Source organism: Prunus dulcis, chromosome 7 (genome assembly GCF_902201215.1).
Source record: "Prunus dulcis chromosome 7, ALMONDv2, whole genome shotgun sequence".
Classification (NCBI taxonomy): domain Eukaryota; kingdom Viridiplantae; phylum Streptophyta; class Magnoliopsida; order Rosales; family Rosaceae; genus Prunus; species Prunus dulcis.
The window spans coordinates 2,178,178-2,249,873 of record NC_047656.1 but is presented as its reverse complement, the minus strand read 5'-3'; the positions used below and the strand labels follow the sequence as shown (position 1 = coordinate 2,249,873).

The following is a 71,696-nucleotide window of genomic DNA, read 5'->3' as shown; positions in this document are numbered from 1 at the left end:
TGGACATAATCTGATGGCTAAGATGAAGGAAAGGTCGACAGAGTGGATGAAGGAAATTGTGGACATGGAGAAGCTTGCAGATTATACATGTGATCCGGAGTATGTTTCTGAATGGAATAGGCTGATGTCTCAACAGAATGCTTTCATAGATGGGGTGTTAAATGATGAGAAACGCCCTTCTGTTGTAGCTATAGAAGGTATTGGGGAGGTGGAGGTTGGTGTTTTGAGGCAGTTCCCTCATGTGTTAGGTCAAGCTTTTGATCTGAAAATGAGGATGACTGCTTATTGGAAGGTTGTTTTAAGGAGGTTTGTTGACTGTATGGCACTGCATTTGCAGCTGTCTGTATCCAACCTGGTGAACAAGGAAATGGAAGCTGAGATTGTAAATGAGTTGATGGGTCCTTACGGTGGTGGCATTGAGAAAATGTTAGAGGAGTCGCCGGCTGTAGCGGTGAAGCGTGATAAACTGAAAAAGAGTATCAAGAAGTTGACAGACTCCAAGGTGGTTTTAGCGAAGATCATGGACAGCATCAATTCTTATGGCGATTAAACAGCTTTCCAAACTTTTGGGGTACTACTACCTGTGGTCTATTAAAATTAAAGATGGAAGTTTGTTTGTCCTTTGTTGTGCTTTGTTGTTTCTGATTTTATTTTTGAGGGCTTTTGTTTCCGTTTTGTTATAGGTGTCGATTGTTGTGGTTCTGGTAATTATTCAGTATTTTCAATGAATTTGAAGTGTTGATTTCTTCCTGCTGTTAAGTCAGACTTGTTGCCTCTCATATTTTCTGCTTTCATTACCATCTACTTAAAGCAGTCCTCTAATCCTATCATTGTAGCTAAATAAACTTCTTATTGTGTCTTCGGCTTTCTGTGTTTTCTTCCATGTTAGTTAACAGCAGTTATGAAGAAATCTAATTCGGAATATTATTTTTGTTTTCGATTTGTTACTGTTTGATGATCCAGACTTATTCAGTAATCTATTCATGCTAAGTTACATGAAGTTTTCTGTCAAAACCAAAAAAAGGTCATGTCACAAAATAGATTGAAGTAGAGGCAATTTCTCCAAATAAACTGGATTTTCTAGTGTTTCCTAAATTTATACACTTGGGATTTGGATGGAATGAAACAAAACAAAACAAACAGCATTCCCTTGTAACATTTATTTCTGGAGCTTCTCTTCTGCTGCTGCTTATTTTTATTTTTATTTTTAAGAGTTTGCTCAAGAAAATATGAGGAACAAACATGAAAAATAAGAACATTCAGCCTCTACAAGGTGTTGGCAAGCCGACCCTGCAGTCTTTCGCCCTTTTTCATCTGTTATTGCCAAAGTTATATGAAGGAAATGAAAATTGTTTAATTCTGGTAATCTAACCTTATTGTTAGAGAAAATGGAAACCAACTTGATCGGGATGCCGTCTATTTGCAATTAAAAGCTTCTATTTTGTTTTGCATTTGTTCTGGCGAACCAAGACTCTTCCTCATTTTTCATGTTCTTTATATCTTCCTGTTTTGATGCATTTTTATGTTTGAAGTCATAACTTGGTCAAGTTTTGTTCGATTGCTGCACAAATATTCATCTAGAGATGTTCACTGGCTGTGTTTTACGTAGGTTCTTTAATATGCAATGTGGTTCGTGGAAATAAAAAAATAATGTATGACTGGACGATGCCACCCGATTGATCCACGACACTTTTTTTTTTTTCTTCTCTATTTTCATTTTGATGGTCTATTTAAGTGAATTTTTGGCCATATTTATCAGTATTCAAAAAAAATTAACAACTCATTAATTAGATATCATGTCAAACTTAACTTATAATGTGATTATGGGTTAAATGTGTATGACATTTAGAGCATCTCCAATGCAAAGATTTAAATTGAGGAAGTAAATTGCACTTTTACATCTCCGGTGGAATCTTGATTGAAATATTCCAAGATGTCAAACCATTTTGCTCCAGTAGGAAAATGTAAAATCTTGGGATGCTAAATATGCATTTTTGTCCTGGAATTTACATTCTCTCATTGGAGAGGTGAAATGTCAAAAAGTGTATTTGATTTTTTTTATTAGAATTTTTTAACAACTTAATTAAATAAAGGGAATGAAGAATGCTGTGGATATCCAAAGTATATATGAACAAAAATGTAGATATATTAGGAGAAAATCAACAAAAATATGAATCTATTATGATTCTGGTGGTATTATTGGTGACTGGGATTAAATTTGGAGTGTAATTTAGACCTTTGAAATTTATTTTTTTACTGTTGGATTTGATTAATTTATGTTTAATTTGAATTTAAAACTAATTATTAATTCGACCATTAGATTGAAGTAAAAATTAAAAATTTGGGAGTTGTTGATTGTATAGTTGTTAGAGCACTTCCATCCCAAAGGGCAATGGTAAGGAAAGGTATGTTACTATTCACGTGAATAGTGGCAGCCCTTGCATAGTTTGTTTACACCCCTATGGGTAAGGGCAAAGGTAATTACTATTCACTTTATTATTATTTTTTTTTTTGAGAAAGAGAAATTCATTCATAAAACCACAGACGTACAAAGAGCGACATGACACAGTGGCCTTGTTAAAACTTTCCTAGGACAACCTCATGGGACAAATCTCAGAGGAGGAAAGAGTACCATACATGTCATGGACTAATAGGAGAGTCCAATTCTGGTTACTTTGGACCATTACAATAAAAGAACAAGTTAAAAATAAAATCTGACACAAAGATCTCCGACGAGAACCTCAACTAGAGACCAACACAATAGACCTACATGAGAGGACCGTAGAAACCCCAAATAGTAAACCCACAGGAGAAGACTGTAGAACATCTCAATTGTCAAAAGAAGAATTCTATGAGCAAAATCATAGTCCTTTGATACCTATACAAACTGTAAGCCATACCATAGCAGAAACCAGGAGAGAACATGGAAGACAAACACATAAACAACAGTAAAAAGACCCATGAGAAGCACTTCACTTCAACTTAGAACCTAACAAAGAAAACCTCATATGACCAAGCATAGTTCTTCGATCGGCGCAGAGTAAAGAAAAGCACCACATCCCAACAACTACCACCAGCGTCGCTGCTACCGCCACCATTAAAACAGAGACAGAACATCAGCCACCAGGTATCACAACTCTACCAAGGAGAGACACAATTCAGCGTCACTACTGTCGCCGTCGTCGAGACAAAGAAAACACCAGTCACCTGGAATACTTCAAAAACTACCAAACAAAACAAACAGACAAACAGACCTAGATCCAAACAGATCTAGACTATCTGGGGAGGGGAAGGGGAGGGGAAGAGGGGAAAAGAGGAAAGGAAAATATGGGAGAAAAGAAAGGGAGACGAGGAGAGGAAGGGGAAGATGGGCGGAGGGGAGGAGGGGCAGTGGCCCCCCTCCCTTAGCTTCCTCGCGGTTGGTTGTTAGTAAGGAGAAAGGGCTACTATTCACTTTAATTTATTTTCTTTTTTTTTTTTATACCTAAACAATTAATTTTGATAAGATTTTCGATTACCAAGTGTCACTATTTATTATAAAATTCTCATCTAAATTTCAGATAAGATTTTCGGATAAGATTTTAGGTAGGTTGCCACGTGTCCATATTTATTATAACATTCAAATCTAAAATTTCAAATAAGATTTTCGGATAAGGTTCTCGGTGCCACATATCAATATTTATTATAAAATTCTAATCTCAGATTTCATATAAGATTTTCACTCTCTAAAATTGCGCCACTTGTATCTCTATCTTCTAAATCCCTCTATAAAACTACATCCTCTACTCAGACCTCTCACACCATATCTTCTCTATCCTTACATTTTCATATTTTACAAAATACATTCTACTCTCAATGTCTAACCTAAGGAAGGTGTTGGATAGGCAACAACAAGAAGATGAAGAAATCAGGCTGAAACACGTTAAAGAAGATCATGAGTTGGATGAAGAGGAGAATGAAGTTGTTTTAGCGGTGGGTATGCTCAATCAATCAAGGCAACACCACCATGGTCGTGTCCCAAACATGGATAGACACAGACACTCTCAGGGTAAGAATCTATTAGAAGATTACTTTATCCCAAATTCGTTGTATTCTTTGTCTGATTTTTGAGGGAGATATAGAATGCAACCCCATTTGTTAAAAAAAAAAAAAAAATCATGCATGATTTTTGCAATTACGACACATACTTAGTTTAGAAGTATAATGTTATTGGGGTTTTGGGTCTTCTTTTGGAGCAAAAATTTACAACTGCTTTACGAATGCTTGCGTATAGGACATCTACAGACTAGGTGGATGAGATTACTAGGATGGGGAAATCAACTATCCCATAATGCTTGGTCAGATTCTATGATGCAATAAAAACTCTCTACATGAGGGATTACCTCCACAAACCTACACCTAGGGACCTCCAAAGGTTTCTAAAAAAAGCCGAGGCTCGAGGTTTCCCAGGCATGATTGGAAGTATCGACTGCAAGCATTGACAGTGGAAGAATTGCCTAATTGCTTGGCAAGAGATTATGGGAATAGGAAGGGCCAAAAAAAGTATAATTATGGAGAATGTTGCATCATTCGATACCTGGGTTTGGCATGCCTTTTTTGGAGTTGCTGGATCTCAAAACGTGCTTGGTCAATCCCTTGTATTCAATGATGTCTTGAGAGGTCATTCCCCCCAGATTATGTATCAAATCAACAATGCTGTATACTTCGGTGGCTATTACCTAGCAGATAGAATTTATCCGAAGTGGACGACATTTGTTAAAACAATTCTGAATCCCCAATTGGAGAATGAAAAAAGCTTTGCTGCCTTTCAAGAGGGTTATAAGAAAGATGTGGAAAAGTGTTTAGGTATCCTGCAAGCTCGTTGGTCAATTTTTAGGGGTGTTGCTCGTATGTTTGATGAAGAGGTGCTTTGGAGCATTATGATGACTTGCATCATCCTCCATAACATGATTGTGGAGGATGAGTATGATTATGATACTCCATAAATGTTCGAACCCGATCCCATGAACATGGCATTGACAAGAATTTATGAATGGCCCGTGGGAGGAAATGGACAACCACTGAAGCACAAATCGTTGATTAGGGATGGTCGATAGAACAACCGTATGATTAACTGTTATTTGGAAATGCAATCTTCTTATGTTCATGAGAGATGTCAAGTTGACTTGATCGAGCACTTATGGGCCATGAAAGGCAATCACAGTGGATAAAGTCAAGTTTAATGCTTTGTTTGGAATTATGGTTTGTTTGAAATCATGCTTTATTTTTGTGTGGTTTGTAATGAATTAAGGTTTGTTTTTATGTATGAAATGTTTTTAATAAATAGCTATATTATTTAATGTTTTCTTTATTCAATAAAAGAAAAACAATACGATAAATTAATACATATGACTACTCTTTCAATACAACCTAATGGTTTTTTATCATTTAACCAATCAGTGCTGCTAGGTCCATCGTCATGGAAAAGCTTTCTTCTCATAACATCCATTCGTTTTAGCTTCCAATAAGACTTTGTTTTAGGAGACATATGGCTTGTATCCATGCCATGATTTTCATCTTTCTATCCTCCATGTCTCGTTGTTGTGCCTGTTGCCTTTCCTTTATATATACTTCATATCGTGTCTTGTCAGCTTCTTCTCTTTTCAAGTCTCTCTTAATTTTCAGTGCATAGTTCTTAGCAATTTGCTCCAAATTTTTTGCACATTCAGTGTTCGAAATGCTCCCTCTCTTGGCCTTTGCCGCCTTACTCCCAATAGGCCTCAGTTCACATTGGATTGGTGAGTTGTCAAACCTCGATTCGAAAAAAGGGATTATCTCCTAATTAAGGCATGAATCATACCATAGTTATAGAAACAAACTCCTATAACTATGATATGACAGAAATAAAGCCAATAATATTACGAACTTATGTGATAAATACAAAGTCAGAGTCGCAGTAGTTCAGAGTTAGTTACACACACTAGAGTAATATTCCAACAATTTATTCTTTAATAATTTTACAAACAGTAACTCACAACACTGATTTAGTACTCTGGTGGAACTTCTCCTTCCTCGGGATTTGCATTGGAACATGCATCATCTATTAGGGTGTGAGCATTTTAATGCCTAGTAGAGTACTGCAACATCCCCCCTCAAAGCGAGCTATCAGCGCTAATCAAAGTGACATGCATTAAACAATTACAAGATAAATGTGTTATGCATATGCAATGATGTCATGAACTCAGTCCCTTCTAAACCCACTAATTCATACTTTAGGTGTCACGCCCCAGACCCAGAGGTCGGCGAAAACCCCAAGAAACCCCTACCTCGATTCCAAAGCATTTCTCCAAGTTAAGAAAATACAAGCTAAGTCCTATATCTCTTCCAAGAATTTCATCATCATCATCATCATCTCTCTCTCTCTCTCTCTCTCTCTCTCTCTCTCTCTCTCTCTCTCTCTCTCTCTGTGTAATTTCTCATGTTTTGAAACTATAAGGTTATGCTCCTATTTATAGTGGTTATAAGGACAGGATAAACTTCAATATTAAAAGGATAAGAACATCCAAGTTTATCAAAAACATAATATTATCCAAGTTTATCCAAAAGATAAATATATTCTTTTATCTATTTAAAATACGGGACTTCACATTAGGGCATCAAGCCTGCATGTCCCATACCATGCATTTTACCACTGTGGCTCCGAATACCCTAAAATATAATTTAGTGCCCATCCGTTCCTTACCCCATGTTTATATTGTTTACGAATTTCTCAACTTTCACTTTTCATTAGAGGCTCTGCTCCCACCACCTCAATATATTTAAGCCCTACTACCGTCACCTAAATATATTTCACATTTTTTACTCAGATATATCTAAAGTCTTCTCCCACCCCTTAGATATACTTTAAACTACACACAAACCCAACCCAACTGTATTTATGATTCATATGTAATGCAACTCAAATGTTCATTAATCTTTGTGGAATGATAATAATATTTCAAATTAAATCACATGGATAGTAATATTCATCCAACATCACATAATATTAAATAAACATTCATAAAACAAAACAATAGTATTCACCTAACAATATCCACCAAGCAAAACAACAATATAATCATATTTAGTACTATATATAAACACCAAGATTAAAAGTGATATAGTCTCATCATTGGGGAAAAAGTTAGAGACCATACCTTGTGTCCAAGAAGCTAAAATGACGAAATTACCCTTCGGAGGTTGCCAGGTTCTCTCCCGTTTCCAGATTTGAAAAATAAATAACATAAATGATGTTAGAAATTTTTATTTTATAAAAACATTTTTTCTCTTAACATAGAGAGTGCACTCCACTCTCCAAGCTAAAACCCTAGAAACGACCCGAAACCTATACCATCAGACTCGGATCGATAAATTGAGTCGGATGGACTAAAAATATGGCATCGGAGGCTGCCGGAACAACCGCCACTAGCCGGAGCCTCGAGTGGGCTTGTTTTGGTTACTGATCATCGTCTTCCCAAAAACTGCAACTTCCCTTGTTTTTCAGATTAAATCCCAAATTTAGTGAGACATTTTTACCAACCAAACGTCAACGAAAATGGGCAAACTTATAGTGGTTTTGAAGCTTAATACCTCTAGTTTCTAACCCAACAAAAATATTGAAAACGGAGCTTAAATGAAAGAGAAGTTGGACTCCTGGTTGGTTTTCTGTAGAAAACATATTTTTTTTTCCAAACTTTGTACATGTGTTTGACGTATCAAAACTCCACCAAATTCGACGAAACCAATTTTTTTTTGTTCCTTGCCATGTCTAGTTTAAAACCCAACAAATGACTTCCTCAAACACTCAAAGTATTGGGAGAGAAAGAGAGCCAAATTGAGGCCCGCGGGTTGAAAATTTCCAAAAAATGACATTTTCCATGTTTGGTTCTAAGTTGTTCTCAACCATTCTATCACCCTCAGGTTGTTCCTAAGCTAAAACTATTCTAAACTTCATACCTATCATTCAAACTTGTCAAAAACTCAAAATGGAACCAAAATCAACAACACCCACACTTGAAATATTGCTCTATCCACCCAACCCGAAAATAGAAGTTCAAACTCTTTCAATTCAATTTCCCTAACACTCGTGACTCAAATTACTCTTTAAGTGACTAAATCACACAACCACAAAGTTAAAACCAAAATTTTCGAAATTGACTCACCTTAGAGATTTTTTCTTCTCTTCCTCACCCAAATTCCATCTCCTTCATCCCACAATCTTATCTTAGTTTATGCAATTAATATCATTTGCCTAGACAAGGTGATTCATCTCCAATAGGTGAACAACTCATCCCATTTGAGATCAAGATCAGATTTTTGAAGAGAATATATAAGGGAAGGGGGGAAGAATGAAGGGAAGAACAAGTTTGGCTCACAGGTTGGCCTTTTTTAAAATAAAATTTTTTTTAATTAAATTAAAATTTCAAACTCATAATTAGGGTTAAATAAATATATTTTATTATTATCATTTTTTTTTTTCGAGATGTTACATGAGTCTTGATTCATTGGGGAGTCCAATGGTCAATCGGTTGTAGGTGAATCTTGGAGGGTGTCTCATTTAACACAATCGTTGGATCAATGAAAATAATTTTGAATCTCGAACAATTCTTCACAACGTCCCAACATTGGTGATTGATGAAACTTTTTTTGCCTTGGCGAATGACACCGAACCACATTTGTGCTTGAATAATCTATTAAAAAAAACTTGGAAATGCAAGAAGATGTAAAAAAAATTGGAAATGCAAGAAAATATAAAAAGATGTGACATTAAATTAAATAAAACAGCATTTAGAAATATTTTACCTCGTTGCCAAGATTTTGACCGCTTCGAATGTTCTCCGTCACTTTTTCAACGCATCTCTCTATTTTCCTAACTTTTTGTTGAAAATTTTCCACCTACTAGCGAATGCCATTTCTGTATGAGCCAAACTTGATCTTTCACAAAATTCTCCATAAATTTTTCTCCACATATGAGAGGACTTCATCTCGGGCAATAACCAACTTTGACCCAACACTCATACAACAAAATATGTTCCACGGTTGTCCACCTGCATTCGATGGAATAGACCATTTGGATTTTTACACAAATGGAATTTAGGTAGAAAATTTTGTTTGGAAAGTGAAAAATATTGGAAGGAGATGAGTTTCTATGAAGATTAATTGTGGAAAATGAATAACATTGGTAGGTATTTATAGAAAAAAATTCCATAATTTTTTCAATTTTTTTAGCCAAAAAATGGATAGCCATTGGATTTGATAGGATTTTTGGATCGAAGGCTCCAGGAGAAACCACGTGACTTGTAGTTGTTGGTTTCTGGCAACTATGGGTCAGAGCTGACGTCAGGTTGGCGTCTGACGTCAGCGCAAGAAATCCAAAATTTGTTTATCGTTGGTGAGTGCATTCCACACCCCAATCGTAAAAATAATTTGAAATTCTTGTGCTAACACCAGCCCAAAGGCAAGGAGACATGCCAAATCTCCCTATGGGCTTGCCCAGGCTGGTGGGTCCACGCCTTTTCCGGGCTAGACCCTGCGAGCTGGAGTCTCCTTCAGGGCCGAGGGCCCCCTTCTGCTTGGGCTGGCCCCTGGCGATGGAAGTGCTCTAATGGTCCACTTTTGGGCAGTAAATCCCTCAGCCTAGCCAGAGGGATGCAACCACATACATAAGTATAGGGATTTGGTTGAAGTGCTGGAACCAGTGTGAGGCCCGCAAATTGGAAAAGTTGAGCCCACTTTTTACTCCGTTTTGCTCTAACTGGGGCCCGCAACCTATATGGACCTCTTTCTTTTTTTTTTTTCTTTTTTTTTCTTTTTTTTTTTCCTTGTTTCATGGTGTTTGCTTGCAGTTTTTTTTATTTATTAGAATCTCATCTAAATTTTAATTTTTTTTATAACAAAATGTTCATTAAAAAAACTAGCATAGCATAAATATCTATTAACACAAAATAAGTTTACAATAAAAAAATTTAACACTTAAATTACAACATACAAGTTGTAGAACTCTAAATATAGAGCCTCCATTCAGAGACGGATCCACCATGGGGTCAATGGGGTCAGACGACCCCACGGCAGATCTGGAGTTTAGTGGTAGGGACTGGTTTTTGCCCTTGGCAGCCATGGAAGTGACCCCATGGAGAAGAAGAAGAAGCTTCGGTGGTGGCAGCTGGAGCAAGAAGAAAGAGAGAGAGGGAAGAGAGATGGAGCAGACGGAGGAGAGAGAAGAAAGAAACGAAGAAGAGAGGAAGAAGGAAAAAGAATAAAAAAAAGAGAGGGGAAAAAGGAAGAAGGAAAAAGAATAAAGAAAGAGGGAGACGGGAGGAGGGAGGAGGGAGAGCGAGAAAGAGGAAAAAATAATAAAAAAGAGAGGGAGTGATTAAAAAGAGAGAGGGGAAATATAATAAATATCTTTTTCTTTTTTTTTTCTTTGTTACCTTTCAATTCCTTCCAAATATTTCAACAATATTATAAATAATTCCATAATTTTCTCTATTTCAAATGTCGTATAATAACAAAAAGTTCTAAATATGATGAAGAAAATATACTGAAAAAAGATTGCTTATATAAAATAAAAATATAACAACAAGGGCTTATAATTTATCCCAAAAAAAAAAAAAAAAGCCACTTTTGTGGGTTATCTCTAGTTCTCAGTTCATACAATCTATTGTTCAAGCCTAAAAATCTACAAAAACCAACCAAAATCCACAAAACTCACCAAATTTTCTTAATACATTTGTACTTAAGGTAAATTTAGCCAGCCCGATTTGCAATTCCTGGGTCCGTCTCTGTCCGCCATCAATATCTTATCCCTTGACATCGCCGCCAAGGGTGCTAGCTGCCGTTCATCAACAGCCATCTCCGTCACCGCCACTATTTTTGTGACCCCATGAGTGGCAATTTAGATTATAGCTTTTAATAAAAAAAAAAAAAAAAAATCAGTGATGGTGCAAGCTTGAAGAAGATGTGAGCGAGTATTGATAAACTCGTGAGTGGGTGGAGCTTTAGGTCCTTGCGCTAGCCACTTTAATTTTCCACTTTTTTCATATGCATTTGTGTCAGTGAGACTTACAAATGGAGATGTAAAAAATAATGTATATCTATGAAATTTTTACGCTTCCTAGTGCTATGTAAATTTATATCCTCAATATTCCAGATGATTGGAGCTCTAAATTTGTTTTTGAGATGTAAAATGTCTATTTTAAGGCATTTTACATCTCCCTTGAAGATGCTCTTACTTATCGCATTGCTGACAACCTCTCTATAGTACAAATAGTACCATGCGTTTTACTAGACTTACTCAGCCCACTGCTTAGGTGTAACTTTAATTTTATAGGACTACTAGAAAACTTTTCAAATTCATGCTTGACTAAAGTCCTCCAAATTTAAGCCATACCTAGTCCTAGACATTCCCCCTTTCCAGGACACCCACATCACCAACACCAACTTTTTCCCTTAACAATTCTAATTTTCTTTTAAAAAGCACTCTAGTTCATCTGCTTCTACTTTAAGGAATCTACTTCTACATGAAGGAATCAATATCCTGCTGCAGGCCCTGAAGAAGTGAGGCAAACAGTGTGAGTTTTAAATAAGAAATGCACTAATTCATGTGCTTGCTTTTGTCTGTTGGAAGGAAACCACATACAATTTGATTGGAAAATTTTCATTAGATGGGGACCAAAAAAACAAATGTTCAATTAACATATATCATTTATCAAATTTTAGTTAAATAAATGGACAGTCATCCATTCAAAAGCCAATATAATTTTTCTGCTGGGCTAAGGGGCATGCGCTTTGTCTTTCAACATTTAGCAAACCCAAAGTTGTGTTGGAGAGGAGAGAAGTTTCCTTTTTCATTGAAAGAGAAAGCTATAGCTACTCAGAAGAGGGTGGTGGAGAGGAGAGAAGTTTTAGAGAGAATGAGGAAACCACAACTTTGGTTTATCAAAGTAAAGCTGTTTACTTTTTTTTGCTTTATCAAAGTAAAATTTTCATGTCGTGTATGTGCATAAACTGATAAGTGCATGAAATGAAATGGGTAAACCACAACTTTGGGTTTTCCAAATGCTGAAAGACTGCAAGGGGAAGTCGCTTAGCCCAGAAGAATAACACAGTGGTCTGGTTGAACATTTATAAATAGCTAGCTAGTTTCATGACAAACATATCCATCTTTATTTATATACACTTGTCTCATTTCTCTTCTCATCAACAACCTCCACTATCTCCCTATCTCTCTATATATATATCTCTCTCTCTCTCTCTGAATTATTTTCTTGCTACATTCAGATATGGGAGGTGGAAAGCAAGCTAATCCGTCCATGACAACATCAAATGCTGCAGTTTTGAATGGTGAAGGGTCATTCGCGCTGGTTGAGGTGGAAAAAGATGCAGTGCCTATCAACTGCGCCCCTATTGTGTCATCCTACAATGAAAAAATACGTCCCCTACTTGACGCGGTGGACAAACTCCGTAACTTGATGATAATGGATGAAGGCATTCAGCTCCCAACAATTGTGGTGGTTGGGGACCAGTCATCTGGAAAGTCTAGTGTCCTTGAATCTTTGGCCGGCATCAGCCTTCCTCGGGGTCAAGGCATCTGCACAAGGGTACCTCTTATAATGAGGCTGCAGCACCACTCTAGTCCTCAGCCAGAGCTTTCCTTGGAGTACAACGGCAGAACTGATCGTACCGATGAAGACAACGTGACTGATGATATTGTTAAAGCCACTAATTCTATTGCAGGGGGAGGTAAGGGAATTTCTAACGCCCCATTGACTCTGTTGGTGAAAAAGGAGGGTGTTCCTGATTTGACTATGGTGGATTTGCCTGGTATTACTAGAGTGCCTATTCATGGGCAGCCTGAAAATATTTATGATCAAATCAAAGACATGATCATGGAATATATAAAGCCAGAAGAGAGTATCATTCTGAATGTGTTGTCTGCCAGTGTCGATTTTGCCACCTGTGAATCGATTAGGATGTCGCAGAGTGTGGATAAGACTGGTGGAAGGACACTGGCTGTGGTTACAAAAGTTGATAAGGCACCTGAGGGACTGCTCGAGAAGGTCACGGGAGATGATGTCAACATCGGACTTGGTTATGTCTGTGTGAGGAACCGCATTGGAGATGAAACATATGAGGAGGCACGGGCCATTGCTCATGAACTATTTCAGAGTCATCCTCTTCTGTCGAAGATCGACAAATCTATTGTCGGTATTCCAGTTTTGGCGCAAAAGTTGGTGCAAATTCAAGCTAACAGCATAGCAAGAAACTTGCCGGAAATTGTGAAGAAGATTAATGACAAGCTGAATTACTGCCTTTCTGAACTGAATAAAATGCCAAAGAATCTTTCCTCTGTTGCTGAGGCCATGACAGCTTTCATGCAGATCATTGGTTTGGCCAAAGAATCTCTTAGGAAGATTCTTCTGAGAGGAGAATTTGAAGAGTACTCTGAAGACAGACACATGCATTGCACTGCTAGATTGGTTGAAATGCTAAATCAGTACTCAGATGCACTTCACAATTGTGTTCAAAGCGACCCGAAGAATAACTTCTTGATAGAAGAGATCAAGGCATTGGAGGAAGTGAAAGGTATAGCACTTCCGAATTTTCTTCCTCGCAATGCTTTTCTTACTATCTTGCAGGGAAAAGTGAACGGAATTTCGAGCATACCAATTGGGTTTGTGGAGCAGTTTTGGACTTACATCGAGGAAGTGGTTATTTCTGTGTTGATGAGGCATTCGGATAATTATTATCAGCTTCAACTATGTGCGAGGCGAGCTGGACACAATCTGATGGCCAAGATGAAAGAAAGGTCGATTAAGTGGATGACGGAAATTGTGGATATGGAGAAGCTTACGGATTATACATGTGATCCTGAGTATGTTGCTGAATGGAACAGGCTCATGGCTCACCAGAAGACCTTCATAGATGGTGTCTTAGATAACGAGAAACGCCCTTCTACTATAACTATAGAAGGTATTGGGGAGGTGGAAGTTGAAGTTCTGAGGCAGTACCCTCTTATGTTACCTCAAGCTTTTGATCTGAAAATGAGGATGGCTGCTTATTGGAAGGTTGTTATGAGGAGGTTTGTAGATCTTATGGCGTTGCATTTGCAGCTGTCTATTTCCAACCTGGTGAACAAGGAGATGGAAGCTGAGATTGTGAATGAGCTGATGGGACCTTACGGTGGCGGGATTGAGAGGATGCTGGAGGAGTCACCGGCTGTAGCGGTGAAGCGTGCAAACCTGAATAAGAGCATCAGAAAGCTGAGGGATTCAAAGGAGGTTGTGGCTAAGATTATTGACAGCATCGTTACCTATGGTCATTGACCAGATTGCCAAGCCCGGAGGGTGCTGCTATATATGATCTAGTAAAATTAAAGAATGAAGTTTGTTTAAGTATTATCCTATGTAGGTGGTTGTTTGTTTCTGCATTTGAGTTGTTTTTTTTTTTTTTTTGTCTGTTGTGTTATTTTGTTTTGAGGGTTTTGATTGTGATGCTTCTGGTCCTTATTTAGTTTAATAAACTTGTTTGCAAATCTCTCTATTCTGTCTTAAGTAAGGTTATTAACTAATTCCTAAATACCAACGTAATGACTTGTTAGATGGTTGTTAAGAGTCCATGACAGCTTTCATGTAAGACTTGTGATGAATACGGGGCATTTTCCTAAGAGCAAGTCCACCGCAAGGCCTTTTGCCAGGGCAGGAGAGGGCTTAGGCCCACGAACGGCTCTAGTGCGCAAGGGCAAGCCTAGGCAAGGTGTGAGACCCACCAATCCAGGCAAGCCCACAAGCAAGTCTAGCCCATGCTGTTGCTTGGACAAAGTGAAGCAATGCTGACGTTATAATGATGTCAGCAACCAATTTAAATAACAAAAAATTTGAAAAAAATACTAAAAAATTTAGAAATTTTTTTATATTATAAATACCTAGCTATATTTTTTACTTTCCACACCAAAATTCTATGCAAATTCATCTCCTCATATCTCATGTGAATCCCATAAGAGTGGAAGTTTTGTAAAGGCGGCAATAAAATGCAAAAGAAAGGCAATGTATATACAGTTCTCAACTAGAATACCAGCATTGACATATGGTTCCTCTCCTCAGTGTGGTTGATTCGGTTGCCAACCCCTAATTTTATTACAAAAGGTATTAGTAATATTAGTAGTTGAACCACTTACTATATATAAAATTTATTTTGTCAAATTTCTAATATGGAATTTTACATTATTCAACACTCAAAGGGATGAACCAGGGAGAATGTGATCAAGGTCGGCATAGAAGGTAGGCCCATAAGGTGGCTACTTAGGACCCTCGAATCATGAGGCCACCAAATTTTGTCACCCCTATTTTATTTATACGTTTAATTAGTCTAATGTATAAACATAATCATTCAAACCAATTATTTTTTTGGGTACAACAAGTATTCTCAAATAATATAGGAGGGATTCGTAGTCATATAATAAATTACCCAACAATTAGAAAAATCCCAAGAATTTTCAAGCCACAATCCAAGCTCATTGCTTCCCTTCCATCATTTAATAAAAATTAAATAAAAATAATAATAGTAATAATTACACCCGCAAAAGTATTGTATGTGTTATGTTTTGGAGTTCAGTTTTCTTTGTTTTCGTTAATTTGAGAATTTTATTGGATAGCATGAATCTTGATCCCATTTTGGAGGTTCGACTTGAGCTACAGGAATCTGAGGGCCGACCTGAATATGATATTTATATATATCAAAAAGAAAGAAAAACGTGAAGTTAACAAAACAAGGATTGATGTTGAAAGCCGACGCGTTGTGGGTTCTCTTTATCTTTGCTTTCACAGGTGCTATGCTGACCGTGAAAGATGACGTCCCATCCAATTTCCACGTGTAGTTTTAGCTTGAATTGAAGCTTGTCGACTGTCCTCCTGATACCCATGGCACAATCATATGACACGTGTCCCAGCCATGTCAGCATGTATGATCTAGACCTTTCATGGGGAAAGTGAAATATTCCCACAATGTGGAAACAAGAGGAGAATCTGCAATTGGCTTGACTCTCACCAAAAGCTCCATTCCGTTGCTTAATCAGTCTGCACAAAAGGAAACCTTTCAAGGCACCAAATTCCAAACCCTTCATCCTTCAATGTTTGTCTGCCTAATTGCCATAAACCCAATTCCTTGCCCATGATCTACTCCAAGTTACTCTTGTGCACAAGCATAGACTAGGTAGGTTCAATTGAACTTCTGTATTTTTGGCCTCAGGTTGAATCTCTGTAATGGGTACCTTAATTTTCATGCCCAAGTATAGGAATTACATCATTTTCTTGAATATCTCACTTCTCTTAGTGGCATGTGCTCTCTTGATTATACATTTTCAGCCTTCAGAATATCTGGTTCTAAGCAGTGTTGAAATTTTCAGAGACAGCAATACGCTAGATTGCGAGGGTTTTCTTAGTTTAGATGACTATGAAGCCAAGTGCCTCTACCTTAAATCCGAAAACCCATGTGTCTCTCAAGGCTATATTGACTATCTTTTCATTTTCTATTGCAATTTTGGAAGTTTTCCTCTTTTGGGTTATTTTCTTATGTTTTTGTGGCTCCTGGTTTTGTTCTATTTGTTGGGGAATACAGCTTCTGAATACTTTTGTTCTTCGCTGGAAAATCTATCAAGGCTACTAAAATTGTCCCCTACAATTGCTGGGGTCACTCTGCTCTCTCTTGGCAATGGAGCCCCTGATGTTTTTTCCAGTCTTGTTTCGTTTATGGGCGGTGGGACAGGCGAAATTGGTCTTAGTACAATTTTGGGGGGAGCTTCCTTTGTATCATGTGTTGTGGTTGGAATCATAAGCATTTCAATGCGCCAGAGGCGTATTCGAGTTAAGAAATGTGACTTTGTGAGAGATATTTGCTTCTACCTTTTGGTCATTCTGTTCTTGGTTCTGATCTTGATTCAGAGTGAAATAGATGTGTGGGCTGCAATGGCTTTTGCTTCAATGTATATTGTTTATGTGATTGTGGTTTACATCTCACATACTCATTGGAAGAATGCTGCTGGGGAAATCAGTGAATCGAACTGTACTTCCACCAATGTCACTGACTTGAGTGTACCAATTCTTAGCAACATGGAAAAGGAAGAGCTTAGTGCTGCAGAGGAAGGAGCTGTAGAAGGCAGTTCTGAAGTACTAGAAGTCAAGAAATGCTGCTCTAATCTTAGATCATCGGCTTCTTGTCGTATGGTTTTCTTCGTACTCGAGATGCCTCTTTATCTGCCAAGGAGATTGACTATTCCTGTTGTTTGTGAAGAGAGATGGTCTAAGCCGTATGCAGTTGCTTCAGTGACACTAGCACCAGTGCTATTGTCAATTCTTTGGAACCATCAATTTGACCGTGTTAGCTTCATGACAAGCTTGGTGATCTATATTACTGGATTGATTTTTGGAGTCACTTTTGGTCTTGTTGCATTTGTGACAACAGAGAAATCAATCCCACCAAAGAATTGCTTATTTCCTTGGCTTGTTGCAGGGTTTCTAATGAGTGTTACTTGGAGTTATTTTACAGCTCAGGAATTGGTGGGTTTGTTAGTTTCAGTAGGGTACTTATTAGGTGTAAGTCCTTCTATCTTAGGGCTAACAGTCCTTGCTTGGGGTAACTCATTTGGAGATTTGATTACCAATTTGACAATGGCTTTGAATGGTGGACCTGAAGGAACTCAAATTGCATTTGCAGCCTGTTATGCTGGTCCCATCTTCAACATTCTGTTTGGATTGGGCTTATCCCTTGTTGGCTCTGCTTGGTCTACATATCCATCACCCCTTGTGCTCCGCAGAGATCCATACCTGTTGGAGACAGTGTGTTTCTTAGCAGGAGGCTTGCTTTGGGCACTTGTGGTTCTACCAAGGAGAAATATGAGGCTTGATGGGGTTTTGGGAGGGGGGCTTTTAGTTGTATACATCAGCTCTATGTCTTTGAGGTTGATTCAAACACTTGGGTCTCTCAAGCTTCAAAAAGAGATAAACTAATCCTAGTAACTGTGGTTTGATATGACTGAATTGTAGATTTGTAAATTAGTTATAATGTAAATAGTTACTTACAAGCTTTGTTTAGTGCAGTTGACAAACTAAGTTGCAGGCTGCTTGTGTTTTTAGCTTCAATTGAGGTGTCTGGTGTAGTTGATAAGCCCCTAATTTCTTGTTTTGTTTGAGTCTATAATTTCTCCTAAATATCGAAATTATGTAGCTTTCGGGAACGCCATGCCTTTGCACCAAGGTATGATTTTCCAAAGAGATTTGGTAATTGCAGGTTTGAGTTGTAAGTCTATCTGAAGACAGAGAATAGCTTGCTCTTACACAATATATATATAACCTCCTTTGTGTATTGGTAAAGAGGTGGTTGAGCCAAGTCGCTATTGTTATTTTGTGTATTCAAGGAATTGATAAATAACTCCTGCTTTGTTTTTCTCAAACATATTATGTAATAACCTTTTGCAAGCTCGACAGTTTATTTTAATAGTTTTTGCTTCAATAGAATACAATAGCTTATTTGTATTTCAAGCTTGGTTTCTTAGGCCTTCTAACACTAATAATTAAGAGCATCTACCTACACTGAAGCAAGGTTTAAATTCCCACTTCACCACCTATCGTTGGGTTTTGTTCCATTAAGGACCACTTAAGTGCTAACCGGTTAGTAATTAATATGCCGTTGACCACTCATTTGAGCTCACTCTACAATGTCATCTAATGATTTGAATCGTTCAATTTGTACCCATCATGTGTTGTTTTTAGTTTTTTATTTTTTGGAACTGTGCATAACCATGTATGCAATCACAAACGAAATATTAAATGAATGGAAGGTATTTCCTACATATATATTTTTCTCTTAAGATTTACAGAAATTGGGAGCATTACATAATATGAACTAATTATTGATTGCAAATATAAGGAGGCAAGTTTGGGAGCATCAACTTGAAATTTTCCCAAAGTGGTCCTAAACACTTGCACGGTTGCACCCTTTGGCATGATACTATTACTATATACAGTACTCTTCTGGGCCACAAGCCAATCAATATGCACAGGAGCCCTCTATTATACAATTGTATTTTGGTTCATTTCTTGCCATCATAATTTACAGGAAGACAAAGGCTTAATAGATTAAAAGAAACAAGAATGGGAAAAAGATAACAGTCCAAAACAAGATTGAGGTTTGGACAAAGTAAAGAAGGGGACACCTAATAATAAATTGGATAAATTATTATTGGCTAAAAGACAACATGGACATGATGTGTAGTGTACAAATCAGGGGTACAGGGGTCCATGTTTGAATGTCATTTACTTCCTATCTTTTTAAGGCTACGCCAAACTTTGACAGAGAAATATGAGTAATTGATAGAGATGTCTCACAGACCGTGTCGGCTCGAGTACGGCAGGTTAAAGAAAGGTCTGACGAGGCACATTAAAGTAAGGTCGGACATGATATTGTTTGTATTTTTAGGTAAGTTGGGATGAGGTGATTAGGTCCAATGAGTCCAGTCTTGATGACTCATTTAAGGCTCATTTATTAAATTATATTTATTTTAGAGAAAAATAATCATAATATTATTACATTTATATCTTAAATTCAAGTTTATTTATTTTCTCTAATAATATGTATTAAAATTTAATATTTTCTTTGTATATAAAATAATGATTTTGTTTTTCAAGTTTCAATTTTTAAATATACAAATAATAATCTAGTCATTTTCTATTTAAATGTACTTTAAATAAAGTTATTGACCTCTTTTTTCAATAAATAATAAACCTTGTTTGTATAAACATCATTGTAAAAAGATTTAAATGAAGTTGTAAAAAAAAATTATAAAAACAAAATGCAATACATAAGTCAAATTGAGTGTGGCCCCATCTCGGCCTATTTAGTGGCCCGACACGAGCACAGCCCAAGCCCATATGAGCTAGGACTGTAAACTCAGGCCGGGATTGATGATTTTCATAAATAGGCAGGCCCTGTATGGCCCGTTTTATACCTCTAGTAATTGAGATAAAGAGTAACAAGATTGTGAAAATGTGAAGGTAAAAAGTCTCACATTGGAAAGTTGAGAAACCTAGCAAGGGCTTATAAGGAGTTGAGCTACTCCCCCATTGCCAATTAGTTTTGGGGTGGAACCTCAACTTCCTTCATGATATCATAGCAGGTTAGCTCACATATGAAAGCCCAACGGCCACACATGCTCTTCGTCACCCAATATCGTTTTGGGGGTGAAACCTCAACTTCCTTCAAATATGACAAGTAGAGAGACTCACTTTCTTCTGTGTGTATCAAAATTTTATTAAATGTAAAGGGCTAGTAGTTAAAGTGTTTAAGAGCATTTACCCAAAAATCTTGGATCATAAATTTGATCCCTTATTTTCTCAATATCAATTTTATAAAAGAACTTAAGAATCTAATTAAAGTAAGGGGCTTGTAACTTAAGGATTCAAAGCAATTATTCCTACATCCGAGATTATAAATTTGATTCTCCCCTCCCAAATATTCACTTGCATAAAAGAAAATAGAATTTAATTAAAATACCTAGCTGCATCGTCATTATTATTCATTTGGTGGAAGATGATACATTTCATGATCCCAGTTGAAGTCAATTCAAACTTATCACTTTACCAAGCGATGCTGAATGGTTCTCCTCCACAACAAGAGCTTCATTTTGTCCAATTTTAGCGCATTATAGGTCCTACAAATGGCAACATGCCAAAACAATTTTAATCTACATATTAGGAATATGAGATGAGTGGGCCGTATACTTTTTGTAGACTTGACAAGCTTTAACATTGAAATATATAGCAATACGACATTTAGGGGGTGTATTCAATTTAGATTTTAAAAGATTTTAAAGAAGTTTAAAAGTTTAGGTGTATTCAATCATGATTTTATAAAAGTCTATTCAATTCTAGGTGCATTCAATTTAGACTTTTAAACTCCATTCAAATTTAGATGTATTCAATCACGACTTTAAAAGAATTTATAAAAATTTGGGTGTATTAAAAAATTCATTGATTTTAAAGGAAATACAAAAAGTGGTGGATTTCATTTTATAATGGACTATTTTTAGGCCATGACAAATCTTTGTTTCCCCCAGAGATTTTGATAGATATATTATTTTTATTCTCAAGATATGATATCACCATTTCTACTCCCACCATTTTATCATGATTATCACTATATCTGTCGTCACCACCACCACCAGCACAATTATCGTCGTCTCTCTGACCATCACTGCCATCGCCGCCACCCCCTAGCACCACCACTATCACCTCCACCTCCACCACCACCCATCGCCGCCCCCACTGGAGTTCAAGCATCAATAAGAAGAGACAATTACTACTGCATAACTTTTAATTTTCTCATCTTGATTTAAAGTTGACACACACCCAAACCCTTTTGCCATTATTATTTTTTTTTTAAATAGTAAGCTTGCTAAAATCCTTAGGCCACATACAATGTCTAAACTTGATTTAAATTAGATCATTTGTCGAAGAATGTGTAATTCTATATTGAAGACTTGATAAAATAAAGGGCTAACGACAAAAGACACCCTGCTGGATTAGGGTCATTTTCGAATTGGACCCCACAGTATCAATTTTATCAATTTACGCCCTGACGTTTTGAAAATCGTCCAATTTCATCCTTCCGTTAAGTTGACCAGACGGTTAATCGTTAACTGCTGACGTGGCACCTGTGGGACCCTCCCCACCTGCGATTTGACCATTCCTCTCATGCCATCTGAAGGGCAGTTTTGGGTTTCTACAATTTTTTTTATTTAAAAAAAAAAACTAAACATCGCGCCCAAAATTGGGCACGTTTTGCAAGAAGACGACTGAAGTAAAAGGCCCAAACTGTCGTTCGTCATCAACCTCAGTTTAGCCTAAATCCTAAATCTCCATAGCTGACAGCAAATTCTACGATTTCGAAGAAGTGAGAAGAAATGAGTTGGGATTTCAGGGCTCCAGGCGCTCCGCATCCATTGTACGGTAAGTTGGTTTAAATTTTTGCGATTTGGGATATCTGTGTTGAATCGGTTAGAGGTCGTAAGGGTTATTCTGGTTTGAATGTTGTGTTTTACAAGGTTTAGTGGAATAGTGGGAGAAGTATGAAAGATTTTGTCGATTATAGGTGGCCTTCTTGCAGATTTCGAATATAGGTAGTCCTTCAAGCTAAGCATGTGCAATGTCTGCCTTTAATACTCTAAGTGTCTGCTTTTAATAATGCAAAAGTGTTAGGTGGAAGGGTGTGAAAAGGGTTGTTTAATAAAAATGTGGACTTTTGTATAATGGTCCTAAACTGAAAATAATTGAAAAGTCAGTTATGGTTTTTGTGTAATGTTTGAATACTGTGTTTTGTGTTGTGTTTTATGTTTGAACTGAAAATAACCCATGTTTGGGACATGTAATATGTAGGTGATCCTGAATTGTTTTCTATTCAAATGTACCATCGTGGTCAAATCTGTGGTAACTGTTATGCTTCTGGCAGTGTAGCTTGGTTTGATTATTGTGACAAGGATAGAATGTCAATGACTGAGATAGACAATATGGTGAGGGAGTTAGGCTATGATGGGGTGATTAGTTACTGGTATAGTATCCCTATCTATAGCAATAGTGGCCTAACAAGGCTTAATGATGATCAAGATGTCATAGACATGCTTGTATTTGTACCAGAGGCAAGGCTAATAGACATGTTGGTGGAAAATGCAAACAATGGAGGCAACAAAACAAAAACAAAAAAACTAGTGTGGTGATAGAAGAGCTCAATGAAGACCCAAATGGGGAACAAAGTGGTGGGGGTAAGCAAAAGCCAAGGGAATCTTGTGTAGGATAGGGTGTTTCTGAAAAAGGCAAAGAAAAGGCAGTAGAGAGGGAATCTTCTGCAGTGCAAAAAGACAAAGAAAGAGCTGTTGAGAGGGAATCTCCTGCCACTGTAGACATAGGGAAAAGTAAAGTCAGTTCTGTTTTTGGGAAAAGGAAGGCAAGAGCGTTTGGTAAAAGGAGGTGCAAAAATGTAAAAAAGACACGTGATAAAGAAGGCCAAAGGTCCAATACAGTGACTGAGGGACTAGTTCAAAAAGAGGTTGTTGAAGGAAGTGTAGAAAATAGCAACTTATCAAGATGTCATCCAATGAAGACAAGAAAAGCAAGAACAAAGACCACAGTCTGTCATAACGAGGAGGAGTCAACAGACAGTCTTGACTCTGATTTTTCAGACCCTAACTTCAGTTGTGATGATAATGATGATGATGTCAATTTTGATGAATAGGTGGACAAACAAACTGAGTGGGTTGGAGAAGAGCCAGTGTCAATAAATGCTGGGGTTGAATCTTGGGATTGGGGTGTAGATGTTGAACTGGATTCAGAGGAGTATGATTCTGATAATATGCAGCCTAAATATGACTCTGATGATGACACTCCAATGACGGATAGATGGCCAGAGTTCAATCCGGCAACTGACATGGCAGATCCAGAGTTTGAGGTTAGGATGAAGTTTAGCGATTGTAAAGTTTTTAGAGCGGCTGTGAGAGAACAATTTATAAAGAGGAATAGGGATGTTGTATTTGTGAGAAGTGAGGCTTTAAAGCTAAAGGCAATTTGTGCAAATCCAGATTGCCCATGGGAGATATATGCTTCCAAATGCAGCATGAGAGGACCCTGCAAGTTAAGAAATATGAGGGTGAACACACTTGTGGTATTGTTTGGGAGAACCCCACTGTGAAGTCTAGTTGGCTAAGTGCCAAATATATGGAAACATTGAAGAGAAATCCAAGTTGGCCAGTTAACTCATTCATAGAGACTGTGGAGAAGGATTATAACACTGGAGTTTCTAGGCAACAAGTTTATAGGGCAAAAGAGAGGGCATTGAGGCAAATTTAGGGAATATACACAGAGCAATACTCCAGAATTTGGGATTATTGTGAAGAGTTAAGGAATACCAAACCAGGAACAACAACCAAAGTTCAATGTGATTTCAATGAACAATTGGGTCATCCAGTGTTTCAAAGGTTATATGTGTGCCTAGGTGCATGTAAAGCAGGGTTTATTGCTGGATGCAAACCCATTATTGGATTGGATGGCTGCTTCTTGAAGAGTGTATATGGAGGGCAATTTTTAGCAGCAGTTGGTATAGATGCTAATAATGAAACATGGGTGATTGCGTATGCAGTGGTTGAGTCTGAGTGCAAGGAGTCATGGGTTTGGTTTCTGGATTTGCTGGTAAAGGATGTAGAGATTGTTAACCAGTTTGGATACACTTTCATATTAGACAAGCAAAAAGGATTATTACCAGCTTTTGAGCAAGTTGTTCCTAATAGTGAACATAGGTTTTGTGCAAGACATCTGTTCACCAACTTCAGATTACAATTCAAAGGGAAAGCTTTGTCTAACAAATTCTGGGGTGCTGCAAAAGCAACAATTGTTCCACAGTTTGCAAGACAGATGGAAGAGTTGAAAAACCTTAATATGGATGTTTATGCTTGGCTGACTGAACTAGGAAAACCTCTCAGGCATTGGTCTCGATCACACTTCAGCAATCATGTGAAGTATGTTATGCTTTTAAACAATATGTGTGAGTCCTTCAACCAATTCATACTGGCATGCAGAGATAAGCCAATACTGACCATGCTTGAGATAGTTAGGTGTACGTTGATGAGGAGGATACAAGGCAGAATGGACAAAATGAAGAATTGGACAAAGGAAATTTGCCCCAAGATTTTTAAGAAGGTAGAGATTAATAAAGCAAAAGCAGGTGGTTGTGTGACTATGTAGTCAGGTGGAGGAAAATTTCAAGTTGGCAGTGGTGGGATTTCACAGTATATTGTGGACTTGGATTTGAGGACCTGTTCTTGCAGAGAACGGGATTTGGCTAGTTGGCCTTGTGTTCATGGAGTGGCAGCTATAAATTACAATAGGGCCCTCAACGTTATGGATTATGTGGATGCATGTTATCACACTCAGACATATTTCAAAGCATATGAAAACCTCATACTACCTATGAATGGGATGGAGTTGTGGGATAGAACTAATATGACATCATGTGTGCCTCCTTCATACTCCAAACAACCTGGAAGGCTAAGAAAGGCTAGAAGGAAGGAAGCAGGTGAATGCAGCAACAAGGCCAATGTTGTTACAAAAGTTCAAGACTCACTGAGGTGTGGCCAATGTGGAAGAAAGGGCCACAATAAAAGGACTTGTCATAGGAATCTCCCCCCAAAAACAAAAATAAAAAAGAGGAAGGCTAAGGTAAACATCTAAGGATGAACATTTGTTAATGTTATAAATGTTAATGTTTTTGGAATATGATGCAACTAACATGTTTGATTTGTTGTCTCATCCCAGCAAACTACTCAACAAGTGAACCTGGTCCCAGTACAAAAACAAGGCGCCTGCAAGATCTGTGCATAAAGGAAATTGAAGAGAAAGGCCACCAATGCAGCTGGAAGTTCAAATGCACCACCAACTGATTTAGCTGCTTCATCCTCAACACCTGCAACTGGATCTGCCTCTCTTGCAATTGGATCTGCCCCTTCTGCATCAACTGAAGCTTCAACTAGCAATTCTTATTTATTGAGGAAATGACCTATGATTGTGGGAGCATCAGACTTGAACAAGGAATGATGATGGTCTGTGTTGTATTAGCTGGTTTGGTTATTTTGAGCATGAGAGAGTTTTACCTTTATTAGCTGGTTGGATTAGGTTATTATGTTATTATGTTATTTTGGAAGACAAGTTGCCTTGTGTTGGGAAGATAGCTTGTGATCAAATATGTAAGACAGGTTCTGTTTTTTTTGGAAAACAGGTACTGTGTTTTTGGAAAACATGTACTCTTGTTTTGGAAAACAGGTTCTGTTTTTTTTTTTGAACACAGGTTCTGTTAGTTTGGAAGGTTGTAAATGTTGTTCTGTGTCCTATTTTGTTATAATGCTGCAAGTGGATATGTTATTAGGTGGCCTATTTTGTTGTAATGCTGCAAGTGAAAATCAATTTTCTCATATGTTGTACAGACAAATTATTGGAATGAACAGGCCATTGCATTACCAAAATTTCACACTATGCAGATTACATAGCCATTCCCATTACATAACCAAAATGCAAAATGTTCATTCCCATTACATAACCAAAACCACACTGCTTTCCATACCAAAGGCACAGTGCAGACCTAACCAAAAGCACAGTACTTTCCATACCAAAAGCACAGTGCATCGCTAAAACACCCCATTTCATGCCAATTCCAAAGTCTTCAGCTTCGGTTCATCTGATCCACCATTCCGTCCAAAGAAAGAGATTGCAACAAGCATCCACGACACCACCAATGCTGCCCAAAGAACCTTCTCTCTGCGTCTAGCCTTTGCTAGTGAATTCTCCAACTTATCCCGCGATTTTAGCAATCCCAGAATCACAACTTTAGACCTTTCACACATTTCCACATCATACCAAACCCAGAAATCACAACCTCATCTACCCAGCAAAAAACCCACTCTGTAAATTAACATTTACACCTGCTACAATTCAAATTCTAATATTTTGCACCAAATCCAGTTTTTTACCTTTGCACACACAGTGAATCGCCTCCCAGGATTCGAAATTGTCCACGAAGTTCGGATTCTCGCATTCTTACCACACCAACACACCATCGCCTGATGCTCCATTTCTCCTTCTTTTTCTGGGTTAAGGATCCAATACAATCGGGCGGCTCACTTCTTCGAAATCGTATATCTGAGCTCTCAGCTATGGAAATTTAGGATTTACGTCAGGGTTTAGGACAAATTTGGGGCTTTCTCTTCGAGGTTAAACTGAGGTTCAGGACGAACGACGATTTGGGGCTTTTACTTCAGCCGTCTTCTTGCAAAGCGTGCCCAATTTTGGGCGCGATGTTTAGTTTTTTATTTTTTATTTTTATATTTTGAAAAATTGTAGAAACCCAAAACTGCCCTTCATATGACATGGGAGGAATGGTCAAATCATTGGTGGGGAGGGTCCCACAGGTGCCACGTCAGCAGTTAACGATTGACCGTCTGGTCAACTTAACGGAAGGATGAAATTGGACAATGTTCAAAACGTCAGGGCTTAAATTGATAAAATTGATACTGTGGGGTCCAATTCAAGAATGATCCTAAACTAGCAGGGTGTCTTTTGTCGTTAGCCCTAAAATAAAACATATAAGTGAGTGATTTCACTACTAATAATATTGAAGCATTTTGTGATAAAACATTATATCTTGTGGACTATGTTGATGGTTTAGTTTAGGACAATATCGGTGTTGGAAGTAATGGAATGTTAATTCATTTCTAGAACCTAAAACGTAACACCCCGACTCCAAATTTAATGTCTATTTTAATTGATTTACAGTGAAATTATGAATTTACCCTTGGGGTAGGGTTAAATTGGTCATTTTCTTATCCGGAAGGATTTTGGGACCACAACTGGTATTTTTGGGTAGGTGGTACTGAGACGAATTTGTAGACACGCGGTAGGCTTGAAACGGAGTTGTAACGAGGAAATAGCAATCAAAACATTATCAGTGGCAAACTTATAATTATATCGAAAAGAGGAGAGTAAAATCTGATTTTTTCACTTTTACCTCACTCTTTCTCTTTATCCCGATTCTCTCTCTCTCTCTCTCTCTCTCTCTCTCTCTCTCTCTCTCTCTCTCTCTCTCTCTCCCGCGTCATCGTCCCCCCTCCCTTGACTGCGATTACGCAGCCACCGTCACAGGCCACGGCTAGCCTCATGTCTGGACCCAAAACATCCGCCCAGACCTCGCCGACGTTCCTCAGTCCACCTCCAGCCGTCAGCCGCCGCTAAACCGCCGAAAAATACGAATTTCAAGCCAGTTTTCGTCCGAATTTTCAGTCACTCGATCTCTCTCCTTAGACCACCAATTCCTACGGGTGATATTTGGTTTCTCATCCATTTTTCGAGTTCTAGCTGACTGTTGTATAGGTTTGGACCGATTTGTTGTCTAGAAAACCGATTTGAAAACCTAGGTTTTGGTTGGATTTCAAAGTGAAATTCCGACCAGTTGTCGTCCGAATTGTACCTCCCCGTATTTGAATGATGTGATCCTGACCTTGAGTAGAAGCTAGGATAGGAAGGGTGAGCTCGGGTGTGGAGTTTTTCCGTCACCGGAATTTACTCTACACACCCATGTGCTGCCGGCTCGTGTGGCGGTGAGTGGGCGAGGCTGGTGAAGTTGCAATTTGACCCAATGAGATCCTTAGGTTGTCACGAGTGCATAAGATTTCACGGATCTCAATTCGGGCGTCGTTCGACTATCGAACGGATTTTCGCATATTGTGCGTAATCCGGGTTCGATAGGTCCTAACTAGGGGTGGGCACTCAAACCGGCAAACCGGAAATCCGAGCCGAACCACAACGAACCAAACCGGAAAAAAACCGAGTTGACCAAAAAGTCAAAAACCGGTCAAAAACCGAACCGGACCGGTTTGGACCGGATTCGGATCCGGTTCCATATCTTCAAAAACCGAACCGGGCCGAACCGAACCGGTGAAACTAAAAATATATATAATTTCAATATATATTTATATTTAATGCTATATTTTTAATTTCACTAAAAAAAAACCTAATATTTATCCAAGTTCAATGTCAAAATATCTCTCTTTTCTCACTTTAATATTTATTAATTATATGAAATTGAATAATTTGTTAATTTTCAAGTAAAAAAAATAATATTTCAGTTGAGAATTGTATTACAAAACAATTTAAAAAAATAATTTTTATAATCCGGTTCAAAATCGAACCGGAACCGGAACCGGACCGAAACCGGTTCAAACCGAACCGGACGGTTTTTGAATTTTTTTAATTAAAACCGAACCGAACCAAACCGCATGAATAGTATCGGATCGGTTCTAATTTGAGGCAAAAACTGGTCCAAACCGAACCGTGCCCACCCCTAGTCCTAACTGTTAGATCTTTTTTCAATTAAAATATGTTGTTCTAGGCATTCCTAGGACCGTGTAGGACTTCACATATTATGAATCGGAGCGCCGGATGTTCCGATTCAATAATGCAAAGTTTGTGGGTTAGCGATAACTGTACAATCGTGAACGATTCCTAAACCTGTAATCGGACTTTAGGATACCTCCTTCAACGTGCACGTACTGGGAATTTGGGGATTTAAGTATTTAATTTGTGTTTTCCGCTTCGAAGCAATTTTATATTAATTAAGGGTTCATATCTCGAAATAGGTGTTCCGACTGCACATACTCAGCAGGCAAGACCTTCTCGTGGTCAGGCAGCGTGGGAATATTTGTGAGTGGACCTTTGTTTTCAATCATATGCATGGTTTTATTGATGAAAGATTTATGCATAATTTTTTAATGGTTTATTGAATATATTATATTCATGAGTTGAATGTGATGTTTGTATAGCGCTTTGGCAATATATTGTGGGTTTGGCATATTTGGGCATCGAGAGTATATTTTATATGGATTTTGGGGAAGTAGATATATATATATATATATTCTCTATAAGCGAGATACTTGGGTTGTTGAAGTGAGTTGTGGAAGAACTTGAATATGAGGGGTTGTTGAGAGAAGTTGTATGATTACACTATGTAAGTACCTTCCCCAGTTATTAGACTTTCCACACGCGGCGTTGGATGTTCCGTTGGATGCGCATGTGAGACACTTTCCATTTGCGGCATTAGATGTTCCGGCGTATGGAAAGACTCTGTATATTGTTTAGGGTCATCACCCATGGGGTTGGATGTTCCGGTGTGTGATGATCCAGTTTGCGCGCGTAGGACATAGTTTGGGAGCTACACATGACTTTGGATGTTCTGGTGTGTGAGCTATGGAGTTTCGTCCCCCGGTTGGACCGCTCATCCCTAGACTCAGGATAGCACCTGAAAATCCTATGGGCTAGTTAAACGATCCCCCAGTTGGATTGTTTCCCCGGTACCTAGGTAGTGTGATGAGTATATTATATAGCTATGTATAGTTATATTATATATATATATATATATATATTTATATGTATATGTATAGTTGGGAGAGTGAAGAATGAGAGTTTTTCAGTGGTTTGGCAGGAGTTGCAAGATTGTAGGAATGGGGTTTACGGATGAGATGACTTGTGTTTTAAAGAATTTTAAATGAAATATGTTTTGAGTAATTAAATAATGAATTGTGAACCTGCATATCTTGAGCATTATTTTTACACGATGGGGTTACTATATTGTTTTAAATGAAAATCTTGTTTTTGTCCACTCACATGTTTTCTGTTTTGCTCCCCCTAACCAGTAGTTGCTCCAAGAAGCGTGCAAGTGGTGTACGAGGCTCGAACCGTGAACTTTCCTAGTTAGGATTTGAGTAATTTCTTCTACTCAACTGTTCTTGTAATCTAAATTCAGTAGATGCTCTTTTATCACCCATGGTAGATTTTACTTGGGATGCCGGAGGCCATTTAGTATGTTTTGATGAATTATAAAGCATGTTGCTGGTTGGGATTATTACTTTATGTATGTTGCAGGTAGAAATTTCTGTTGGGTTTGCTTAATTTACAGGGGAGACTCTGCCAAAATTTTGGTAGAGAGTCTCGGTTTTTAGTAAGTGGGTCTGGCATAGGGAAGATGTAGGAACAAAGATGGGGTCCGCTTCGGTTTCTGGAAAATTCCGGGGCAGGTCCTGTCATAAACATGGTATTAAAGCTATTGATCCTCCACCTTGGACTACTTCACTTCAACCTAACATTTAAACCAACCTTATATAAGTTTTTCTTACCTCATAGCCACACACCAACCAAGGTGGCAAGTGGCAACGATAAGGCTTTTTGGATCCACGAATGCTTTATCTACTCGTGCCCTTTGTTACCTTGCAGATGGCGGGTGATATGTAGTTTATCTACAATGGTGAACTACATCTCTAGACCCTACTTAGGTAATCTTTGCTTTGCTTTGAGTATTTCTACTTCAATTTATGCTTTGAATTTGGTGTGACTGATATGACTTTTGACGATGGTAATTTCTACCTCGTATGACTTTCCTTTGAGTATTTCTACCTAAGAGGATTATTGTTGCAATTTGCAAATGCTAATGGTACTCATCGTCCTGTGACTTAGGTAGGTGTTGTCTGACTTCATTATTGTCAAAATTTTAGAGGGATGAATTCTTGGTCCACTACTAGTAATATTGATATTGTCCCCAACTTAACCACATGTTTAGCAAGTGTAGAGTTTTGTACAAAGGGTCCCGAAGATATTAATAGTGAAACCATTCATTTAATCAAGTTTCCGATCCGGGATTTATATTATGCAACAATTATCTCTCAAATTTAACTTACGTGTACCATATCTTGCTAATAATTTACTTTATGTTAGCTAGATTACTGACAAGTTAAATTACTTTGTAACTACCAACGAGTCCATAGCTCAATGGTAATAGCATTTGTTTGCAGGTCAGTTGTTTTAGGTTCGAACCCCAATAAAATCTTACCCTCCCCCTTCCAAACTTTGAAAGAGAAAAAAAAGGATTTATGCTTTGTAACTTTCTACTCTACCTGTTCCCTTCTACAAGAGATTCTCAATAAGGATACCATCCATTATGGACTTGGCTATAAATGATATGCGAAGTACTAGTGAAATTTTTCATAATACTACACATCCTCAAATTCCACAACAAAATGGTGTTGCAAAACGAAAGAACCAACATATACTAGAAACAACTACTTTTTGCACGCTATTTGTAAGCTCTTGTTTTATCGCCCCACTTGCCCCAAATTAGGTAGTCTTGGGGTAGCCTTAGTTATTTATGTTCATAATTGGTTATGATGGAGTAATATATGTGATAAAAGTATTAGATGAGCATAAAATTAAATACTAAGATACATTGGAATCTCTACGGAAAAAAAGAATACTTAATTTATTTAATAATATGAAATGAATTCTTATTCAAGTACAAATAATTAAATAAATAAAAAAGGAGTTTGTACAATAATAAGCTAGTCCTGATAGTCGAGTGCACCCAAGAGAGGGTGGGCAACTAGTGGCGAATGCAGGAATTTTCCTTGCAGGGGTCAACGCCTAAAAGGTAAAAAAATTCTATATAAAATTGACCAAAAAAATGAAACGAAAATATTATAATTCGTAATTAATAAAAAAAATCACATTACAATTGTTCACGACGAGTTTTCATATTCTGAAAATATTGAATTATAATTTTATTATAAATACAAACAAATATATCTTTCTCAATATTATAAGAATCTCCATTAATTAACAAACACACAAAACAAACAATATAATAAAAAATTTCTAACAAATGCAATCAACAACAACAACTAATTAAGAATAACAAAAACGTACAAGAATCTTTATTAATTAATTAAAGCATAATAAAGAGATTAGAAATTAGGATAACATACTTTCAATATGAGGGAAAATATATAACCCATCATATTAGACATACAAACTAACATATTTTAATTAACTAAAAACTCTAATTCATTCAAACTAATCAACATATTAATTAATCTCATCAAATCAAATCATAAAAAGATTGGGAATATGATAACATACTTTCAATTTTGAGAGCAAATTTCAAACCAAATTGAATTTGGGGTTTGTTGGCGCCGAAGGGAGATTCACATGAGGAGGCCGTTGGATTGGATTGGGTGAAGGTTGGGTCTAGAGGCTGGGTTGGGGTTGGGGATTCAGGGTTTGAATGAGAGCATTGAGTTAAAAACCCATCCCCCAAATTTGTTTTATCAGGCAGCATTGCTGCATGAGTTTTAGTTTTTTTTTTTTTTTTTTTTTAAACAACTAAGCCAAAACGATGTCGTTTTGGCTAGGTTTTTTATAAATAAAAAAATAACTCGTAAGTGGAACAACGTCGTTTTGACGTAGGAGGGAAAAAAAGGCGCTGGGTTGCTGAGTACTGCGTGCACGCAGCAAGCTGCTTGCTACCTGTGTGTGTTGTGGCTGCTTCCTTTTTAGGGCATTTCATCAAACACCTTATGGGCAATTTTCTTCAACTCCTATGATTGATTATGGGTTTGCAGGGGTCAATTGATCCCTCTTGCCCCTATGTGGATCCACCACTGTGGGCAACCGGCAAGTAAAAACCCTAATCTTACTAAAAAAACTAGCTCGAACTTGCTTGAAAATATAGTGTAACAACAATAAAAATGGACCAAGAACTTTTATTTTACTCAATTGACACTACTTTTTTCTTATTTGTCAATGACCCTTAAAATTACTTATGTGTTTTCTTTTGAGTTTATAGGCGAAATGTCATACGCATCCAATAATAATTATTGTTATAATGAATAATTTTGGTGGATAAATTTATTTACTGTCACAATAATGCTAAATTAATAAGAGAATAAGTTTCTAGAAGCTGTTTAGGAATGACAATTCTCACTCCTAATTAGAGCACTGTGTTGGTCCGGCCCGGCCCGTTTAGAGTCAGCCCATTTAATAAATGGGTCTTGTCGGGTCCGCTCATTTAGAAAAATCATCAATCCCGGTCCGAGCTCACGAGCTTTGCCAGTGCTCGTGCCTGACCACTAAACAGGCAGATATGGGCTTATGCCAAATTTAACTTATGTATTGCATTGTTTTTGTAATTTTTTTTTTTACATCATTTAAATCTTTTTACAGTTATGTACTAATAAAATTTATTATTTGTTAAAAAAAGAGGTCAATAACTTTATTTAAAGTACATTTATATAGGAAATGACTAGATTATTATTTGGATTTTAAAATTTGAAACTTGAAAAACAAAATCATGATTTTATATATAAAAAAATATTAAATTTTAATATATATGTTATTAGAAAAAAGAAATAGATTTGAATTTAAGATATAAATATAATAATATTATGCATTATTTTTCTCCAAAACAAGTATAATTTAATAAATGGGCTTTAAACGGGCTAATCTGTTGAATTTCAGACTCGCACGACCCGCGATAGATTACAAACCGACTCGACTTATTAGACCTAATTACCTCATTTTGACACGACCCAAAGCCATACTAAACTTTACTTAAACAGACCATGCTTGTGTTGTACTCGGACTGACCCGATTCATTTGGCACCTCTTCTCCCAATCTGTAAGGTTACACTTCCCCATGAATAATAATTTAGAGTCTTATTAATCCACATGTTTCATGCGAGTGCTCGACAAGCAGTCTGTACAAGTAGAATTATTTGTGGCACAGACCTCACCAAAGAGGATCAGGATTAAAATACAACACACATCCTAGTCGACCTTTGGACCCGTGCGATGTTTGGAACGCTCCTTGCATCTCCAACAGGTTGGCGAACTCACCGTGTCCATGGGCTCTATATGGACCACATTAGTACTTTTAGACCACGTGATGCATTAAAAGCTTTTGGACCATGTGCGTGTGGTAAAAATCCTTAACATGTATTGGGGTAGAGTCTATCATGCTTAACCATGATATTAGGAGAGCCGTGATTCAAACACAGATAGTAGCGGAACTAGGATTGTATGTGTGGAGAGGCCGAACCGTAATATAAGTATAGAAAGAAAAAAAAATCAATCTTACATCAATAATATATATATATATATATAAGAAAAAATGGACATTTTTTAGAACTTTGTACTCAATTTCATGTATCAAAACGGAAAAATCTACTGATAAAATCTCATTTCCCTTTAAACTATTTATTTTCTATTCCCATTCTTTTTTTGTAAAACTATTTTCTATTCCCTTGGCTCATTGGTTTGATTATTAGAGGATTAATACTTGCTTTTTTATGGCAATTGTGTAATGGCCCACAAACAATTTACATATAATTATAAATGAAGTTATTATAGATTGCAATTGGGGGGCCATTAGAATGGTTATCTGGTTTGCATTATTAAATATATGAACTTAAACCCAAGCTTTACTGTGTTGAGAATAAATTGTGGAAGGGCCAGGGCCACCTTAGGCCCTAGAATACCTCCGTCCCTGAACATAGGATATCGAATGCAGAGATAACTGTTTTTGATTACTTGAACTACAAGTCCCTTATGGTCTCACATGATACTTTATAATGTTAGGAATTGTACATCTAATTTTTAGGCATATTTAAGCTAACTGCTAGGTAAATTTATTTGTCTTAATTCTATAGATGTATTTTCCCTCCGCCACCCTTAAATATTCAAGTCTCTAAACCATCCCCTCTTGATAAATAACTATTTTACTTATCCATGGCCCTATACCAAGCTTGCGTCTAGCCTTCAACTTAGCTATTTTTAAGGCAGGATTGAGATCCAATTCACAAATTTGTTAGAGAATTCCTTTGTTACTTTGAACCATCCCCAATCCAATCAGCTTATGCGGGACCCATTCAATCTGTGTCTCATAGTTGCCTAAAAACCATTTGGTCTGAACCAAATTTCTAACACCTTTTATATTGGGGAGTAGATGATGGTATTGAATAGGTCATATATATGCTTAATTGACAGTGTGATCGGTATATTCTTATACACAAGTAGCGATTGTGCTAGGTTATATGAACTAACTATTGCTTTAATGATATTTCTTTCTTTAATCCTTAAAAGAGGTTTCAAGTTCGAATTCATCTCCCGTTCATAAAAAGAAAAAGAAGAAAATTATAACAAAACAAAACAGTAACTCGACATCAAAACAACTAGACAAAAGGGTACTATTTAACTAAAATGTACGTATATTGATAATGGAAGTTACTATAAACTTGCGACAATGACCCATTTTGAATGAGACATGAAATTAAAATTCAAAAGACCAAGAGCATGGCCATCCTGAGAAACAGAAAACACAAGTAAATTGCCACAAGGCCAATCCCCATATAACGATCCAGCTTCATATCCTTCTTGGGCAAAATCACGAGGGCCCACAGCAAGCCACCCATCAAAAACGCTATCGTTTCATAGAGAGAATGGTCAATGGGAATGACATAGGAGGATGGATACTCAGACCAAGATGAGAAAACCAGTGAGATACCCACTCCCACCAATGTGTTAAACATGGGACCCGCATAACAGCCCGAAATAGCAATCTGGGCCCCATCTGGCCCACCATTCACTGCCATAGCAACATTAGCTATCAAATCATTAAGGGAGTTACCCCAAGCTAGGACAGTAAGTCCTAGAATTGAAGGGCTAATCCCCAATATATTCCCATATGATTCTAACAAACAGACCAATTCTTCAGCAATAATATAAGTCCAGGCTACACTCATAAAAAACCCACCAACAAGCCAAGGGAACAAGCACTTCTTTGGTGGGCCCCAATTTTTGGTGGTCACATATGCAAGATTGCCCAAAACCAACCCAATCAGCCCTGCTGTCATGTATGTTACTAATTTACCTCTTGAGCTCTGATTCTCCCTCTGTGTGTTGCAAAGGGCAGCCAGCAAAACTGGTGCCAAAGTTACAGAAATAACTGCATATGGCTTTGACCATCTTTCTTCACTCACAACAGGTATGGTCAATCTTCTAGGCAAGTAGAGAGGTAACTCCAAGATATAAATCAATGTTCCCAAATAAGAAAACCCAGAATTTTGTTCTTGATTAACATCAAGACTGGCTTTCGAATTCGTGTCGAAAATAGGTTTATCCTCATCAACATAGCCTAGTAATGGTGTACTAGTACTATCTCCTAAGTCATCAAAGCTTTGTAGCACTGGTAAATTCTTTGAAGCAGCAAGAGATGTTGAAAACCTGTCCCCTAACAATTCTCTGTTTTTCCTTTTGTATAATTGAGTGGCTGAAACTGTGCCAACATAAACAAAGTAAATAGCAAGAAAAGAAATGGCACCCCACAAGTTGATCCTTCCAATAACAATGATTGCAAGAAGAGATGAGAGAGAGAATAAGAAGAAGATCACATCTCTAACAAAGCTGGCCTCATCAACTGCAATCTGTTGAGGGCTAATTAATATGCTAATAACTCCTACCACAATGCTGGACACAAAGAAGGCACCCCCTAGCACACTGTTGAGGCCAACATCACCATCACCGGATCTCGTGAAAGAAACTATGCTCGAAAAGACATCGGAGGCCCCGTTTCCGAGGGAGAGGAGGGTGACTCCGGCTATGGTAGGAGAGAGCTTCAAGATTTTGGACAAGCTCTCTAAGGAGGAACAGAAATAATTAGCAGCTGTGTTTCCCAACAGATAGAATAAAACAAAAAGCCAAAGTAGAATTGAAGCATGGCCTAGAACTGGAAACTTGCCAAGATTGCAGTGAAATATTTGGAGATAATTGATGTACCCTTTAGGCCTGCAACCTGTTTGTGTTTTGACATACAAGCACTTGGTTTCATAATCTGTGAGTTCATGGAGATTTGTGCAGCCATCAACTAGTTTGATCTCACTGAGATTTGTATTATTGGATTGGCCCAGTAAGCCAGAGCTGTGATGAGAGAGAGAATGGAGATGTGTTGTGATGAGAGAGAGACACAAGAGGAAGAGAAAGGATATGTTGAGGATTAAAAGTGAGAGTTTCTTGGGTGGAAGTACGGAAGTTGAGCTTGCCATTCAAAACTTCACACACAAGAGCTTGTAGAGGAAGTGTTGCTGAGGATGTAGATATTAATTGAAGTCCATTATTTTTAGAACTTCTGCAGAGGAATCTGTTATCTTTTGGAGAGGTAACGTGCGTGTCATTATTTTCTTTTTCTTTTTTATTTATTTATAACAAGCCTTTACCTATACCAGAAGAAATGACACACGATATATCAGTAACATGGGTTGGTTTTGTAAGAGGCACCTTCATTTTGTTAAAATCTCAAACCCATAATGATATTTGGAATTCTGACACAGTTTACTTCCTCTGATATGAAATCCCAATTAAATCTCTTATGTACCCGAAATAAGTTCCAGAAAACGAAATTTCCTCGCAGCAAGAAAAAAAGGTAGAGAGAGAGGGTGAAAAACAAAATATCCACGTGCTACAACTAAAAGAATATGAGAACTGCGGGCAACTGGACTTTTTTTTGTTTTTGAAATTGGGGTAACTTTTCAGCAAAATAAACCAGTTGATTTTTACCAACATTTTTGTGCAAAGAAAAACTATTTGCTCACAAAATCAGTCTCAAGCGTTTCTGTCCATAAAGCAACAAAAGCTAACATCTATTCTTAGTGATCACCATGGGAAGCTAAAGTTAGGCGTGGGATGGCCTTGGACCATATGATAGATAGTTATATATACATGACTTCAAATCTCCGAGATTACCAGGTCAAAATAAGTGGCAGCTTCATCATCTTGAATGCCAATGAAAGGAAATCCTAACCATGTGTGTTTCAATAGAACAGAAACCCTCAGTATGTCAACCTACTGGCCTATCCATAGAAGTCATTGCGTATCAACATTTTGCGTCCCGTTACTGGAAGCTGTTCATGAGGATACTTATGCCAGATTTGCTTGGGAGAATCATCTACAAAATCAAGCACTTGTCAATATTCATGTTTCAGAAATCAGAGTCAAAGTGAGAGAAGAGAGGATTGAAGAAAGAAGTCCTTACCCACATCTGACACATCAGGCAGTTTGTCAAGTGCTTCAAGGATAGCTCTTTCATGCTCCTAAACCAAAACAAAATTTGGGTTGTTTATAGTATTACTTTTTTTATAGGGTTTAAAAAATCATAGTTGAGTTCTTATTGGCCAGATAATTAAATTTAAACAAAATGGTACTATCTGCACTGCTGCAGGATGGGGTATAGAAATTACTTTAAGGATTAACTTTGCCTTCTCAACGTTTAGTGGGACTAGGCTTTCTTGACAATCCAATAGCTTCTCAACCTGCCAAAAGCGAAGCATGCAACATAAGCAAACACAAGACAAGCAGCATTTTCTATAATAATAGAATTTTCAATCATATGTTTTTATATTAATAGAATTTTCAATCATATCCTTTTTGTAAGAGTTTGAAAAGACAAACAAAAAATCAATTACCTCATACAGATAAAGCAGCAAAGAACCCTTCAGAACTAATTGTGTCGATGGAAATTATTCAGATGTCCAACTAAAATTTCTTTTGTTGGTAATTACATACTGATATTTTTAATAATTTATTCAAAGATCATATTTCTTTGGAAAAATATCTGCGAGGAGGAGATTGAGTTCTTTTGGAAAAGTCCATTGAGCATCATACATTGTTGTTCTACTTGAATCTGAGGCTGTTTGCTAATTGAGTCCTGAAGATTCTATCTGTACGTTGGTGGACTGATCCTGTTGTTGTTCTACTTGTATTTATGACATTTTAATAAAATTATTCTGTTTCTTTCTTTTAACAAAACTATAAACAGCTACAAACCCTATATCAAGGTTCATCCAATCAAAGTCTGCTAAAATGTTGGAAGAATCCCATTATAACATACAATTTTACTTTAGCCTACTCACTAATCTCCATTAATTCCAACTCATGTTTTTAAAAAGGTAAAGATTTTTCGAACATGGCTTAGCCATATTTATAAAACTCCCATGACTTCACATAATTTGGGATCCAATGGTTACCAACATCAAGTACTGGAAACCATCAATACTTCATTTCATATATCTGCATCAAAAGTTGTATTTTAAATTTCCCCTCTAAAATCAGCACCCGAATCCAGTTTAAAAATAAATATCCAAGTTAACTCATGAAAACATTGCAAAAAAAAAAAAATAACTATGTAATGAAAAAATATGAACACAACTTTTGGCTCACCTCATAAAGGACTTTGTCTGTAGCACGTATCTTAATCAAATCAGAACTTTTGTTTAAATTGTCAGAGCCAGTTGGGTGAAAGCCCATCTTCAATTGAGATTTTACCAGTCCAGTACTTCTGCTACCATATGGTGCCTGAGGGTTACGACCAATTATATGCATAGACTGTCTACCATTCCCAGATGAGAGCATTGCCAAGTCACCACTCCCTTGAGCCTTGCTAAGTTCTCCTTGGTACTGTATAAGTATTTTAAGAAACTTGAGTTCAAAGCATGTGATTTTAGTATAATCATTTAAAGGATGTTATAGGAAACAAACATAAATCTGAAACTAAACAAAGATAAACTGAACCTGTCCTTGGTACAGGATAAGTGAGGTTGGAGTAGGTCTTAGAATCAGCAAATCTAACATATAATTAAGGTAATATTGTCCTGATTACATACTAATTTGGTATAATCCAGTAGAACCAGAGGTTAACGTAGATTGTAGCTGAAGAAGTAAAGAAATAAATCTAAAACTCCTCAAAGATAAATGTAAGGACAGTATAGAAATCTCCCCAAAAGGACCGTGAATAATCAAGAGTGATAAGGAAAAGCTGTAAAAAAATTTGTTGTTAGGATGCGCAGTAGTAATGCATTGACCACTCAATGTACTACATCAAGTTAGATATATGCCTTAAATCCACATAACCCACAAAAATGTATTTTGATTTTTAATCTTATAATTCCTTGAGCTTCTCTAAGCCAACATCATTATCCAATGACAGAAGCTTTAAGGCATCATTTATCGTGTTGTAAATCCACGGAACAACATTAACAAGTGGACACTGAATCAAACTCTACAGTTTTCTTTACCCATGCAAACACAAAAGACATCAAGAAAACCATTTATACAATTGTTATTGTCAACAAGAAAAGTAATTTAAACGGAGAGGATCAAGTTGACAATAAAACTCGTCCATCTGACTTGCCAAAACAGTTTACAAATTTATAGCAATACACCACTAAGGATATGAATACTCATAGGTAAGCCCATTCACTACCTTCTAAAATGAAATGTCCGCCTTCTCTTGCAACCACAACTCCAACAAGAGAGACTTATATGGACTTATATGTTTGCTTCTAGCAGAAGAGAGTGACTAGTGAGTGAGTGAGAGACATACAGAGAGAGAGAGAGAGAGATGCAAATTTCAAGTCTAACACTAGATCAAGTAGCATCGTCACAGTTAAATAAATACATGCCTTCAAGTTCAAAAAAGGGCTGTTTCCTTGAGTCACAAAGTTTCTTCCAAGTTTCACTCTCATTCCACCAATGTCTTTGATTTGGGCATCCTGTGACATTTATTAAAGAGATTACTGAGACCAAATATCCTTCCATAGGATGTTGAAAGAATGTACTATAAAATAAATGTAATGACAATAAACAATTTTCAGCTTGGAAATTTTCTACTTACTGGTGCAGCAGTAGCAGAAGGGATAACTTCTGCACAAGGCTGACTGCATGAGGAATATTTCTGAGACTTTGAAACAGGAGGACGTTGAGTCTCCACTTCTCTCTGTTGAGCATTGCTCACTAGTTTAGAAGGATATCTAGGAGCATCCTTACCACACTCTTGAGCACAATGGGCATCATTCCGCCATTCCCTGCATAAAATACACCAAAAAAGTGAAAAGAAAAAAACTGTATAAGATTTTCCACAGCCAAGTTATCACAACAATCACAAAAGATGTATTATTGTATGACTCAACGGGAACAAATTATGTGGACCTTATCACTTTTATCGCCTCGTCTGACTTAATCTTCGTGAGCAGAACTCCATGTTCATCATCTGAAATATTAAGTTCCTTCCGCAGCTCAGTCATAAGTGCCTCTCGTCCCTATATAATAAAAGACCTTTTGGACATTGAGATGACACAAAAATGGATAGAAAACAATTCACAATAACACAAGGAAATAAAAATAATCTGTAGAGACAAATAGGAAGCAACATGATCATGAAATCTGTAAGTGCCAAAAAAGAGGTTAACATTTAAAACTTTACCCAAGTTAGATTATTCGATTGAGCACTAAAAGCCCTCAACACAGCATGGTATGCCTTTGCTTCCATACGGTGAATCTGAAACTCTACATCCCAATCATCCCTTCCATGAGGCTTTGTTGCTGGAGACATCCTTTCAGATCCAATACCATGATTGTGTTTGTAATTTCCTGATTGAAAAATAAAATAAGACATTCAAAGAAGAAAATTGTTTTATTACAGGGAGGTTTGAACCTAGGATCTCTACCCTCACCCCACATCCACCCCTTACCACTTCAGCTAAGGTTCGTGGGCCAACTAACAACTTCAACTCCACTTTTGCAATTGCTTCATTTATTTTCAATTCAGAAAAGAAATGGGAATTACATGAGAAAGCCTAGTAATAGATCAGGCTTAGTTGGCAAATGTTCTAGTTTAGTTTTCGTAGATACCAATGAAGCATATAAAGTAGAATATATAAACTGGAAGCATTTAAAGGGCAGAAAGGTTTCTAAAAGGAGCATCAATTGCATACATTCACTACAAAAAATTAATTTACTTCAATCCAAAATTGCAAAGAGCAACCTGATTACGAAGACACAATGAATATCATAAACATTATGGAGAAAATAATATCAATCGTGTTCTAGATTTGCATTCAATCCCAAAAAGTGCTGGTTAAAATGGAAGAAGCACAGATTAACCATGATCAACCTAAACTTTCAGTAATTAGAGATATCAAACGTCCTTTAGACATAAAGCACCTTTTCTGCAGGGAAATCATATTCTAGTCTAACCAAGAAGGGACATCATATGCATCAAATGGTCGTAAACCAGATTCTTATGCCAATAGTCTTTCACTATATTATAGGTAAGAATGCCAAATCCTGCAGGAAACAGTCACTGCACAGAAAAAACCTATAGAACTAACCAGCTTAAGATGCTCGTTGGAAGTGGTAAAGAAATCTTTTTATGGTACGTAGTACAGAAAATAAAAAATCACATGCTCCTTATATATACCAAAAAGCCAAAACTGATCCATATTTGACAAAAATTGAACTCCTCCATGAAACCGAATTTGGTTAGAAATCCCATATAGGCCTAGTAGAAGGGCAACACATTATTTAACTGCCCATTTGTTTTAAATATGTGCCCCTGAGCCACCATACAATTAAAAATGTATTCTTGCAGATGAAAGGTGGGACGGGGGTAAATTTCATCCAGCTCCAGGAGAGCTTCTTTCCATTTCAAGAAGTGCAACTATGTTTTAGCACAATATCAATTATGCTTATTTTTACATGTCCTATGACCCAATAAAAAATATCATAAACTATGGAATTTCCCTACATGCCCTTGCCTATTTTTACATTCACTTTACCTTCATTTCTGTTGACCTAAAGATAATACTAGAAAGTCAGTCACATCCTTCTCTTTTTTTCCTCTTTTTTTCTTGGTGAATTATTAGTATTAAACCCACCAACTCATCCTACATCTCCATAGATATGAGGAGAGAAGATAGCATGTGACCCAAAGGCCACTAGCAAACTCTAAACTCTAAATTGCTCCCACTTCCCAATAGAATTTAATTTAACCTTTTTACAAGGAAGATCCTCTACTGATAAAATTTAATTTACCCATATCCAAGGAAATTCAAAGAAAATTAGTCTGAAATGTGGGTCATACCTGTTACCAAGATTCTAGGCAACCGACAAGTGTGTCTCCCATATACACATACACACATTAAATCAGTTTTTTTTTATCACTTAACCTTTGTCAATGGCCAAAAGCAAAGGCTTTGAAATGCCCAAAAACTCTCTAACTAAAAGATTAGTATATTACTGCTCCATTTCTAGAAAAGTTCACATATTTTAAAGCCACCATTCTCTGAACTCTGTTTGGTAACTGGGAAAACAAAAGAAAAGAAGGCGAGCACAATGTGTAGAGTGTAGTAAAGAAGAGAAACATACCCATGTCGCTTGGTGTTGGTGTAAGAGGCTATAAGAGAAAACCTTATGGGCCGAGAACGAGAAGGGTTTCTTTCTTGACCAGACACGATCGCAATGAGAGGTGGGGTTTGCTGCCTACGGTTTACTCTGTTATGACCGTGGTCTGTGGCAAGTCCTCGTCTCAATGTTTTTTTTCACCTGAGGCCCTCATTTTTCTCATTTATCTTTTTTTGGCTTTATATCCCTTGCTTTTTCTTCGCACGTGAATGAGATTCCATCCGCAGTTTGGTAGTGCCTTGTTTTGGTTTCAGTTTTTATTTTTGAAGCCTTGGGAATGATTCTGGATAATCACTTTTATTTTTAATTTTTTTAAAGAAACAAAATTTTACTACCAATAAACATCAGAACCAACAAAACAAACAAGTGTTGTCAAGATAGCCACATGAAATCCAGAAATATCCCTTCTACATTACATGATTACAACATTCCAATCTAAATAAATAAAAGGCTAGAAATGTAGTAATGTACTTGAACTAAGATTCGACTTTCCTTTTCGTCCTCTAAAAATCTCTACAATCATCCTTCAATCATCACTCGTCCCCTTTATCAATTCTGTTTGTTTTTTGGTCAAAATTAATCACATGTGATGCATGTGAGTTTTTTTTTAGGGTAAATAAAATTTTTACTGGGCCACCACCTCTCAACCTAGCCACGCGCCGCCCCTTCCCCCCAATCAAAACTCTCTATGTTATCACACACAGACGCATAGCTTTTCTCGTTTGATTTCATCTATTTGTACCATAAAGCAAAAGAACACATCACTATATGCAAAAATAAATAAATAAAAAATCTTTTTCTCTGTGTGTGTGTGTGTGAAATTTGCTAAAATATGAAAATTATGAGAGAATATTTGTTTGTGGGAATTTTCTGTGTATTCTTCTCCTTGTAGGAGGTCATATTTATAATACAATGAAACCTGAATGGGCAAGTAAATAATAAATTCCTAAATCTATTTACAGTAGGAAATCATGATTTAAAGTAAATCAATTACAATTATAATAGGAATTCTTGGTGTATAAGGAAAGTAAGTCAATATACACAAGTCACGCCAACACTCCCCCTCACATTGGTGTATAGATGTCGCCAATGCCCAACTGATCCAGTGAATTGTGGAATGCTTTACTGGAAATCGCCTTTGTCAAAATATCCGCCAATTGATCCTCGGATTTCACAAAAGGAAACTGAAACACTTTAGCCTCAAGCTTTTGTTTGATGAAGTGTCGATCCACCTCAACATGTTTAGTACGATCATGTTGAACCGAATTCTGTGCAATGGCTATAGCAGCCTTGTTGTCACAAAAGAGATTCATTGTGGATGTAGGTTTATACCCAAGTTCAGTAAGCAACTTTCTTAACCAAAGAAGTTCACAAATCCCTTTAGTCATGCCTCTGAACTCGGCTTCTGCACTGGATAAAGCTACTACATTCTGTTTCTTGCTTCTCCATGTCACCAAATTACCTCCCACGAATGTGAAGTAACCCGATGTGGATTTTCTATCTGTTACATTACCTGCCCAATCTGCATCTGAATAACCATCAATATTTAGATGACCATGCTTTGAGAACATAAGTCCTTTTTCAGGTGCAGACTTCAAATATCTAAGTATCCGAAGAACTGCATTCATATGGTCTTCACTTGGAGAGTGCATAAATTGACTGACAACGCTCACCGCATAAGCAATGTCTGGTCGAGTATGTGACAAATAGATCAATCTTCCCACTAACCTTTGGTATCTTTCTTTGTTAGTTGGAACTTGATCCGGATATTCTCCAAGATGATGATTCTGAACAATAGGAGTGTCCGCAGGTTTACAATCTAGCATTCCTGTGTCTGTCAACAAGTCTAAGACATATTTCCTTTGAGAGAGAAATATGCCTTGCTGCGATCGAGCCACCTCAATTCCCAAGAAATACTTGAGTCCACCTAGATCCTTCATCTCAAACTCCGTAGCCAGATAGTCTTGTAGCTGTGATATTTCCTGTTTATCATTCCCAGTAATAATCATATCATCAACATAGATTATTAATGCTGTTACCTTCCCTTTTCGATGTTTCAAGAACAGAGTATGATCTGAGTTGCACTGTTTGAAACCATTGTTCTTCATTGCCATGGTGAACCGTCCAAACCATGCACGTGGTGATTGTTTCAATCCATACAATGCTTTTCGTAACCTGCAAACTGTTCCAGTCTGAGTAGTATTATATCCAGGAGGAATGTCCATGTACACCTCCTCCGTGAGTTCGCCATGTAGAAAAGCATTCTTTACATCAAACTGGTGTAGTGGCCAATCCAAATTAGCTGCAAGGGACAATAAGACTCTGACGGTGTTTAACTTTGCAACTGGAGCAAAGGTTTCTTCATAGTCTATACCATAGGTCTGTGTGTACCCTTTTGCCACAAGTCTTGCCTTGTATCGCTCGATAGATCCATCTGCATTGTGTTTTATAGTAAACACCCATCTACATCCGATAGTCTTTTTTTCTCGGGGTATAGTCTCCAATGTCCAAGTCTGATTTTTCTCAAGGGCTTTCATCTCCTCTTTTATAGCTTGGACCCACTTAGGATCTTTCAATGCTTCAGAGACCTTGGTTGGAATATGGATAGCAGACAACTGATGCACAAAAGCCTTGAGTGGTTCAGACAGCTTCTCAGTGGATACATGATTTGCAATTGGATACTTGGATGTCTTGCCAATATCAGGTGAATAACGGTTTGGTGGCTTCCCACGATTTTGCCTGAAAGGTAATTGATATCCAATAGTTTTATCATCTAAATGCACAAGTCTAGTAGGAGTAGTTACCTCAAGGATATTCTCAGGAGATTGGTCTGTTGGTACTGTTGAGTTAGAGGGGGGGGCTTCATCTTGTTGTTCTGTATTGTCTGTAGGTGTGAGACTCGGATCAGAAATATCTTCGCATGGATCAGGTGGGTCAGGCAATTGATCGCTATGAATGGGCGATTGGTCGCTTTTCGACAGAGAGTAATCTCGTGCTCCAGACTCGGAATGATCAATCATTTCTGTACAAAGGAGAATTTCTTTATTTTCCAAGTTGCTCCAATTCTGCTCTTCACTTCGTATCTCCCCCTGAAGTGTAGAATTGGATGATGGGTCATGGAAGAACAGCTCAGATTCCAGAAAGGTCACATCCAAAGTGACATAGGTTCGTTGGGTAGGAGGGTGATAACAGCGGTAGCCTTTCTGATGAGTGGCATAACCCACAAAAACACAACGAAGCGCACATGGATCAAGTTTGCTACGTTGATTTTTGTGGAGATGAACGAAAGCCACACATCCAAAGATTCGGGGTGTGAGTACCAAAACAGAAGGCAGAGGTCTGTGTTGTGCAAGCACCTGTAAGGGAGTTTTAAAGGTCAGTACACCAGAAGGCATGCGGTTGATCAGATGAACTGCGGTGACAATAGCATCATCCCAGTGATGGCGAGGAACATGAGCGCCAATCAGAAGTGCTCGGGCGGTTTCAAGAAGATGTCGATTCTTTCGTTCAGCAACACCATTTTGTTGTGGTGTCTGAGGACAAGTCGTCTCATGGATAATTCCATGTTGTTGGAAGTAAGTCTGAAAGTCATGATTGACAAATTCTCCACCATTGTCCGAGCGAAGAATCTGGATTTGAGCATTAAACTGAGTTTTCATCTGTTTGTGGAAGGACTGAAAACAGGAAAACACTTCGTTTTTATTCTTCAGCAAATAAAGCCATGTCATCCGTGTACAATCATCGATGAATGTGACAAACCATCGAACACCAGAAGGAGCAGTGATAGGAGAAGGTCCCCAGACATCAGAGTGAATTAACGTAAATGGAGTAGTACACTTGTTCGTACTCAACGGGTAGGGCACACGGTGACTCTTGGCCAAAATACAAGTATCACATGTGAAGTCGGAGTCCTTGAAACCTGAGAATAAATCTGGTATAAGATGCTTCATATAACTAAAAGACGGATGTCCCAATCGACGGTGCCACAACCAGATTTGCTTTTGTTTGCTATCAAAGGGATGTGTCACGCTGTTAGCCATGCCGGGACTGAAGTCATCGACATAATATAGCCCCCTCTCTTAGTACCACGACCAAGAATCTCCTTAGTGTGAATATCCTGAAGCAAACAAAAACTCGGGTAAATGAGTACACAACAATTCAATTGTTCAGTAAGCTGACTAACTGACAACAATTTAGTGGATAAAGATGGAACAAGTAAAGTATTAGACAGTGTGAGAGAGGATGAGAGTGCAACAGTGCCAGCCCCTGTCACAGGATAAGTAACACCATTGGCATTTGCAATACAGGTTCGTCGAGGTTGTGTAGTATTCAGAAAATCATCAGGATCAAACGTCATATGATCAGTTGCACCGGAATCAATTATCCAGCTCTTGGAATCAATCTTATCGGAAGTATGGAATCCATAACCAGTACCATTACTGGTCATATTGCATTGTCCTCGATCTATAAGAGTAGCCCACCAATTGGGGTAGCCATGCGATTTAAAACAAGTCTCACAAGTGTGTCTCGGATCACCACAATATGCGCAATCTGGTCCATGTGTCGGGGTCGTTAGTCTAGAAGTCATAATCTGTGCAGCGGAAGATGCATAGGATACAGCCTGAGTTCGGAGTCGAAATCGGGAGGGTCGGAATCAGAGACAAATCGGGGTTGGGGATCGGAGTGGGGGTCGGGGTCGTCTTCGGAGTCGGGGTCGGGGTCGTCGTCGAGTCGGGGTCGGGGTCGGGGTCGGGGTCGTCAAAAGAGGATCCTGATTCTGGATCGGGTTCGGGGTCAAAGTCTGCATCTGTAGGAGCGGAGCCATCTGGGCACTCAACTCAACGATGGTTGGTGGAGAATGAGAGAAGGAGTCGGTGGTGCTACCTCCATGAGGGTTGAAAAAATCATCAACCCCATAGTAGCGGCGGGGGTTTGAAACTAGAGTCAACAGGAATTCCAAAAAGCCTGTTCCTTTTCCCCACACACTCAAATTGAAAATGGCTCAAATTCCAAAGACAGAGTATTTGGTAGTTCAAATAGACACATCCAACGCCTTAATCCAATCCAAACCACCATACTCGTTTACCCAATTGAAGGTATTTATCTGAGGGAGGGGGTAAAGTTAGGGGTAGTGGCATGGTGTGGTTTCTGGGTGGAGGCCAGGGTTGGATGGTTGAGTTACCATAAGAGCAGCATTTGTAGGTAAAATATAAAGATAATTGCTATGTTTACATAATTTCGAAAATAAAACTTTACTATAAATTCAAAATAAATGCAAGAAAATAACAACAAGGAAATTAAGATTAGTTTACAAATGATCGAGTCTAAAACTTGGTTCTATCTCCTTAAGACGAAATTGCCTCCTCACAGGTGCTTTTAGGATTTCTTGGCAAACCTCCCATGATACATCGATCGACTTCTTGTTGAAGTAGCACTCTAATCCCCAAGAAAAGCAAACTTAGACTTGTGTATGAACTCTCTCTTACTAACTCACTATATTTTTGAAAATACAATGCTATGAATGCTCTAAAAACTACTATTGTGGGATGACAATTGGATGAATGAAATGTTGTAGGAATTTCTCTATTAATAGGAAACAAGGCCTCTATTCAAGAAGGATATGATTGAAAAATATCAACAAATGTGTCTTTTCCTGTTACAACCATAAGTTACATTCTTTTGAAGAGGAACCTCTCAATTATGAAATGTCCAAGAAGTGCTATGTTTCAATTACTATGAAATAATGCAACTTTTCATATAAAATATTATTATTTTATTCACAAACAACAAAAATAAATAATATATTATTTTTCCTCTGTTAAGAACATGACTATTCCCAATTGATACATTCAAATTTGTAAAAGTAATGTACTTAAAGTCACGGGTCCCATAATTTAATTTCCATTCAATTATTAAAAAATTAAATATAAATATTATAATTTTCTAACAATTCCCCACATGAATGGAAATTAGTTAATGCAAACACTTGAGAGAATTCGATTGACACCACATCAAGATAGGTAGCTTTTGGCCTTGAACCTTTCATAGTGAAGTAAAATCGGATTTACTAGCTAATCAGTGAGCATGATGTCTGTTTGTGCAAAAATCCTCGCGAGAGAATATTCACTTCTAGATCCTTTGCCCTTTGATCTTCCTTCTCTCTCTTCCTCGATTCCTGTAAAAAGATTGTAGTAAATAGACCACACATGGGGGGTGTTAGCCAAAGGCCCTTTGATGCCTAAGTTAGTTTGAGTGTTTGTAAGGAAACAATAGCTAACAAAAAGGTACGGAGATGTATGTATGGTGTGAACCAGGTGGCCGAAGCCGTGTGTGGTGGTCGGAGCTATGTGGAGAAAATATGAAGAGTGGAGAGTGGAGAGGGATTCATGTATTTTTCTCGGGTTTGAGAAGTAGGTTTAGATGTACCTTGAATGATGAATGAAGCCATCTATTTATAGAAATCTCGGAGGCTAGGGTTTGGTGGATAATAAAATTCTTATTAGGAAGGAATTTATTCTGTACCCAAATTCGTAGAGATTGAGTCCATTAGGGATTTGATTAGGATCCAAATCTCCTACACTGATGATGATTATATCTCTTTATTAGGATAATATTTGAATTAAATTAAATAAAGATAATATCCTATAATTAAGATATTATCCCTATTAATTAATTGGCCAAATAAATTGGTTCAATTAATTAATTTAAGGGATAATCTTCTTTTCCACGTGGCGTGCTGGGATTTGAGACAAAAATATTTGCTCCCACAAATGCCCCCCAACTTCTGCATGGTGCTTGTGCGACATGTAGGAGATGAAATTATTTTTCGGGCTCTCCAACTGTGTCTAGGCTTTCTTCAAAGAGTTGGACTCCTTTTGCAGATTGGATTCCCAATTGAAGTAAGCTTCTGACTGTTCATGGAGTAGGATTCCTAGTAGGAATTGGCTTGTGATTCTTCTTGACCCGGGTTGTCCAACTTGTATTAATACAGGGCTTCTCTTCACTCTTTCTCACATCGCAAACTTAACTTCTCTACTTTCTACTTGAGAAAGATCTTGGAGAATTTGTACTGCTTGTCGAAGAGAGGAGTTGCCGTGCATCCCAAGGTGAATCGAGCACGTATATATATATATTGGTCTTTTCTTCTTTTCTTAGTGAGGACCAACTGGGTGGGACCAGGCTGGTTGTCGTCGTGACTAGAGGCCGAAGACGGTTGTAGCCGGTGGTGGCTACTAGTGGCCGCTGAGCGAGGATTAGGAGGAAGTTGATTGTCTGCCCCTTACCCAGGATGTTGAGAGATGGAAGCAAAATGGTCTTGACTCTGATGATCTGCAGGCTGGGCAGGAGGAGTGTTCTGCCAGACCTCCATAAAAAAGGAAGGCTGATGTCAAGTCTTTAAGAAATGAAGCTGCGACTTCACGGGTGAAAGATGTGTCTCAGTTGAGGAAGAAGCCAATGATCGCTTCTGTTGAGAAAAGTCAAGTAGGGACTGTTCTCTCGTCATAAGCTAGGGTTAAACATCTCATTGGTGCAGATAGCAAGAAGATTGGTATGCATAATATTCGAGATGTTCCACTCAAGCCTCCTACAGAAAAGCTTGGAGACCGTGATCTACTCCATGAAGTGGTTTGCTCACAAACTAGTTCACCTGCTGAGAGGCAAAGAGATGCAAATATTCCTCTCTAGAGTTCGGGTTATCTGCCCTAGTTAAAGGATGGAGGTTAAACTAGGAGGTCTGCTCATCTGTCCAACCATCACAATCCAGCAATTGAGTCACGAGTAGTCAAATATGGAGTTAATTCTGCGTCGTTGACTCCTTTGGAAGTGAGGATGGCCGCAGCCAAGAAGACGAGAGAGTCATCTGCCTGGGTGAAGGGCTCTTCTGTAACATTAGTGGCTAATCCCAAGGTGGACAAGTCCAGCCCTATAGGGGATGCAGACATGCCTGATATGCTCAAGTCTAACTTTCTGTTCAGTCCATCCATTTGTGCTAAGCTAGTTGATCAAATTCGTCAAGCTAGTAATCTTGGTATTTTCTCAAGTCTTTTCCTGGAAAAACAAAGGAAAGCAACATTTCATCTGCTTAAAAAAAGAGTAGTTTTTTATGTTGAAACTATCCGAAACTCATCTGCTGTTGCCTTCCTTTTTGCTGCTAACTTGGTTAGTAAAAAATATGCATATTTTCGTCTTAATCGCAAGAATGGAAATGATCCCTTCTATGCCATTGGAGATGAAGACATCGAGATGCTCTGTCCTGACTTGCTCCCTATGCAAAGTGAGCAAGTTAATGCTGTGAACATAGAAGGCGCTGAAGAGCAGGTGGCTGAAGAGGCGGTAGCTGAAGAGGATGAAACAGAGGAGGATGTAGCTGATAAGGTGGTGGTAGACGTCATAGATCAGGCACGTGGAGTTGCTGAGAGCTGGCTGATCAGGTGGATGTTGAAGAGGCTGCATATCAGGGATCTCATGCTGGCGTCTTGGAGTAGATGAAGATTCCTTTATTTCTTTTCAGCTTTTGTAGTCTACTTTTTGTTTAAAAAAAATTTTATTTAGAATAATTGGTCTTATTTGACCATCTTTTTTTTGTTTAAACTTGGTCGACTGGTCACTTTGCTATGGAAATTTCATTTATTATTTTTTCAACTTCAATTTGCATATTGTCTTGTGAATTGCTTGAGTAATTGGCTAGTGTATTGGCTGTAACTTTCCCTTAGGATATTGAGAAAAGCCAGGGCCTCCTTCGAGGGACTCCGGGCGTATTCTACATCTCCAGGAGGATGCTTTGGTTGTCTCCCTACTTCTCCCTTAGGGTGGTCCTTATGGGCAAGTGTATGACTATCCTGCCCCCTTAGGAAACGTATAGGAACCTGGATATCTCTATGAGGAAGCATGGAGACCACCTTTTAGGAAATTTCTAGCACACCCTGCGTCTCACTTAGGACACTTCTTTGCGGGCTGCATCTTCCATAGGACGTTTCTAGTCATCACCCTGCGTTTTCAGAAGGACCCTCCTTATGGGTAACTGTATGACTATCCTGCCCCCTTAAGAAATGGATAAGAACCTGGATACCTCTCCCATGAAGCATGGAGACCTCCTTTTAGGAAATTTCTGGCTTACCTTGCTCCTTTCTTAGGATGCTTTACTGGCTGCGTCTCCTGAAGGACGCTTCTGGTCGTCACCCTGCGTCTCCCTTAGGACGCTCCTTATGGGCAACTGTATGACTATCTTGCCCCCATAGGGAACGAATAAGAACCTTGATACCTCCATCAGGAAGCATAGAGACCTCCCTTTAGGAAACTCCTAGCACACCCTGCATCTCCTTGTGGATGCTTTTTTGCGAGCTGCATCTCCCATAGGACGATTCTGGTTGTCGCTTGCGTCTACAGAAGGACGCTGCTTATGGGCAAATGTTTTGTTATTTTTATTTTTTGTGGACACTCTGGAATGAGAAATTGAACTTTTATTGATGTTCATGAGATTACATCGCTTTATTCGAAATGGAAATAACTAAATAAAGAACCCGGAACTTCTAGAAGTGGCTTATCATTTTCAGAAATGTGCAGTGCTCAGTCATCTGCTTGGAGCTGAGCGGGTAGGAAGAAAGTTATGGATAATATCTTTGAAGGTGGTAGGCATTCCATTGTCGTGGAATTTCTTTTCCATCCATGGTGTCAAGTGTATAGCTCCATTTGCCCCTGGACCGACTGATCATGTAAGGGCCTTCCCAATTGGGTTTCATCTTTTTGGATCCTTGTCTTTGCGCAGTGATGAAGGCCTTTCTTAGCACAAGGTTGCCTAGTTGAAGCTGTCTTATCTTGGCTCTTTTGTCGTAGTAAGACTTCAACCGCTATTTATAAGAGGCGACTCAGACAATTGCCTTCTCGCGCTTGCCTTCAAATAAGTCAAGGTTGAGCCTCATCTGCTCGGAGTTCTGCTTAATATTGCTCACTTCAATGCCTATGGAAGGGACAGTGACGTGAGGAGGAATGATTGCTTCAGTTTCATAGGCGAGGGAAAATGGGGTTTCGCCAGTTGATCTCCGCTTGGTGGTGCGATAAGCCCATAGCACTCCAAGGAGTTCATCTACCCATTTCTCTTTGACGCCTTCTAATCTCTTCTTTAGACAATCCAATATTATTTTGTTGGATGCCTCGGCCTGGCTGTTGCCTTGAGGATATCTCGGGGTATACGGATGCTGCTTGATGCCGTATTTTTTAAAGAATGCAGTGATCTGCTTGCCAATGAATTGTGAGCCATTGTTAGTAACTAGTGATTGTGGGTAGCCAAATCAGCAGATGATTTTTCTCCAGATAAATCGTTCCACATCGACTTCTTTGGTTGAAGATAGAGCTTCGACCTCAATCCATTTAGTAAAGTAGTTAGTGGCGACGATCATCATTTCTTTCTTGACGGGTCTTGTTTGCATGGGGCCTACTAAGTCGATGGCCCATTACATGAAAGGCCACAGACAATTCTGTGAATGGTAGATTTCGGCAGGTAGGTTAGAAACTGTTTTATACCGTTGGCAGCGATCACATCTTTTGACATGCCCCTAGAGTGGTTGCCACACTCGCCATCATGAATTTTGCAGAGGACCTCAAGTGTTTGAGGGCATTTTATGTAGGTGAGGTATAGGCCTGAGTAAGATCTACGAATGAGCTTGTCGCCTTACATGTAATATCTCATGGCTTTCTGTTGGACCTTCCTAACTTCAGACTTATCCGTTGGCAGATTTCTATTCACCAAGTAGTTGATGATGGGGTCTTGCCAGCTGGGGTCTTCATCGATTTGCATTTAGTTAATTGGCTCTATTTCTTCGATGCTTGGCTAGTCAAGGTGTTCGACTGGGACTGAACTGGGTGTCCAGCGCTGATCCTAGGCTCGCCAATGCATTTGCATGAGTGTTCTCCACCTACGAAACTTGTTGGATGGTGAAAGTAGGGAATTCTTTCAAAAGTCCTTGGACTTTATCGAGGTACTGGACCATTCTTTGATGTTTTGCCATGTACTCGCCTGAGACTTGATTCCTGATCAACTGGGAGTCTAAGTAGATGGACAATCTTTTGATCGACAGTTCTTTTGTTATGCGTAGTCATGAAAGCAATGCCTCATATCCTGCCTCGTTGTTTGAAGCAAGAAAGCCTAGTGTGATGGCTTATCCCAACAAAGTTCCATCTGGGGTGATTATGACGATGCCTACCCATGTTCCCTTGTGATTTGATGCTCTGTCTATATGCAACTACCACATGTTGTTAGGCAGGTTTGAATCGATGGGGGAGGTATCGTCTACTTTTTCCTTATTTTTCGTGATCAGCTTCTCTTCTTCGGCTGTCGAAGTAAACTCTACAACAAAATCTGCTAAAGTTTAAGCTTTTATAGTAGTCTTCGACCTATAGAGGAGGTCATATTGACTGAGTTCTATAGCCCATTTCATGAGTCGTTGAGAAGCGTCGAGGCTGTGGAGGATTGATCTCAAAGAAAATTATATCATGACAATTATCTGGTGTGCTTGATAATAGGGCCTTAGTTTTCTCTCGGAAACCACAAGCGAAAAAATGAGCTTCTCCATTTTCGGATAGCGAGTCTTTGCATCAAGAAGAGCTTTTGAATTGTAGAATACCGAATGTTGTGCCCCCAGCTCTTCTCGGATGAGAGTTGAACCGATAGTTGAGTCAGACACGGCCAGGTAGATGTACAAGTCTTCGCCTTGTATCGGTTTTGAGAATAGGGGAGGTGAAGTGAGGTAGGTTTTCAAGTTTTGAAAAGCTACTTCGCACTAGTCATCCCGCTTGTCCTTGTGTCTTTTCTTCAAGGCTTTGAAGAATGACATGCACTTGTTGGTAGATCTCGAGAGAAATCGGTTGAGAGCTACTGCTTTACTCGTTAGATTTTGTATCTCATTTGTTGTGGCAGGTGACTTCATGTTGGGTATAGCCTTGATTTGATTTGGATGTGCCTAAATTCCTCTTTGGGTGACCAAGTATCCCAGGAATTGGCCGGACGAGACTCCAAATGTGCATTTGCTCGGGTTTAATTTCATGTTGTATTTTCAGAGCAGGTTGATGCCTCGGCAATGTTTTTGATGTGGTCTGCTCGCTGCGGAGCTTTGACTAACATATCATCTATTTAGACCTCCATAGTCTTATCGGTTTGCTCCTTGAAAATTTTGTTTACTAGCCTTCGGTAAGTTGCTCCGGCTTTCTTCAGCCCAAAGGGCAAGACTTTGTAGCAGTATGTACCTCTTTTGATGATGAATAAGGTCTTTGCCTTGTCGTCTTCATGCATCATGCTTTGATTGTAGCCGGAGTAGGCGTCCATAAAGCTTAGCAGTTGATTTCCAGAAGTTGAATCAACTAGCTGATCGATTCTTGGCAGTGGAAAGTTATCTTTAAGGCATACCTTGTTGACGTCGATGTAATCGACGCACACTCTTCACAGGCCTTTATATTTCTTTGCTACTAGAACAACATTCGCCAGCCATTCTGCGTAGGAGACTTCTTCAATGAAAGTGACAGCTAGGAGCTTGTCGATCTCGATTCAATGATGGCAACCCGCTCATGGGAAGTTGTGCGTCTTGTGCACTGCAGGCTTGATAGCTGGGTTGAAGTGTAGGCGATGGCAAATGATCTGGGGATCGATGTCTGGCATGTTGGATGACGACCATGCAAATATGTCTTTGTTGTTAAAAAAGAAGGCTACAAGCTCTGCCTTTTCCTCATGATTTAGGCCCGGGTCAATCCGCGTTTTTTTCTCTGGCTTGTCAGGATCAAGGGGTACTAGCTCGACATCCTCTTCGGGCTTCCATCATTCTTCACGAGAGACTCCGGACGGATCTCCCTACTTGGTCCTGATTCTTTGATTGTTATTGGGGAGCAGCTATTCCCTTTCGTTTCAGCCGTCAGGAACAAGATCTGCTTTCTCCTCTTCTTGTTCTACTCCCTTTAGATCTGCCTGATTCATAGGAAGGAACTGTGTTTGCTTGCTTATCTTCAGCTCTTGAGCTAAGCATTTCCTCACCATTGCTTGATCACTGTTGATCTAGCCGACACTGCCCCCAGGGATTGCATTGCAGATTTTATGATGTGTGACGGAGGTGATGGCATTGATCTTGCTGATTCATGGTTTGCCCAAAATGTCATTGTAGGTGAGACTTCATAAATGACCATGAACGCTTCCGAGCTGATTACAAGTGGGGAGTAGATGTCAAGATCTATCATGCCCACGAGAACCGTTGTTAGGCTATTGAAGTCGGTTAGTGACCTAGCTGATTTATTGATCTTTGTCTCTAAGCCCATCTATTGGATGACTGCCAATTGTAGGATATTAGCTGCATTGCCCTCGTTTGCATGGATTTGGTCGACCATGGCCTGAGCAATTTGAATGCTGATGACAAGGGCGTCGTTGTGTAATACATCAAGGTCGATTAGATCTTTCTTTTGGAAGTCGATCACGGGATCTTCTTCTGCCAGTGGGAGACTAGTGGAAACCTAGGAGATCACAGTGGCCTGTTTGATCTTCCCCTTCTTTTCTTTGCTGGTCAGCCCAGACTCCTTAGAGTTGACTAGGATTGTGTTAATCCTTATGACCTTCTTGGGTGACTCCTTTGGGGTATTGCAGTTTTCAATATGCTGGATCGCCTGCTTCACAATGAACTTCGTGCAGTGACCTTCTCTCACGAGTTCTTCGAGGTGCGCTTTCCAAGCAAAGCAATTATTCGTATTATACTCGTGCGTTGCATGGAAGACACAATATTTTATGGTATCCCTCTTGTCCGGATTTCCTTTCAAGGGTGATAGGTCTTTTTATCCAAGGTTTGTCTTTCACTTGGACTAAAATTTGATGTATAGGGATGGAGAACTTGGTGTAGTTCTCCTTGTCGTAACATCTCCTTGTAGGCGCCACTTGCGTTTGTCTTTATCTCTACTACTAAGCCTGTCCCTTTTTTTGGCCTGCCCGCTGGGTCGGCTGATCTTCCTGCTCAGTAGACTTCTTTGTGACGATTCGATCGTCATTCAAGAACGCATAGATTTTCGCAGTCACAAAGGCCTCAGCTAGAGTCTAGCTAGGAGTGATAGTCAGCTCGCGGTATAAGTCGTGTTCAGCTGGAAGACCCTTCTTGAATGCAAAGGACACAATTCGGTCATCGCACCCCACAATGTCAACTTTTTCTGTTTTGAATCTCTTGATGTAATCTTGAAGGGATTCATCGGGGTTCTTGCGCTGGTTGTACAAGTAGCCATGGTTCTTCTTGATTGTCCGGTAAGAAGTGTATTCTTTGATGAAGACGAAAGCAAGCTCCTTGAAGCTGCTGATCGACCTGGATGACAGGGTGTCGAACCAGTCCTAAGCTACTCCTCGCAAAGTCATTGCATACACCTTGCACATTAGCGCGTCTTCGGCCTTGTAGAGGATCACAACGCTCTTGAAGTGCTTCAGATGGCTTTCGGGATCGAAATCCCCTTTGAAGTACTTGAAAGAGGGCATTAAGAATCTTTTCGGGGTAGCAGCCGGCTCGATTTCAGCCGTGAAAAGTGAGGAGTTTGCTCAGTTTACCTCTATGCATAGTGCATCTTTGAAATTTTTGCCAATCCTGAAGTCTTGAAGTCGGTTACTTACAAGCTTCTCAGCATATTCTGCACACATGGCTGGTCGATCACGTTTATGACCTTCACATTAGTTCGCAAGGGTCGACCTTCTCAGTTATGTTGCCTAGACGACGTGTTAGTGGACTGCGCTTGTGAGGGATTCCCTGTAGCTTCCGATGGGAATTGGTTCTTCGGGAGAGGGCAATGAAGCGCTTTTCTTCACGATCCTCATTGAGAGGGTCGTCAGGTTAACCTCCCTTAGGGCCTAGCCTTTCGTGAACATTTCCCTGTCGACCTAGGCGAGCATGGATGTCAAGTTGTGGGCCCAGTCTTTCACGCACATTGGTCCTTAAGCTTAATCTAGATGAGAGACCTAGTCTACTCTGAGTGTGGCTTGTATATGCTTGTGAGATGTTGGCAAGCTGACAGCGTTGTTGTCCCTCTCCTTGTCTGCTTAGTCCTTCTTGACTTGCTTAGTACCCATCGAATTGCCCATCGGCATGTTCGTCCATCTTTCTCTCTTCGCCCTATTGTCCAAGGCCAAGGTTTTGAGCCAAGTTTACTTGGTTGAAGAGCTGCCTCATCAAATTGTTTTGGTTGTCCATTCTCTGAGTTAGTTGGTCAACTCTCAAATTTAGGTCTACTTGACTTCGTGGACCGGGATGAGGGAAGTGTGCGGAGCCTAATTGCACACGGGTCAAGGTTTCATTGGAGGTGTACGCAGGAGCGTGCGTCGAGCGTGGAGGCAATGGAAAGAATGACTGAAGTTTCTCCAAAATTGGGCCAAAGTCGGTAGTGGTAGTGAGCCTACCCTGATGGGAGGTTCCAGCATGCTCGGTGGCAGCGTTATGAAGGTGGCTAGATCCAGTGCCGGCCCTTGAGATGGTACGATGATGGCAGAGGCTTGGGCGGTGGTCCTAGCTGCTAGTCCGGCAAGTGGCACAGTGGTTCCAGCCAAAGGGCCTTACTGTTGTAGCTCGGTGGCGTGCATTAAGATGGTGTTCTTGGTCGTGGGATCGAGAGGAGGAGAAGCGATGGCGGCCACGGTGTCGTGAGGGCGTGCCACAGTCTCGGTTTTGGTGTGGGATTTTCTCAGAGCCACGACGTCGTGGTGGTCCGAGCGTGTCCTGGATTAGGCCATTGCAGCGGTCTTGCCCCTTGTTTTCTTACTTCCAACCATGATTGTTTATAAGGCTTCGTGGATTGAAAAATTGGAGGAACGAATTCCTTGTGCACGCGTTAAGTATAACTCGTGCTCTCAATGAATGAACCAAATGTTTATGCAAAAATTCTAGCGGGAGAATATTTGCTTCTATATCCTTCGCCCTTTGATCTTCATTCTCTCTCTTCCTCAATTGTTGTAAAATAGACTGGAGAAAATAGACCACACTCAGGGGGTTGTTGGCCAAAGACCCTCCAATGCGTAAGTTATTTAGAGTGTTGGTAGGAAAACAATAGCTAACAAAAGGGTACGAGATGTATGTATGGTGTGAATCAGGCGGTCGGAGCCGCGTGTGGTGGCCGGAGCTGTGTGGAGAAAATATGGAGAGTGGAGAGGGCTTCAGGTATTTTTCTCGGGTTTAAGAAGTAGATTTAGATATACCTTGAATGATGAATGAAGCTATCAATTTATAGGAGCCTCAGAGGCTAGGGTTTAGTAGAGAATAAAACTCTTATTATGAAGGAATTTATTATTTACCCAAATTCGTAGAGATTGAGTCCATTAAGGATTTAATTGGGATCCAAATCTTCTAATTTGATGATGATTATATCTCTTTATTAGAGAATTCCACCAGTTAGCCCCTTGCCATGGCAAGGGGAGCCCTAGGGCAGCTACTATTCACATGAATAGTGGCTACCCTAGCCCCCTAGCAAAGTGTGTTTCCAGCAGTTTAGGCTTGCCATGGTAAATACTATTCATTTTTTTGATTTTTTTCGGTTTCAAATTTTAGATAAATTTCAAAATTCAAAATTCAGATACATTTCGAAATTCAAATTTCAGATAAATTTTAATTTACAAAATTTCATTTGAATTTTAAATTTCACATAAGATTTTCACCTTCTAAGATTGCGCCACGTGTCATATCTATCTGTCTAAATTTTTCTATAAAACCAGAGGCTCAGCTCATACCTCCCACATCAGATCTTCTCTACATTTTCATTTCTCAGATTTTAGATTTCATTCTCCATTTTCAATGGCAGACATGCAAGAGGTTTTGGAGAGGCAAGAGCGAGAAAGGAGAGAAAGAATGCGTCGACGAGCTACAAGCAAAAGGGTGTGCCCCGAATGTGGACAGACATAAATATTCTCGGGGTAAGAATCTTTTCTGGAAGATTATTTTATCCCACATTCTTTGTACTCTGATGTTCATTTTCGAGCGAGATATAGAATGCAACCTCATTTGTTCAATAAAGTCATGCATGATATTTGTAATTATGATGAATACTTTGTTCAAAAGAAAATTTGTGTTGGAAATTTTGGGCTTCTTCCCGAGCAAAAGTTCACAGCTGTGATACGAATGTTAGCGTATAGGTCATCTGCTGATCAGGTGGATGAGATTGCCCAGATGGGGAAGTCCACTATTTTGGAGAGCTTGGTGCGATTTTGTGATGCAGTGGAAACTCTATACACCAGGGACTACCTGCGCGGACCTACGCTCAGGGACCTGCAATGGCTTCTAAAAAAAGTTGAGTCTCGTAGATTTTCTGGAATGATTGGTAGCATTGACTGCATGCATTGGCAATGGAAAAATTGTCCAACTGCTTGGCAAGGGAATTATGGCAATCGGAACAGAAAAGCATCATCCTCGAAGCAGTTGCTGGTTTTGATACATGGGTTTGGCATGCCTTCTTTGGAGTTGCCAGCGTTCAAAACGATTTGAACGTCCTGGGTTAATCCCCGGTGTTCAATGATGTTTTGAGAGGTGAAGGCCCAAATATCACATATCAAATCAATAATACCGTCTACCAGAATGGGTATTATCTAGCTGATGGTATCTACCCGAGGTGGACAACATTTGTGAAATCAATTCCACATCCCCGATCCCATAAGGAAATTTTTTTTGCTGCCTATCAATTGGGGTACAGAAAAGATGTCAAGAGGTGCTTTGGTATCCTTCAAGCCCGGTGGGCTATTATCAGGGGTGCGGCGCGCCTATTAGACGATGAGGTGCTTAGGAGTATAATGATGACTTGTATCATCCTCCACAACATGATTGTGGAAGATGAGTATGATTACGATGCTGATGAAGTGTATGAACCAGATCCCATGAACACGCCCTTAACACGAATTTATGAAAAACCCATGGGGCCAAATGGAGAACCAGTGCAGCATGATCCGTTGGTTAGAGACGGTAGTTTCTTGCCTCGTATGATTGAGCGCTACACGGAGATGCAATCGTCGTATATTCATGAACACCGTCAAGTTGACTTGATGGAGCATTTGTGGGCGGTGAAAGGCAATGAAGGTGAATGAAGTGAAGTGAAGATGTTTTTTTAATGTATTATGTTTATGTTGTATTTTTAGTTATGCTTTATTGTTTTTTTATGCTTTAGTTGTGGTTTGTTTATTTTTTATGCTTTGGTTGTGGTTTGCTTTTTATGTATGGAATGTTTTGAATAAAAAGGAATTTTGTTGAATATTTTCTTTATTCACTAAAAGAAAATCAATACAACTCATAAAATAAAATACATGAATTACCACTAATTTTTTAAACAAAACAAAAAATACAATGAAATGAAAGGCAAGCAAACTAACTTAATGGTACAATGAAATGAAAGGCAAGCAAACTAACTTAATGGTTTTGATCATTTAACCAATCCGTGTTGCTAGGTCCATCGTCACGAAAAAGTCTTCGTCTCATAACATCCCTTCGTTCTAGCTTCCAAAATTGTTTTGTTTCAGGGGACATATGGCTTGTATCCATGGCCATGGTTTCCCGATCCTTTTTTTCAATCTTTTCTTGGAGTACAGACTCCCTTCCCTTTCTTTTGCATATTCTACATCAATTGCCCTATCGTGCTCTTGTTGTTTCATGTCCATTTCAATTCTCATGGCTTGCATCTTTGAAAGTTCCTCCAAAAATTTAGATGCATTCTTGGTAGAATTACTCCCTCTCTTCGCCTTCGCCGCCTTCCTCCCAATAGGCCTAGGCTCCTTTTCAATAGGCGAGTCTTGACTCATCGGGGAATCCATAGGTGAATCCGATGCCGGTGTCTCATGGAGTGGCGTCTCGTTCAAGACTACCGTCGGACCCGTTGGAATAATTTGGAATCTCTTACAATTCTTCACCACCTCCCAACATAGGGTATGGTTGAAACTTTTTTTGCCTTGCCCAGTAGCACCAAAAAACATGTGTGCTTACATAATCTATAAAAAAACAAATTGGAAATGCAAGAAACTTTAAAAAATATTGGCAATGCAACAAGTATTTTAAAAAAAAATGGCAATACAAGAAACTTTAAAAAATATTGACAATGCAACAAGTATTAAAAAAAAATAATGGAAACGCAAGAAACTTTAACAATTTATTAGAAATGCAAAACAAAATATAAATATTGCAAGAAACATTCATATTAATATTGGAAATACAAGAAATATTAACAACATATATAAATTGCAAGAAACATTTAAATAAAATTTAATATGACATAGAAATTAATAAAACAAAAATTACAAATAATTTACCTCACTGCTAAGGTTTTCCCCGCTTTTATGGTTGTCCATCGCTTTTGTCAAGGCATCTCTCCATTTCGCCAACTTTTTGTTAAGAATTTTCCACCTACTGGATAATACCTGATCCGTACGGGTCGAACCAATTACCCTATCACAAAATTCCTGATGAATTTTTTTCCACATATGACATAATTTAATCTCATTGCCCGTTATGGGACAATGACTAACTCGAAGCCAAGCCTCACACAAGCTAACATCTTCTATCATGCTCCATGCCCTCCAGTTTCATTAGAAGAACTCATAATATGATAGAGAAAAAAATAACTTGAAAGTGAAAAAATATTGAGTAGAAAGTGAATAATAATAGAAGGAGAAGAAAATGTACGAGGAGTTGGTGTTAAAAGTGAAGAGTATTGGTTGGTATTTGTAGAAAAAAAATTTCAGTATTTTTTGGGTATTTTTTTTAAAAAGTTTCGATTTTTTTTCATTTTTTTATTTGAGAAAAAATTGGCTACCATTGGATTCCAGGAAAAGGGGATCGGAGAGCCCAGAAGGAGCCACGTGGAAGAGAGCCGTTGGGGGGGGCAGTTTCGATTTTTTTATTGGGGAAAAAATGGTTGCCATTGGATTGCTGGAAAAAGTGGATCGGAGAGCCCAGAAGCTAGCCACGTGCAAGAGAGGCGTTGAGGGCACTGTTAAAAAAATTTAAATTCCAGAGCTGACGTCACCCCTTGCCCTCGGGCTGGAGCTCGGGCCAGCCTCCCTCTTAGGCCAGCCCAGTTTGCTAAGCCCCACTCCTTGCCCTGGCAGATCTTTGTTGCTGGAAACACCATTTTGGGTTTGCCCCCCTCCCCCCAACCCTCCCCTTGGGCCCCTTGCTGAAAATGCTCTTAGGATAATATCTGAATTAAATTAAACAAAGATAATATCCTATAATTAAGATATTATCCCTATTAATTAATTGGCCAAATAAATTGGTTCAATTAATTAATTTAAGGGATAATCTTCTTTTCCACGTGGCGTGCTGGGATTAGTGACGAAAATACTTGCTCCAACGATGTCTTAAATTGTTCAGCCATTGTGTAAACTGAAACAACATTGCTCCTATAATACCTTTTCATACACATTTGGTTCTACGTTGTGTCCTTTCGGCCATGGACCACTCTTGGTGTTCGTCAGTACTTTAGAGAATTGAGCCTTGCAATTGTCATAGAAACGGCCTCATTTCATACTGATATAGGTGACTTCCTATAAAGAGTATCTTGCTATGCTCCACTTGGTTTTCCAAGTCACAAGAATCATTAAAAGCTTAACTGAACCATACACGATGCAGGAAGCATCGTATCATCATAAGAATGGGCAAGGGGTGAAATCTCCACAATGCTCGTACTTCAGTCACACATAACTTAGTTGTCCCTTTGAACCTAGGTCTTGGGATCTCCAGTCAGCTAGGTTGGGTGTCCATATTGGCAACTTTTGAGATATAGGCTTTAGGCCCATTCCCCTTAATGATTTGTTAACTAGCTCTCTCGTCAAACCTTTCGTAAACAGATCCGCTAAATTATCTCTTGACCTTATATAGTCAATAGTAATTATACCACTTGAGAGCAATTTTCTTAAGGTATTATGTCTTCGACATATGTGTCGAGACTTACCATTATACATATTATTTTGTGCCCTTCCATTCATCGCTTGACTATCACAATGTAAACATATTGCGGGCACAGGCTTCGGCCAATTTGGAATGTCTTTTAAGAAATTACGAAGCCGCTCAGCTTCTTCTCCAACTTTATCCAAAGCAATAAATTCAGATTCCATAGTGGATCTGGCAATAAACGTTTGTTTTGTAGATTTCCAAGATACAGCTGCACCTCCTAACGTAAAGACATATCCACTTATGGAGTTTGAGTCTCCCATATTTGATATCCAGTTTGCATCACTGTAACCTTCTAGTACGGATGGATATCTTGTGTAATGCAATCCATAGTTCTTAGTATAGCTCAAATACATAAGAACCTTAATAATCGCTTTCCAGTGATCTTTTCCAGGATTGCTTGTATATCTACTCAATTTATTAACTGAGTATGCTAGGTCAGGGCAAGTACATTTTGTGACATACATCAAACTGCCGATTATTTGTGCATAATCAACTTGTGATGTACCTTGACCAGTGTTCTTTGTCAAATGAAGATTCACATCATATAGAGTCTTTGCAGGATTATCTTCATACTTACCAAATTTGGCAAGTATTTTCACAATATAATGTGATTGAGACAAGACTATTCCATCCAATGTTGTAGAGATTTTAATTCCTAGGATAACATCTGCAATTCTCAAATCTTTCATATCAAATTTATTGGACAAAATTCTTTAGTAGATTTAATCATATCATTATCACTTCCAATGATAAGCATGTAATCTACATAAAGAGATACAATGACATAACCATTTTGAGTGATTTTTGTGTAAACACATTTATCACACTCATTAATTTTGAATCCATTTTGACATCATTGCATTGTCAAATTTCAAATGCCATTGTTTTGGTGCTTGCTTTAAGCCGTATAAAGACTTAACAAGCTTACACACTTTCTTCTCTTGTCCCGGAACAACAAATCCTTCCGGTTGTTCCATGTAAATTTCCTCTTCTAAATCACCGTTTAGAAAAATAGTTTTAACTTTCATTTGATGTATTTCAAGATTATGCAAAGCAGCAATTGCAATTGGCATTCTAATGGATGTTATTATTGTAAAAAGCATTCATCATTTCTTTTAATGTACGGTTCTTGCATTCAATAATACCGTTCTGAGGTGAATAAGGAGCGGTAGTTTGATGAATAATTCTATGTGGAGTACAAAACTCAGCAAAGGGTGCTATATATTCACCACCTCTATCGCTTCTTAAAACCTTAATCGTTTTGCTAGGTTAATTCTCAACTTCACTCTTGTAATATTTAAACATTTCTGAGGCTTCACATCTTTGCTTCTAAGTAGATAGACATAGCAATATCTTGTGCAATCATCTATAAAAGTAATAAAGTACTTTCTACCACCTCTAGTCTAAACAAACTTTAAATCATAAATGTCACTGTGAATTAAATCTAGAGGTTCTATACTTCGTTCTATAGAATGAAATGATGTTCTAGTAAGTTTAGCTTGAATACAAGTTTCACATTTTTTTACTTGTATCAATGTTAAACTTAGGTAATAAATCCATGTTAACTAATCTACGAATAGTATCATAATTAACATGTCATAGTCTACCATGCCAAACATTTGAGGACTCAAGAATATAAGCCGAACTAACTGTGTTCTTATTGTTCGTAGAAGGTAATAGTCATTACATTCATCTGAATAAACCATTATTCAGGTACCCTTTCCTAGCATACATCCCATTCTTAATGAGTACAAATTTATTAGTCTCAAATACCAATCTAAAACCATTCTTGCTTAACAATGCTCTAGAAACCAAATACTTCCGAATGTCAGGCACATGAAGCACTTGGTTTAGGGTGAGTTCCCTGCCATAAGTCATCTTCATAACCACATTTCCTTGTCTTTCAACCTTGGAAGCTGATGAGTTTCCCATGAACAATTGCTTCCCTTGGTTCAGTAGTTGATAGGTAGTAAACATCTTCCTATCAGAGCAGATGTGGCGTGTAGCTCCAATGTCCACCCACCATTCTTTGGTATTGCTTACTAGGTTCACTTCAGAGATTAAGACCAAGTGGTTAATGTCAGATATCTCATTGGACAATTTCTCCTCGTCGGTCATATGAACTTCTGTAGTTTTTCCTTTGCTTTGATAGTTCGCAGCTCTATGACCATGCTTGTTGCAGTTAAAGCATTTTCCCTTGAACCCTTTGTTCTTCTTTGAGTTCCTTTGGTGAGAACCTTTCCCTGAATGTTTCCTCTTTTTCTTGTTATTTGGCGCATCCTCCACTACATGTGCTTCAGCCACCATGGAGTTACCACCGGTTTTCTTTTCAGAACCATGATTGTCTTCCTCAATCCTTAGCCTCACGATAAGATCTTCAAGTCCTATTTCTTTGTGCTTATGCTTGAGATAATTCTTGAAATAATTGTAGCCACTGAGAAAGTCTTACTCAGAACCATGTTTTCTACCTCAACTCATGTAGAATAACTTGAACTTCTTGGACTTGGTTGATGACCGTCTTGGAGTCCACCATCTTGAAATCAAGAAATCGACCAACCATGAATTTTTTCATGCCAACATCTTCAGTCTTGTATTTCTTGTCAAGTGATTCACATAGGGCCTTGGCAGTTTTGATTGGACAGTATACATTGTACAAAGCATTGTCAAATCCATTGAGGATATAGTTTTTGCAAAGGAAGTCTAAGTGATACCATGCGTCTGCAGCAACCACTGCTTCTGCAGTAGTACCAGTAGCATGAGCATCTTCCTTCAAGAACTTGGCCAAATTGAGTGTGGTCAAATAGAACAGAATTTTTTGTTGCCACCTCTTGAATAAGTTCCATTGAACTTCTCATGTTTCTTTCCATGAGAAGAGGAAGCGGGGATCACCACAAGTAAAGCCTGAGCCACACTTTCCCCTTGTTATTACTAGTACAATCACTACTAGTAACACCAGTTATTTTCTTTCAATAAAGAGGAAAATTCATAGTTTGATTTAAAAAATAAACCAACTACTTTTAAGAAACTAAAATAACTTTAAGATTCTTAAAAAACCAATAAATATAGCAATTACCAAAACAAATTCGTCTTAAGATTGTTGGTAAAATATAAAGATAAATGCTACATATACAGAATTTTGAAAGTAAAACTTCACTATAAATTCGAAATAAATACAAGAAAATTAAAAATACTTTACAAATGATCGAGCCTAGAACTTGGTTCTATCTCCTTAAGATGAAATTGCCTCCTCACATATGCGTTTAGGATTTGCTTGGCAAATGTCTCCCAGGATACATTGATCGACTTCTTGTTGAAGTAGCACTCCAATCCCCAAGAAAAGCAAACACAAACTTGTGTATGAACTCTCTTACTAACTCACTATATTTTTGAAAATACAATGCTATGAATGCTTTAAAAACTGCTATTGTTGGATGACAATTGGATGAATGAAATGTTGTAGGACCTTATCTATTTATAGGCAACAAGGCTTTTGTTCAGAAAATATGTGACTGAAAAATTTCAACAAATGTGTCTTTTCCTGTTACAACCATAAGTTACCTTCTTTCAAAGAGGAACCTTTTCTTTTCTGTCAGACTCAGACTTCAAATTGAGATGCAAATCTCTATTCTGAAATGTCCAAGAAGTGCATTGTTTCAATTACTATGAAATAATGCAACTTTTCGTTTAAAAATATTATTATTTTATTCACAAACAAAAAATAAATAATATTTTGTTTTTTTTCTGTGTTAAGAACATGACTAGTCTTAATTAATACATACCAATTCGTAAAAGTCATGTACTTAAAGTCACGGGTCCCCCAATTTAATTTCTATTAAATTAATAAAAAATTAAATATAAATACTATAATTTTCTTATAACATTTTGAGTATGAGAAGAACGATAGGCCAACAAGCAAGCACGGAGGTCAGTAAAGATGGGAAGGGGAGGAAAGATGAGGAGATCGGCGACAAGCACCTTGTAATCAGGACCTAGGCCATGAAGGACAACAGTGACAAGGTCTTTGTTGGAGATGGGTTCGTTGATGGTGGCCAAGGCATCGACAAGAGATTTGGCATGGCGAAGGTATTCATCAACGGATTGAGAGCCTTTTTGCATATCTATGAGTTGAAAATGGAGAGTGGTCTCATTGGTAGCAGAGGACTGAGAAAAATGGCATTGCAGACAATTCCAAATATCACGGACATAGTCACAATCGACGTTGAGATGAAGGATAGATTCAGTAAGTGCACTGGTCATGTAGCTGACAATAAGTTGGTTTTGTTGATACCACTGGTCATATTCGAGGTTAGATTTGTAAGTAGGGGCGATGGTGGTGGTTTCTTGATCAATGGTGGAAAGGAAGATAGTGGCAGGGGGCTAAGGATTAGAGTCATCGACAAATTTCCAGAGATCATGGCCAACAAGGAAGGGTTTTATTTGACGGAACCAAATAAGATAGTTGGAGTCGGAGAGTTTGATGAAGTGAGAGGATTTGGGGCTAGGAAGAGATGACAGGGAGGAGGAGGAAGATGAATAAGACGACATAGGGTAAGACAAGGAGAGAGAGCGAAGAAGAAGGACAAGATCAGTAGGAATAAAGTCCTAGGGTTAGGCTAATACCATGTAGACAATGTATTTCCTCTTGTATTAATCAATTGTATATAGTACATATTTATATGTGTACAATAGGTCTAAAGGGATTTGCCAACATTATAGCCATGTATTATAGGAAACTAATTACTAGGAGGAGAATTTGGGATTGATAGGATTGCTTGTTGTACAATGAGAAGATCACAGACATGATCGTTGATAGGAGAGCGGAGAGAATGGTTTTTTGTTTTTAATTTTCAATAAATGAGTCTATTTATCTAATAAATATTTTACATGAATTTTCCAATTTGCCCTTAATTTTGATAGAAAATTTAACCGAATTGACGAAAAGACGAGTGATGCAACAAAATATCTAATTGAAGGACAACCATAACAATTTTTAGAGTTGATGGACAAAAAGTAAAGTCGGGTCTTAGTTGAGGGACTATTGCCACATTTTAGCCTAAATAAAATGAAAGTTGATCTCCCTAAATTCTGATGAAGTAGAAGTCCAAAACGACGTCCACAATGAATTCGATCCCACAACTATGCTGAACTTTGTCCCCTTTAATATCCTGAAAATCTCTCATATTTCTCTACCCCCCAAATCTCCCAAAAGACCAATAATCTTCTATGGAGAATCACTTCTCCAGATAATTACTTAAAGTGATTTTGGGGAGAAGCAGAGCGTGGGAGATCCTTCTCCCCAAAAATAAGGGTTAATGACCTAAATGGTCCCCCAACTATTGTTCCAGTATCATTTTGGTCCATCAACTAAAATTTTCATTTCAAACTTCCTTAAACTTTTTGTTTTATACCAAGATGGTCCATCCGTGATAGATTTCGTCACTTCTGATCACGTGATGGCCACGTGACTGAGTTTTGAAGGGTATATGCGACTTTTTGAGAAGCTCTATCGAAGGGTATGACTGAAATGGTCCCTCAACTATTGCTCCAGTATCATTTTGGTCCACCAACTAAAATTTTAATTTGAACCGTCCTTCCACTTCTTTCTTTTTTTTATATCAAGATGGTCTTACTGTCAAAGTCCGTCAATTTTATTGTTATTTATTTTTGTATTTATCTTATTTTAAAAATTTTAATTAATTTAACAATAGAGAAAAAAAATATTACTTTTTAAGTCCATGTCATAAAATAAATAATTTTAAAAAAAGCCATGTTGGTGGTAGGGCTCATCAATGGGCCGGGTCGGGCTAGTCTGGCCCAAATTTAATGTGCTTGGGCGGGGCTGGGTCGGGCTTTAAAGAGGAGAGAGAAACTATCGGCCCGAGTTTTTTTAGAAAATTCAAAGTCCAAGGCTGACCCATGAGCCGGGCTTGAGAAAGCCCATCGGGCTGGGCCGGCCTAAGCCCAACGGGCCTGGCCTAAACGGGCCCTACTTCATTAAAAAAAATCATAAACTTAATTATAAGGGCATTTTAGTCCAAATTTGATATTAAACTCACTCAATTTCAATATTTTCACATAAAACCAAATTCATAAAACACCCAATAAAGTCACACAACTTATAAGATTTTCCACAAAAATAATAAAACCAAGTATTATTTTTGAGGTTATTACATAATTAGATCGTAGTACGTTTTAAAAAATAATTTTAAAAAATAATAAGTATCAAAAAATATTTTTTTTAAAAGGATGATATGAATAAATATGCAAATATTTGGTGATATGTTCAAGAAAAGCATGATTATATTTGGTGGTACGATTATGTTTCGTGATATGATTATATTTGGTGATGTGATATGTTGTTCATCTTATTTATATCCAATTATAAACTAGGAATGAGTAAAGAAAAGTAAATGAAATGAAACAAATTATATATGTGATTTAAGTGATATAATCCTAAACCTAAACTCTTATTTACACATAATTATATATGTATGTGGGCCCAACGGGCCGGGTTTTTGTGGGCGGGCCGAGCCGCTTTCTTGGGCTTAATCGAGGCGGGCTTATGGGCCGGGCCGGGTTTTAGACACCCAAGCCCAAGCCTAGCCCGACCCAAGGCAGACGGGCTGGGCTTTTTTTCGATGGGCCGGGCAGGCCCCTATTGGCCCATGAGCCCGCGGGCCAAATGATGAGGCCTAGTTGGTGGTGAGATTCAATTTTTTCAATTTTAAAATTAGGTACAAGTTCCTATAATAGTTTCCTTTAATTTTTAATTATTGTTTACTCTTTTAAAAATTTGTTATTTTTTATATATTTATGTGATTTTAATTAATTTAAACAATAGAAATTTTTTTATTATTAAATATTAGGTCAGTCTCACAAAAAACAAAAAGCCATGTGGCTAGTGAGATTCAATTTTTAAATGGCTAGTGAGATTCAATTTTTAAAAAATTTATAAGTTTTATAATAGTTTCCTTTAATTTTTAATTATATATTACTATTTTAATTCATAGAGACATTTTTACTCATCAATTTAACAATAAAATTGACAGAATTTAACAATGGGACCATC

The 71,696-nt window shown here is 38.3% G+C and overlaps 6 protein-coding genes across 7 annotated transcripts in view; 3 read left to right on the top strand and 3 right to left on the bottom strand.

Moving 5' to 3' along the window:
• Positions 1–550, top strand: part of LOC117634040 (dynamin-related protein 4C-like) — a 2,043-nt gene extending 1,493 nt beyond the window's left edge. The window contains exon 1 of the mRNA XM_034367941.1: positions 1–550. This exon is cut by the window's left edge and continues 1,493 nt beyond it. Within this exon, the coding sequence (XP_034223832.1) occupies positions 1–550 (550 nt within the window).
• An 11,618-nt stretch (positions 551–12,168) lies between these two features.
• LOC117635938 (dynamin-related protein 4C-like) lies at positions 12,169–14,556 on the top strand. Its single transcript, XM_034370331.1, has one exon. It carries the CDS (start codon positions 12,300–12,302, stop codon positions 14,340–14,342), a length of 2,043 nt encoding a protein of 680 aa, XP_034226222.1. The 5' UTR covers positions 12,169–12,299; the 3' UTR covers positions 14,343–14,556.
• Positions 14,557–16,024: 1,468 nt separating this feature from the next.
• Positions 16,025–18,399, top strand: LOC117633536 (cation/calcium exchanger 2). Its single transcript, XM_034367176.1, has one exon. The coding sequence runs from the start codon at positions 16,278–16,280 to the stop codon at positions 18,018–18,020; it is 1,743 nt and encodes a 580-aa protein (XP_034223067.1). The 5' UTR covers positions 16,025–16,277; the 3' UTR covers positions 18,021–18,399.
• Positions 18,400–35,663: 17,264 nt separating this feature from the next.
• On the bottom strand, positions 35,664–37,545 carry LOC117636130 (cation/calcium exchanger 1). The gene is made up of 2 exons (XM_034370606.1): positions 37,254–37,545; positions 35,664–37,113 (listed from the first exon to the last, which is right to left on the bottom strand). Exons 1-2 carry the CDS (start codon positions 37,336–37,338, stop codon positions 35,756–35,758), a joined length of 1,443 nt encoding a protein of 480 aa, XP_034226497.1. The 5' UTR covers positions 37,339–37,545; the 3' UTR covers positions 35,664–35,755.
• Positions 37,546–38,069: 524 nt separating this feature from the next.
• LOC117634547 (protein EMSY-LIKE 4-like) lies at positions 38,070–43,849 on the bottom strand. Of its 2 annotated transcripts, none has more exons than XM_034368698.1 (9): positions 43,674–43,849; positions 41,731–41,897; positions 41,457–41,566; positions 41,143–41,332; positions 40,931–41,020; positions 39,690–39,926; positions 38,711–38,782; positions 38,506–38,563; positions 38,070–38,418 (listed from the first exon to the last, which is right to left on the bottom strand). In XM_034368698.1, the coding sequence occupies exons 1-9, from the start codon at positions 43,675–43,677 to the stop codon at positions 38,324–38,326; spliced, it is 1,023 nt and encodes a 340-aa protein (XP_034224589.1). In that variant the 5' UTR covers positions 43,678–43,849; the 3' UTR covers positions 38,070–38,323. The 2 variants fall into 2 exon arrangements, with proteins under 2 accessions (XP_034224589.1, XP_034224590.1); XM_034368699.1 differs by lacking the exon at positions 43,674–43,849 and adding an exon at positions 41,999–42,992.
• Positions 43,850–53,575: 9,726 nt separating this feature from the next.
• Positions 53,576–67,482, bottom strand: LOC117634039. The gene is made up of 4 exons (XM_034367940.1): positions 67,453–67,482; positions 67,185–67,394; positions 66,401–67,042; positions 53,576–53,941 (listed from the first exon to the last, which is right to left on the bottom strand). Exons 1-4 carry the CDS (start codon positions 67,480–67,482, stop codon positions 53,576–53,578), a joined length of 1,248 nt encoding a protein of 415 aa, XP_034223831.1.
• Between the last annotated feature and the right edge of the window lie 4,214 nt (positions 67,483–71,696).

Excerpts from the sequence above, each read along its gene's own strand:
- LOC117635938 (XM_034370331.1), top strand. The coding sequence starts at position 12,300 with ATGGGAGGTGGAAAGCAAGCTAATCCGTCCATGACAACATCAAATGCT.
- LOC117633536 (XM_034367176.1), top strand. The coding sequence starts at position 16,278 with ATGGGTACCTTAATTTTCATGCCCAAGTATAGGAATTACATCATTTTC.
- LOC117636130 (XM_034370606.1), bottom strand. The coding sequence starts at position 37,338 with ATGGCTGCACAAATCTCCATGAACTCACAGATTATGAAACCAAGTGCT. Across the intron at positions 37,114-37,253 it reads ACAGGTTGCAGGCCTAAAGG|AGAGCTTGTCCAAAATCTTG; the intron begins GTACATCAATTA and ends GTTCCTCCTTAG.
- LOC117634547 (XM_034368698.1), bottom strand. Across the intron at positions 41,021-41,142 it reads CTTCTGCTACTGCTGCACCA|GATGCCCAAATCAAAGACAT; the intron begins GTAAGTAGAAAA and ends TAAATGTCACAG. Across the intron at positions 39,927-40,930 it reads GCCCTTTTTTGAACTTGAAG|TACCAAGGAGAACTTAGCAA; the intron begins GCATGTATTTAT and ends ATACTTATACAG.
- LOC117634039 (XM_034367940.1), bottom strand. The coding sequence starts at position 67,482 with ATGAGAAGTTCAATGGAACTTATTCAAGAG. Across the intron at positions 67,395-67,452 it reads CAATGGAACTTATTCAAGAG|GAAGATGCTCATGCTACTGG; the intron begins GTGGCAACAAAA and ends AAGTTCTTGAAG. Across the intron at positions 67,043-67,184 it reads TTGGCATGAAAAAATTCATG|AATTATCTCAAGCATAAGCA; the intron begins GTTGGTCGATTT and ends AATTATTTCAAG.